This window comes from Gobius niger (assembly GCF_951799975.1).
Source record: "Gobius niger genome assembly, chromosome: 18".
Taxonomy (NCBI): Eukaryota; Metazoa; Chordata; class Actinopteri; order Gobiiformes; family Gobiidae; genus Gobius; species Gobius niger.
The window spans coordinates 9,950,183-10,016,426 of NC_136869.1; the positions used below are offsets into that span (position 1 = coordinate 9,950,183).

The 66,244-nt window shown below is 40.9% G+C and overlaps 3 protein-coding genes across 3 annotated transcripts in view; all 3 read left to right on the top strand.

Moving 5' to 3' along the window:
• Positions 1 to 21,741: 21,741 nt before the first annotated feature.
• Positions 21,742 to 50,438, top strand: ptchd1 (patched domain containing 1). The gene is made up of 5 exons (XM_079576567.1): positions 21,742 to 22,076; positions 25,492 to 26,031; positions 37,609 to 38,314; positions 46,162 to 46,835; positions 49,275 to 50,438. Exons 2-5 carry the CDS (start codon positions 25,615 to 25,617, stop codon positions 50,373 to 50,375), a joined length of 2,898 nt encoding a protein of 965 aa, XP_079432693.1. The 5' UTR covers positions 21,742 to 22,076; positions 25,492 to 25,614; the 3' UTR covers positions 50,376 to 50,438.
• LOC306977812 (E3 ubiquitin/ISG15 ligase TRIM25-like) lies at positions 32,286 to 33,956 on the top strand (the record flags this gene model as incomplete). The annotated part of the gene is made up of 1 exon (XM_079576254.1): positions 32,286 to 33,956. One exon carries the CDS (start codon positions 32,286 to 32,288, stop codon positions 33,954 to 33,956), a length of 1,671 nt encoding a protein of 556 aa, XP_079432380.1.
• An 8,432-nt stretch (positions 50,439 to 58,870) lies between the features above and the next one.
• adgrg2a (adhesion G protein-coupled receptor G2a) overlaps positions 58,871 to 66,244 on the top strand; it is a 21,250-nt gene continuing 13,876 nt past the window's right edge. Inside the window, exons 1-4 of the mRNA XM_079576322.1 lie at positions 58,871 to 59,039; positions 62,321 to 62,415; positions 64,083 to 64,408; positions 64,540 to 64,798. Of these exons, the coding sequence (XP_079432448.1) occupies positions 59,020 to 59,039; positions 62,321 to 62,415; positions 64,083 to 64,408; positions 64,540 to 64,798 (700 nt within the window). The 5' untranslated portion in view covers positions 58,871 to 59,019. The remainder of the gene's footprint in view (positions 59,040 to 62,320; positions 62,416 to 64,082; positions 64,409 to 64,539; positions 64,799 to 66,244) is intronic.

Here is a 66,244-nt window from a genome sequence, read left to right on the forward strand (position 1 = left end):
TTCTTCTTCTTCTTCTTCTTCTTCTTCTTCTTCTTCTTCTTCTTCTTCTTCATCTTCATCTTCATCTTCTTCTTCTTCTTCTTCTTCTTCTTCTTCTTCATGTTCTTCTTCTTCTTCTTCTTCTTCTTCTTCTTCTTCTTCTTCTTCTTCTTCTTCTTCTTCTTCTTCTTCATCTTCATCTTCATCTTCATCTTCTTCTTCTTCTTCTTCTTCTTCTTCTTCTTCTTCTTCATGTTCTTCTTCTTCTTCTTCTACTTCTTCTAATAGCAGAAATGTGTGCGTTAACTTCTATCATAAAGTAAGGGTGAGGAGAATGGAAGGACAATACAGTAAATAATCAGAGCGGAAACTCAAACTCACAACACTAAGGAGGCAGTTTGTGATTATTTATTTCTCATTTTTTTATGTTAAAAAAATGCTTTCAGTATTTTCTTATTTATTTGAATTTGTATTTTTGACATGATTTTGGCCTTTTTTGTCTGTATTTTCCTGGTTAGTTTATGCACGTGTGAAAGAGAAATGAGATTATATGAATATCAGGGACGACAGTGGTACAGATGGTAGAGAGGGTCGTCTCATGATCGGAAGGTCAGGGGTTCGAATCCCACCTCCTGAAAGTGCACATTGTCGTTGTGTCCTTGGGCAAGACACTTCACCCACATTGCCCCCAGTGTCTGCCTAAATTGGTGTATGAATGAGAGTATGAATGGGTGAGTGGATCCTTGCTGTAAAGCGCTTTGAGTGCCTAATGTAGGTGGAAAAGCGCTATATAAGTTGAGACCATTTACCATATCAGATTTTGCTGTTTATTTGTCTCTTCAATTATCTGAGAACTCCAGAAACTAGATTATGATCAGATTTTTGGTCTCCATGTAAACGTAGCCACTGTGTTGCCGTCCTTGCATGGAAAACTCTTGTCTATAACGGCAACAAATGAACGAATTTAGAAAAAAGACGACTCAAACTGAAGTTTTGCTCATTTGCAGTCGCCCTGTGATTTTGTTGTCGGCTGTGTTAAACATCTGTGTCATTCTTTGTCAGATGAACCTCAGTGGCTTCTTGCGATATGGATATTGCATGTTTAATTTATGGGAGCAACAAGTAAATCATTTTGTGTTGTATAATTACACAGACATGCCTTTGCCGGGTTTCTGTCCAATTAACGCTACAAAAACAACAATTATCGCCGTACTACATGTAATTACATCCATTTGCTTCATCAAAGAGACATCAACACATTTAATGTCGTTATCGTGCTCTTTGTTTGTATTGCAAACTGTGTCTGGGTAATTAAGCATGGGCTTTATGGATTTGGCACAAGATTGTGAAAAATGACATGCGCAATGAAGAGAAAATTACCTGTGACTTTGTGGTGGTGACTTGTATTAAAAGGCAAGTTTTGGACTTACTGTACGTCTCAAGTCAAGGAACAACAATAAAAAGGAAGTACTATAAATACAAATTTTCTGACACAAATCCTCACATTGTGGTTAGTCATAAAAATCCCCCGGCCGTTTGGATTGCAATGGTGTTATGTGTCAGCATGTCGGCTAGACCTGAACATTTATTTGGGAGGAAGATGCATTTTTGTCTTGGTTTCAATTGTGAATCTTCGAATTGGCTGAAGACATAGCCAGAGTTGAGGATATATATATATATATATATCCTCAACTCTGGCTATGTCTTATATATATATATATATTCTTCACCTATCCTTAACAAGCGGTGACATTACCCTTGATCTGTTCTGCTTTCATTGTGAGTAAATGTGTTCATGGGCCATTGTCTGCTGCTTAAGGACGTCAGAACAGTTGATTCACTGCGGTGTGTTCTTGTAGCTTTTGACCTCTGTGTTTGCTGTATTGTGTGTCAGTGGCTGATCTCTGGTTGGTCAAAGTCTGAAAGAAAACACTGTTTCTTTGGTGGCTTTGGCGATTGCAATCCACTGTCAATGGTCTGTCCTGGTGTGCTGGAGGGGACCTGTTGCCCAGGAGGAGAAACTGATCGGTCTGACAAAACTCATCACAAGCTCAAGCAGGGCCGGCCTAAAGATAGAACATGTGCATCATGAAACATTCGCACAACAGTTATATTGGAGGAGGAACCTCTACTTCTGAAGAAAATTTACACATGGCAATGTTACGCAGCTCCCTGGATGCGTCGAAGGACCAGGGAGGAGCAGTTTGAAAGCTTGAAATCAAAGATATGTCTGAAAATAGGGCAATGTTGCAGATGGCGGGAGCATAGGGCTGAAAAATGAAGGCGCAATTCGGCACACTCTCCAGCAGATAGCGCCCTAGGCTGCCTCCTGGGTCACCTATGCCCAAAGAGCTCAAGTGTTGCTCTGTTGCTGCACAGCTTTGCCACAACTAGAGACTTGGAAGGAACTGACCCGATCCCCTCCATAGACCCATGTCAAAACATTTCTCCTTTGGCAAAAACATACCCAGAGTTTTTCTCCATTTTGAGTAGTCATGTTTGGCTGTTTCACTGCTAAAGCTCTGCAATCTGTGTTCATGGAGGCTCTCCGTCGTCCAGGAATTATTCATCCTAGTGAAGCTTGACTACACTCCAAACTGTATTTCCTGGATTTTGTTGCCCTGACTCTTACAGTATAGGATTCTGAGAGTCATTCGAACGGTGTATGAGCCATCAGATTTCTCATGCGAGCATCAAATGTACATACATGATCCTGAGAAAACAGTAGGCTGGCATATGCGTACCTTGTCTTTTCAATAGGATTCTGAAAGCATCATTATAAGCCACTTGAAGCTTTGACATAAAAGCCTTTGTAAATCTGCAGCACAGTGGGGCTGTGTACAAAGGCGTACAGGATGTTCTGGCTTTTATAATGTCTAAACAAATATGACATTTTCTGATATTTTTTAAGTCCACAATCCATCGCTCGACCAATCTGATCTGCTCTTTGCTAACAGTGTGTTCGCCACAGTACCATCGATTTGCTAGCACAGTGTATTCATCGTTTAAAGACATGTCACTCCTGCCAGAGGTCAATCTGAAGCCCTGACCAGCCCAGTCTCTCACCCCTTACTGCCCTTTCTTTAAAATACGAATGCTGAGGTATCAAAAGTATGTTCTTAGGCCTCACGATGTGCACACTTTAGGCAACTGTCATATCTATTTTACCACTGATGTCTGATGTGGCTTTCTCTTAACGCGCCTTTGAGGATTTCTTTCCTTTCTGTTTCAGCTCAGTTCAAACCAAATGAAGTCTGAGCATCACCGCCTTCAAACTCTATTCTCTCTCTCTCCATTTATCTCTGTCAGACTCGCACAGAACGCCGTCTGCTGCATCAAGCCTAATCTGGGACAAATGGGCCTTTTTACACTAGAAATATTAAATAACAGTGTAGGAATGACACAGTATGAACCTTTTCAGACTTTTAAAAATTAGAGGTGAAGACCCTTTAATTCCTTTACCTCACAAAGCTATAGGTGATTTCCCTGTAAGAAAAGTGTAAGAAAGAGAAGAACTTACCAAAGGTGAATGTCCTTGAACAGAAACCTGGATTTACCTAACGATCTTTAAAGGTAGTTTTTCCCCCAAAGAGCGACTGGCAAATGTGTTATCGGCTACTTGTTATGTTTTTTTGTGCTAGGGTTGACAATGCCTCTTGGCACCTAATAGTCAACAGTGTCAGGTCGACAATGCTGGCTTGTACCTAATGAACTTGTTTTATAAAGCAGCTGATGAATGCCAATTGTACCCCTGGTGCTATCCCAGCAAGATAAACAAGACAATGAGACAGTACAGGGTAGATAAATGAGGTGCTTAGCTGCCGCTCAAGTAGAGAAGTTCCACCAAAGAGGCACTGATTTTTATACCGTCCAAACAGAGACTTCCCACGAGGCCGCCTTCTTGTAATCTGTCTACTAATCATTTGTTAGGTCAGAAACAACACCTCTCATCATTTTTTTAGAGTTGCTACGTGCAGCTTCATGAGTCAACAATGAGAAGTGCGGTCAACCTATATAACTAAAACAAGAAGTGTGTTTGAATCAGGGCTTCTGCAGCCGCACGGAACCACAAGACTCATTGCCCACTCTTTGTAATTACCCTCTAACCCTCAACTTTAAAATCATGAGTTCAGAATCATAAGAAAGTTACAAAACATAAAAATGCTGCAGTGGAGAGGGAGACCAACACTAAGTTCCAGCACATCACAGAGAAGCTCTCCTGGACCATGCACACTACATCACTGGACAAGACAAGTAATCATCGTCTCTACTTTCTCCGTAAGTTAAGAAAGGCCAGAGTCCCAGCCTCCGTTATGTGCAACTTCTACAGAGGGACTATAGAGAGCATCCTGACCAGCTCCATCACTGTGTGGCACGGCGCCAGCACTGCCTCCTGCCGAAGGAGCCTCCAGCGCATCGTGAGAGCAGCGGAGAAGATCTGTGGAGCCCCTCTCCCCTCTATTAAGGACTTGTACTCCACCCGCAAAGCCGTGAGAATCGCCAGGGACCCTTTGCATCCATCACACAGTCTCTTCAAGGTAATGCCTTCAGGGAGGAGACTGCAGTATCCACGGGCCAGGTCCAGTCGACTGAAGAACAGTTTCATACACAAGGCCATCAGGAAGCTGAACTCCCCAGACTTACTTTTGTTCTGATTAATAGGCTTTATTTGGTTCATTGTTAAGTAGGTTTATGTCCAGTTCAGCTCTGGTTCCTTTTTGGAGACTCTAAAACAGCAATTTAGTGGAACTGGACTGCATGAAAAAGCAACACGTTGTTCTGCCTATGAAATCCCATAGGAAACAACAGTGTCCCAAATTACCAAACACAACCCCAAAAACATATTCTCAGTCAATCCCAACAAAATCACACAAACTTCAAAGTTGACACGAAGAAAGAGAACTCCCTGAGGATTTCATAGATGTATCACATGCTGTTACATTGTCTTCACTGTGGACAAGAGCAAAGTCACAAATGGAATAATAACTGTCCCAAATGACCTGAATTCACCTTGCTTACACTTGGCTGCTGTAATCACAATCTTCTATTTACAATTACTCAAAGGCAAGTTTATTTGTGAGCATTTAAAGGATAATATGATTATAGCACAAGGTCATAGTCTTGTAAAACTTCTACTGTAAAGCAAACTTTATTTATTCAAACAATCAAACACCATAACCATAAAGCATTATTCTCATGGTGCCATGACCAAGGCCCACTCAGAGTCTTCAACAAAAAGAAAATCTATCAAGAGTGACTAAGATTTTCTCTCATGGATTTAGTAATTTTGCAGTTGTGAAATGCGGATCAGGGTCACTATGTGTCGAGAACATTGAGTCAGGATTTCACAATTTAAAAGAAAAAAGTACAGATTACATGGCTTTGAGAGTTGGATATTAACTATGAAAAAATGGAACTCGCTTGACGGAAATATGGAGTGAAAGGAAAAAAACGTCCTTTGTAAAGTGCTTTGTGACAATATCGGTTGAAAGGTTTTAGTGTTCTGAAGCGAAAATGTGCGTCACTCCATGTTTTATTAACAAGCCAGGGGTCGGTCTACACAAGCTCTCTTCACTTCAGTCTGCAAATTCACTCCTTTTTCGTTCTATTGTTGTTGTTATTTAATGCTGCTCAAAAAGTGTTGATAGAATAATTTTTTGGAATACAGCTGACCTTGCATCACATGAATGATCACATTTTGAGGGACTATTTTCTAGCAGATCACTCCACGGCTGCGTAGCTTTCAACCACAAAGCTGATGCTGTTCAAATATAAGCTCTATTAAAGCAGTACTAAGTAACGTGTTTACCTTAATAAATCCTTTTGTAGTCCCTGTGGGGGTAATACAAGTGTTTATGGGATGACTGGAGGGTCTTTCAGCTCCCCCGGTGTCTCTGGCCAGAAAACCATGACTGCCACTGGACCGGAGCAAGCAATACTTGGAATCACGAAGAAGAAGCTAAAATGCTAACGGGCAAAGCTAACTGCGGGCTAGCGTCACTTTAAACAGTATTTACAGCCAAGTTTGAGTGAAAAAAAATATTTCCATTGTATAATTGGATGTACAATATCCCTCTCTCCCATCGCCTTTCCTGTCAGCGTAGTATTTACTCTCCAAGACAATAAGTACAAAAAATCGTAACTTGCTACGACACCTGCAGTTGCGCTTATGGCCTCTAGGGACAAGAGTTACTTGGTACTGCTTTAAATGCGAAATGCTTAAAATTATTCTATCGACACAGACATTTATATGGTTAGTGTGGGGTTATAAGTGATTTGCCTCAGGTGCACTGTGGAGCGGGTCAGACTGTTTTTAATGCCGGCTAGCTGATACCGTAGAAATGCGCTAGCCTTGCACTAGCCTAGTAGCTCTTCAAATATAAGGACTGCATGAATTACAAAAAAATAATATCTCTAGAAATCAGCAACACTGGATAACTAGGAAATGAGGCCCTATGTCAAAAATCCTGAAATATCCCTTTGAGCTGCACACGCACGATGCTCACACAGTGTAATGGCACGCTGTAGTTCGCATGGCTCATTCTGCAGGTCAGCGGCTACAATGATAGCTTTGATAGCCGTGATCTAAGTGAAGTGGGCGTTGATGGATGAGGAGCGCACTGGTCATAAATAACAGGTTCTGCGTCGAAACACACGAACAGTATCGATCTGGGCTTCTGCCATTAGCCGCTCAACATTTGTACATGTCAGCTGTTCCTATGGCAACACGAACCTCACAATTTTATGCACTGCCGTTAAAGAAAACAACAGGTGGAGCATCTCGGTGGGTTAGAAAAAGGTTTGTTTTGAAGGAATACAACACAATGACATAGACATCACTACTATCCTGACCCACATGTAGCTGCTCTCAGACTCATAAGGCCTGATTTTCTAAGACAGGTTCTACATTACAAGTTCTACTTCTAATGTGGTTTTTAGAAGCTGTTTGTATTAACAGTGCTGTAAATGTAATATGTAAATGAGTTTGCGCGGTGGCCTTTTAGCGATAATGCATGTGAGACAAATATTAAATAACATTTAAAGTTAATTCTAGAATAATTAAGTTTGATTGTTTGAAGATATTTTTTATTTGTACCAATATTTAACAGTGTTTTCTTTTTTTTCTTCTTTTTCTTTTTTCTTTCTTTCTTTCTTTCTTTCTTTCTTTCTTTCTTTCTATCTTTCTTTCTTTCTTTTTCTTTTCTCTCTCTCTTTTTTTCTTTCCTTTTTCTCTCTTTTTTTTCTTTCTTTCTTTCTTTCTTTCTTCTTTCTTTCTTTTTTCTGTCTCTTTTCTTTCCTTTTTCTTTCTTTCTTTCTTTCTTTTTTCTCTCTTTTTTCTTTTCTTTCCTTTTTCTCTCTTTTTTTATTTCTTTTTTCTTTCTTTCTTCTTTCTTTCTTTTTCTTTTCTCTCTCTCTTTTTTCTTTCCTTTTTCTCTCTTTTTTTTCTTTCTTTCTTTCTTTCTTTCTTTCTTCTTTCTTTCTTTTTTTCTGTCTCTTTTTTTCCTTTTTCTTTCTTTCTTTCTTTCTTTCTTTTTTCTCTCTTTTTTCTTTTCTTTCCTTTTTCTCTCTTTTTTTCTTTCTTTTTTCTTTCTTTCTTTCTTCTTTCTTTCTTTTTCTTTTTTCTGTCTCTTTTCTGTCCTTTTTCTTTCTTTCTTTCTTTTTTTCTTTTCTCTTTTTTTCTTTTCTTTCCTTTTTCTTTCTTTCTCCTTTCTCTCGTTTTCTTTTTTTGGTCTTTTTTTCTTTTCTTTCCTTTTTCTTTCTTTTTTTCTCTCATTCTTTTTTCTTTCCTTTCCTTTCTTTCTATCTTTCTTTTCGTCTTTTTTCTTCCTTGCTTTTTTCTTTTCTTTTTCTCTGTCTTTCTTTCTTTCTTTCTTTTCTTCTGTCTTTTTTTTCTTTCTGTCTTTTCTTTTGTCTTTCTTTTTCAATTTGGTCTCCATTGCTCCCAGCAGGGGGCAGCAATAATGACTCCAGTATCAGTGGCAGCTCCCGGGGCGGCCCTTCTGTGCTGCCAATTATCCACAGACATGTGTACGATCTAAACTAAAGAGACTCACACATGTACACGCTCACAGGGGGTAGGTCATGACAAGGGTGGTGAGTGGGATTATGGGTAATGAGAGGGGAGCGCTAACATGTACGCCCTCTGAAGTGCTGTATCAAGGCTTGTTGGCAGAACAATGTCTTATCAATGACGGCTTGGGTCATTTGAAAGAAACACAGTCGTCGTTCTTGGTGAAGACCTCCTGCTGCTTTAGTCTGTGTTATTGAACTGCACATGACTGCTAATGCTGAATGGTTGATACCGGGACCATATTAGCTACTCTTATTTCATTATTATTTCAGTATTCTAAGAGGACAAGTATCACCTCAAAAATGTGTGAGACAATATTAAGCATCCAATTAAAGTACAAATAATTTCTTGAATCAATGACTAGGCATCATCGCATTATTTATTTTTTTGGTTTTATTATTTAAAAGGAGCAGCAGGCAAAATCAATCTTTTTGGGTTTTTCACCATATGATAACATTATTCCCTCATCAAAAACATACCTGGGGTGGGCCTGGTGTATTTGTCTTCAGTCATGCAGTTTTATGTAGCCTCGCCCACTGGTTGTTTCTTCCTCTATACTTCTGAAGCTTCAGAAGGTCAGGGTTTTCACTCTCAGCTCCTGAAGATGCACATTGTCGTTGTGTCCTTGGGCAAGACACTTCACCCACCTTGCCTCCAGTGTCTGTGCACATTGGTGTATGAATGAGAGAGTGAGCGGGTGACTGGTTCCTTGCTGTAAAGCGCTTTGGGCCCAATGAAGGTAGAAAAGCGCTTTATGAGTTTATAAGAGACCATTTACCATTGTTATTTGCATGCTCTCCCCATGTCTGTGTAGGTTTTCCCTACCACTAAAAACATGTACAATAGGCCAGGATGAATGATAGTATGTTTAAGAGTGCGCATGGCGTGTTTACATGCATTAACATTGGGGCGATGGTGGTGCAGATGGTAGAGCAGGGTCATCTCATCTGATAGGATGGTCATGGGTTCAAATCCCAGCACCCACAAATGCATACTGTCGTTGTGTCCTTGGGCAAGCCAGTGAGCAACTGGTTGCTCACTGGTGCCAACAAAGAATGGAAAGATTACACACATGTCCAGCAGAGGGCACTGACTTAATAAGAGATCAGGATATAAACAGCGTATTTTTGCCACGTGGTAAATGATCAGTCTGCCCCAGGGCGGCTGTGGCTACAATAGTAACTTACTGCCATTGAATGTGGAGTGAATGAATGATGACTTCATGAAGCACTTTGAGAAACATGTGACACAGGCTGTTGAGGCACAGTGTAAGCCGTTATTTAAAACGACTCCGACACAACTGAATTAAACCATTAAATACATTAATAATATGAAACAAGAAACTGTTCTCCACATTTTGTAAGTCCATGATCTGTCGCCGAACCCGTTCTGAGCAGTTCTGTGTTTAAAAGTGTGCTCATCACAGTGTGACTGATTTGTTGCAAAAATGAAAGCTTGTATTTATTTGCTGTGTCATTCTCATTACTGCCTACAGAGGGCGCTTCAGGTCAATTCCAAATCCTGACCAGCTCGGTTTCTTACTCCTTGCTGTTTTCCCTTACATAGACATGATCTAAAACTACACAATGTAAAATGCCATTGCTGGAGTTAAGCTACATGTCCCCTTTGAGAAACTACATCTAAGAAGACTCTGTGCTGACTGCAGTTTGACTTTAAAAAACATCTATGTTTTCTCCTGGCTTTCTATAATTGGTGCGAAAGGGGCTGTAAATCTAGGGCAACTGCAAATGCCACACTGAATATTAAATTCTGTCCTGCTGAGAGCTGCATGTAAATATTGGATGCGTATGCTATGTTGGTAATCATTTATACCGTATAATACATGTCCAGCACCAGGAGCAGACGTGGTTTTTTCTCATTCGCTTCATTGTAAATCAACTGCTGTGATGCAACTTTACCCTCTACTTCAGCTTCTCACACTCCCACTAATTTTATTTAAATTTCTCTTGTTCTGAAAACCTTTGCTATCGTGGGAAACTCCTGGGCAACAAAGAGTTTATTCAAATATTAATGTGTACCACAAATCTGAACATGTGTCCCCAGGCGCTACACTTCGGTATTTCCCCATGCTTCTGGTTGCCTCAATGCATATATTTTCTGTTATTCTCCTTACAATATTATGTCCCTAAATCTCATTGAGCTATGGGAGGTCATTTCACAGCGAACAGCATTTCTCCACAGCAAAATCAATGAAATCAATGTTGGTTCATTGAGGGCTAATTTCATAAGTATCAAAAGGTCCTCACCATCTGCAGCTTTATATCTTTAATAAGGAATTCTGCAGCGATCAATATCCGTCTACACTCAGCCTGGAGAATTGCTTTGTGATTGAAAACCCATAATAGAAGTGCAGTGGGAGTGAGTACACCGTGTGGAATTTCTGACGTTTCTGCCATAACATGTAAACACACACTGGAGAGGGAGGAATAAGTAAGCGCACCCCTTGAATCTCGCTGAACTGCAGCAGTTTTGTAAAGAGGAATGGTCCAAGATTCACCCTGATCGTTGTGAGTGTCTAATCTGCAACTACAGAAAAGATGTTATTGCTGCAAAACTTACTTATTCCATGCTGTTGTGAATACCCTATCCCCACTTTGAAGTATGATGCAGGGAGAATCATGGTGTGGGGCTGTTTTGTTGGTTCAGGGCCTGGACAACGTGCTATCATCAATAGAAAAATTAATTCACAAGATATTTTGCAGAAAAACTTGAAGCATTCACAGGACAGCAAGGAAGAAGTAAGTTAACCCCTGTACTAAATAGCTGGGTGACCCTTCATTTGAAGCAAAAACATCTTGATTGTTGCAGATTAGACGATCACAACCAGAGCTGTGGGAAGATATTTTAGTTAGGGGGTGCTGAGGGACAAAATTTACCTCGAAACACTTTTTCTGTGCACATTTCCTATTTATTAATGTTGCCTGTAGTTCGCAAACTATCCACCAAGGGGTGCTGCAGTGCCCTTAGCACCCTGGGTTTCCACGGCCTTGCTCAGAACGATCAGGATGAATCTTGGACCATTCCTCTTTACAAAACTGCGGCAGTTCAGCGAGATTCAGGCGGTGTACTTACTTATTCCTCCCTGTCCTGTGAATGTTTACATGTTATGGCCAATAAAATTATGATAAAATGTAAATGTTTGCGGTATCAGTTTAAGCGGATACTGTTTACTCAGTCTTGTGATTTTAATAAAGATCAGACCAGATTTAGTGACAAATTTAGGCAGAAATGTCAGAACGTTGTACTCACTTTTTCCTCCCACTGTAAATGCAGATTCCATTTTGGAATCTTAATTTTTTAGATGACAAAACATAATGTAATGAATTTAACAAATGCCATTTCATTTTTATTTTTTCACCTTTTGCACAGGTCACTTTGTGAACGCCTCAAAACAGCAACAGCAACATTCGAAACAGCAGCATTGACTCACGTAATGGTTTTCGTAACTGTGCGTTTGTTGTTTCTTCCTACTGTGTTTTTCTTGCTTTAAACTTAAGAAATTGAGACGTCGTACAGGACTGAAAGCTTGTTAATTTAAATGGACTTGGCCTTGGTCATGTTTTTCTGTTCTTTTGTGTTGAAAGGCTCAGGAAGATTATCAGAAGTTGGACACTTTCCTGTAGACAAACTGATGTACTGTGGCAGTGCTACTTTTATTAGTGCATTTGTCCAGTGGATGAAAAACATGTATTCAGCCAGAACATTAATTAAACAGTTTGGATTCATCTTGGCTGAGCCCGTGTCAGGAGAGTGCATCTGAGTGCATCTAACCCCCCCCCCCCTTCATTTGTCCTTTATTTGCCATACATGATGTTCTTTCAGAGTTATTTTTTTCAGACTTCTTGCTATTTACTGAAGAAAGGTGGCTCTTTTCAAAAGGAGTGTATGATAGATAGGGGCAGTAGGGAGATTAGGGACAGTACAAAGTGTAGAATGATGAAATACACAAAGGAAACAAGCTTGAAAGAGTGGTCATATACAGGTAGTTTAGGTTTGGTTTGTATCACGGTTGGAGCAATATGGCCTTGTATTGATCTATTGCCACTAAAAACAAATACATTTGTTTCACAAATGTGGTTTCTGAGATGTTTGTTTCAAAACTTAAAGTGAATATGACAGGTTTTAATGCTTTTGAAAATATGACTTATTTAGATGGATAACCCCCTCCTGGAACCGCCACCTTCACGTGGTGGAGGGGTTTGAGCGCCCGAATGATCCTGGGAGCTGTTGCCCCTGGTAGGGTCTCCCATGGCAAACAGGTCCTTGGTGACGGGTCAGACAAAGAGTGGTTCAGAAGCCCCTCATAAGAGACCAACAGGTTAGAAACATGAGGTCATCCTTCCGTGGACCCACCACCTGCAGGAGGAGCCATAGGGGCTGGTGCAATGTGACAGCTGCCCCCACGACCCGGCAACAGAGGTGGAAGAAAATGGATGGATGGATGGATGGATGGATGGATGGATGGATGGATAACATCTGTTGTAAGTACTAATCATCATTACATTTCAGTGAAGCAGTAATTGTAATGAAGAAATGTTGGGCAGAAAAGTTATTTTTATTTATTTTTTTAAGCTGCTGACAGGAAGTGACATGGAGTAAAGTTCCAGCAGTTTGACTCATTTGCCATTGACATAACATGGTCGGCACGGCAACAGTTAAAAATGGTTTGCCTCTATCTATGTCACTTCCTGTCAGTGTCTAATAAGGAAGTGAAACTATAAACATCACATAAAATGGTAAAACTGAAGATTATTTTATAGCAAATTCTTAAATTTCATTGTGTTAGTTATGTTTTAGCAAACATTGTGTCTAATGTGTCGTATGCGCTTTAAACAAGAGAAAGCTTCCTGCTTTTGTGCTATTTAAACTCCAGTCTTAACAATGAGCTGTTACTTCCACAGGAGTTTGTAGAGTAGACCACCTGTCAATTAATAGCACCATGCAGATATCTGAGATTAACAAACTCCAAGTGGAATGATGTAAAACATATTTATATATATTCATCATTGGATATTTTTTACATAACATAAAACACAACACCCTCCTTTATTTATATCGAGGCTGTAATTATGTAAAGTAACTGTTGTGATGTTGCTGTTGTGCATTTTTCTTGTCTGACCATGTTCCAAGCTGTGACAATATAACTTATTTAACAGGAGACAAAAGTAAGAAAATAAAAACAGTATAACGTGAATAAAATATGGTGAACAACCCTGCAACCTCCAAGATATGAGATTCACATCTTCAAACTCCAATATGCACATGATGCACTTCCTTCCTGGTCCTGCAGAGGGCAGAGTAAACATGCCCCTGGCCCTTGTTGAACCTGTTTAGAGCTTACAGACTTTCTGCAGATTAGATTCAGCTCTGAGCGTGGCGAAAATGTCTTCTCAAATGTCTCACTGACCTTTCAGGAAATCCTCTTTTGCACCGTCAAATCTCTCAAGCTCCCTGCACTGCACTGTACTGCCTGCCCGTCTTTTTTTTTTTTTTTTTGAGCTCCTGAGTAGAAATTGAAACCACACAAGCCAAAATTGATGCTTTTCTCCTGCATGTATCTCGCATTGTTCGGATCGCTGTAGTTCAACAGTGTGTTTTTTTTCGTGTCATACAAAATGGTCTTTTCCTCCACATGCAGCGTCCTTCCTGGGCTGGGAGCACTAATGTACAAATGACATTTCAAAAGAAGCAGCACCTCGCTGGAGATAAGAGCAGATACAGCCATAGACACAGGCAGATGGATGGGCAGGATGGAGAGGAGAGATCGGAAGGGGAGATAGAGGGGAGAGGGTTGGATTCAGGACATGCGCTCATTTGTTGTTCGAGGGACATTTTGAAGTGAGTTGTGCTCCATATTTCAACGTTTGATTAAAAAAGAGACTCATCTATTCACCTTCACGTTAAGTTCTAAGAAGACCCTTCCTTCCTTCCTTCCTTCCTTCCGCCGTCTGAGCCAATGTCACCCTGACTTGCCTTGAAACAGATCGACCTTCACGGTGTTGATCTAGGACGTGCATGATGTGCCACTTTGCATCACTGCCCTCCCACTGAAGCTAAAGACGGACGACTAAATAAATAATAGAAACGCGGGGGTAGAATTGGATGGACGAGTCTTTATTAATGGATGGGCTTCACCAAATCACATGCACGGAGCGAGACAGAGAGACGGGCCGAAGCAGCAGGAGCGGCTTGTAGTGGGTTTTGTAGATGGATGTGAGTGGAGGGAGGAGATTTCCGAGAAGCTATGGAGGGCACAGGTCAGATTTGAATAATGAAGGGGATATCGCATGCAAATGGTCAAATGGAGGGATATGGGATGACGAAGGGAAAGCCATGATGTGGATTATTTCTAGTGGATGATGGTATGGTTGGTGGTTTGTAAACTTTGGTTCTTGGGCTTCTTCCAGTGACAATCTCTCTTAATGTCTTAGTTTCACTCATGCTTTTGACCTGCATTTTGTTGTTTGTTTGTTAGTTTGGTTTAGTTCCGATGTTTTGGGCCCCCTGGTTTAGTCCCGGTGCTACTTGGAGAGACAAACATTTTCACAAGGTCAAATTTGAAGAGAGAGTTTGAGAACCCGTGCGAACGTCACACACTTGTTCAAGACTTGGAAAAGTGTCCCGTGGTACTGTGGTCACTGCACTGTATTACCCAAAAGTAAAGCCAAAACGAATCATCTCTATCACAGCTTTTGGTAATGGGGTTAAGGAGTTTATACATTTACTTTTTACAAGATCTTTTTCTTCATCTGTAAATCCAATCATCCCGGACACTGTAATTACAGATCGACAGTCCAGGGCATTGGGAGTGTCTGTGTCCTTAAAAGTTAATGCTTGCTTTATTGGACGTGAAATACTCCTGGTCTCGTGGGCACAGCCAGATTAAAAACGGTGTATGTCCACAAATATGCACATTGTGTGTTTCTATATCATATAACGCCCAGCAGTCTGATACTACAAGCTTTATGATGCGATATGACAGTGCCTTCGATGGTGGAGCCGGTCGTCCTATGGTCGTCCTATGGTCGTCCTATGGTCGTCCTATGGTCGTCCTATGGTCGTCCTATGGTCGTCCTATGGTCGTCCTATGGTCGTCCTATGGTCGTCCTATGGTCGTCCTATGGTCGTCCTATGGTCAGCGGTTCGACTCCCGCAGGTGTTGTCATTGTGTCCTTAGTTTAAGAGTGAGGGTGTGAATGGGTGACTGGTTCCTTGATGTAAAGCGCTTTGAGTGCCTAGGCCAGGGGTCTGCAACCTTTAGTATCAAATGAGCCATTTTGCCTCCTCTTCCGCTAAAGAAAAATTGTTTGGAACCGCTAAATGTAACACGGCTTATATTATCTGTTACAACCAGCCGGCTTTGAAATAGCCTAAATGAAACAGTGAAACTCTTGTCCTCTGGGGTGTCTTTCACAGCAATCAATTGAAGAACCATGACATCATGTCTTTTTTTTGTCAAATGGTCTCAACTTATAAAGCGTTCTTCCACCTACATTAGGCACTCAAGCGCTTTACAGCAAGAACCACTCAAACACACTCTCATTCACACACCAGTGTACACAGACATGGGGGCAATGTGGGTGAAGTGTCTCGCCCAAGGACACGATGACAGTCTGCAACTTCAGGAGGTGGGGATTTTAACCCCTGACCTTCCGATCATGAGACGACCCGCTCTACCAAAGGGAGCTCCGGAGCCGCAGGTTGCAGAGTATAGAACATTGTGACTGTGTGAGCCAAGTTTAATGTTTGTTACCCATTCCTTTGCTGACATAGGGGAGAGCGGGGGCAGAATCTGACACCTGCTGGTTGAGAAATCCCCTCCAGCAATATACAACAAGCAACATGATGCAATGAGATCAGACGATGTCCCACATTTAAAGTGTGAAACCCATTCCATTGTTGACCAGGGGGAGAATCGCCACCACCAGCACCACCAGCACTCGTCTGGTACTCAATCAACGAGGCCTATCCATCTATGACCTATCTATCCCTTTCTTTTCCTCCACAGAAATAGCCCTCTCCTCATCATTCTTCACGCGCTTCCTGCACCTCTCCTCATATAAGACTTTTTTTTTTTGGGATCCCACATACATCATTTAGCAGCCCTAATTACTTCTTTTGTTATCAGCCTCTGCCTCGAGCACCTTCATATCTTTTTCCTTAGTCATTTTTCTTTCCTCGTCTTTGCTTCCTCCTCCGGGACGCGCACGCTTAGTTGCTCCCTGCACTGTGCTCCTAATGGGCATTAATTTGGACTTAATTAAATAATGGATTATAGCATGGAGGCCGACCATCCCAGGATACACACAGATGCTAGTTATTACTTTGTGATGTGTAACTCAATTTATCGAGGAAATGCTTGTCTGGTAGGAGTCAGCCACATGTCCATTGCGTAACATGTTGAATTGGAAAGTAGGGAAGCACAATCTAGATTCTACTGTGTTGCACTTATACACTCGTCCTCCCTCTTGTTGCTTTGGCACCTGCCGGGAAGTTCAGAAGGAGAGTGAGGCCGAGGTGTTGGCAGCTTTAAAACTCCAGACAGATTTGAGAGTGACGACACGGTGATGGACAGGGGACAGACAGGAGCAGAGAGGCAGGGGACTCCGGCGGGTCTCGTCTCCTCGCGTCACGAAGGTCAGAATCGGAAGGTGCAAAGTAAAAGTCCATGTTTTCCTGGCACAAGGACATCGCACCACAATTTCGACACAGTTCTAAACACATTCTGCTGAGGCTTGACAGGTAGGTTAAGGATTCCTTTTGCAAACATTTCATAATCTGCCTTCCCCTTGATGTCTGTGAATCAGGCAAAATAACATGCTTGATCAATTGCATGGAAATCTCGTCACTTCTTGTTGATCGACGGGGCGAAAAACACTTTTACCGACTTTAGCACCTTCTGATATATTCGTTCCCAGCATCACTTTCTTATATAAGGGGTGAGAGGGATTTTCTTTGCTTGAACTGTAGCTTGTGTTTATTTATCTGCAAAAAAAAAAAACCCGATGCAGAACGAGTTTCTGTGATGTTATACCGTGCATTTTAGTAAAGACATGAGGAAATGGCCTTCTCTGGCTGCATCAACCAAGGGGAAATACATTACACCTAATAAAAAGAGCATTAGCTATCAATTACATACCCCCAATGCCCTTGAGTGTCTTACTGCGCCACGGTCTTTACACAACAGTAGTGAACGGCAAGAATGAACAAGCTGCACTTAATGTGATGTGAAGTGATTTGCAAAGAAGCAGCTTACTTTGTTTCTGACAAAAGTTGTTAAGCTGTCATGTGGATTCAACCTTTTCGCCTCTACTTCGTGGAAGAGTGGTCTAACGTGTGATTTATTCTCAAAAGCTGCTCTCAACTTGTTCGGAAACTTCAATTAAACATCTGACAAGTTGAGAGAGGCTTTTTTATGATAAAGATGAGTGGTGCTGCAAGTTACCCCCCTTTTGGATTGGTAGATATTCATCCTGATGCCAAACAAAGCTCATTAGTTGCCGATGAGGCTTCTTGGATGCAACTACCAAGTACAGATGAAGTGTACGACTGAGAGCTTGCCTTACTTTGTCGGTCTCTGAGGACAATGTGTCTTCAATGCCACTGACTGGGGTAACCTGAGCCATACGTTTCGATTGATTGGGGGGGAAACACATCGAGACACAGGGAGAACATACAAACTCCTCATGGGAATGGGACACAGGAACGTCTTCCTGAAGACAGAGCGCTATCCACTATGCTGCTAAGAAACCAATCTAAAAAGGTCTGTGTCTATTGGGAATCCATTCTCTGCTTTTGATTCATGCTTCAAAGCTGGATTTTTCTTGCACCGACAGACATTTCTAGTATCTAACCATAACAGGCAAAATGTTTTCTGGATTTTTTTGTAATATTCATTCAAAGGTACAATAAGACTTTCAAAATCCCATCGGAAAATGTATTTGCATCGAAATAACCCGACACAATAATCCATGAGCCCAATAAATCCGCCCAAATACATGCAATGCCCCATTTCCATATAAAAACAGTTGCACTTACCCTTATATTCATTGTTGTTATAGAAAAGACTGAAACATTAGTAAATCCATACAGTAAATAGGGGAGACCAGGGCTGTTTGATCGTCACTTTTGTTTTCAATGGCGTTTTGTAGTCCCTCTGAGGATAATACAAGTGTTAATGGGATGATTGGGGGGTCTTTCACCTCTCCCTGGTGTCTCTGGCCAGAAAACCACAATTGCAACTTTCCCTGCACCGGGTTGGAGTCACCAATACACACTAATGGAATCACGAAGAAGCTAGCAGGCTCACGGTTACTCTCACGGAAAATTAATGAGAAAAAAAAAAACGCAACATGCTACGACACCTGCAGTGGCGCTTATGGCCTCTAGGGGCATGAATTACTTAGTTCTGCTGTAACTTGAAATTTTATAAACATTTGTAACTTTTTTGCTTTTAAAACAGTCACAATGCAATGCCACATGTGTTCATAACACTGATTTGAACTGTTTTTAGTAACATCCTCTATGAGGCGTGAAATGTACAAATTCACTAAATAACCCAGACATACAGCCTCCATAAAAGCTCATGTTAAAATAAAGTGATCAGAAAAACATATTCGACACAAAGGAAAAAAATGTCCAACCATTTATGCCCCATGTGACAAATTACCCCTCAGTTTTTGTGACAAATAACCCTGAGTGTCCACTTTGCCAACAAAGTAACAAACGGCTTTAGCATGTTAGCTCTAAAACGGCCCAAATCAAAGCTAACATCTGTGTCTTTCAGATCAGTGTCTTTTGTTTAAGGCACTAACAAAAGGAAAGCTTTCACTACAAAAATAACCCAAACATTGAAGGTTGGGAAAAGGCATAAGAACAATTAAAGAGCTTTTTTCAATCACATAGCACCAGTCTACTGTATATCACACTACAATGATGACGAAACCTTCTGTTGGTCTGCAAAAGCAGTAAATTAGAATAACTGCCTTGTATAACATTGCTCTTTCAAAATGGCTGTCGCGAATGTCTTGAAATAGGCCTCTGTCTCTTTAAGAACCTCTGACCCTTTCCGACACGCCCCCTCCACACGCTGTCTGTGGCATCAGTGGGGAGGGGGTTCTGCGGCTGGTGACGAAAGCTCGGAGGCGTCTCCAGGAGGTGGGGGCGTTCCTAGGAGGACTCAGGCAAAGCTATCCCTAAAATGGCTGCCATCAGAGTTGTTACAGATTACCCAAAAATACGTGAATGTGCCAAGGCAACACTTCAGGCATGTTTTTAATGAGGGAATGACATGATGTAAAGCTTGAAAAAGTCGATTTTGCATAATACCCCCCCTTTAATATGTGTCCTCTCCTCATGTCTTCAGTCCAAATAAGAAAATGATTATTGGAAGAGATGAAGAATACCAATACACATATTATATATCAGTACCAGCGTACAGCGCCCTCTCGTGTGGCTATAAAAAGCAATGTGACAAATGTATGACAAATAGCCCAGGTCTCCCCTAGTTTAGAATTGTAATCTCTCGCGTTTTCCCAGAGTATATGTTGTGTTGTTTCAGTTCCGAGTATAACATTAGGACAGACAGGTGCCCAGAGAGAGAAGTGTGATCTGCTCCTGTCGGCACTTATTATTTTCTTCACAGCTCCGTCGCGTCTGATTCTTGTGTTTGTCCTGTCACCTCTCTCTCTGCTCCGCCGCCTCCCGAGCACGACCAGGTGACGATGACGGGAGCGAAAGAGGAGGAAGAAGGACACTGAAGCATCCCCATCGTCTTGGAAACCCTGATTTGTGACAAAAGAAAGAGTGGATTCGGTTTCCATGGCAGCACGGAAACAATATTTGTAACAAAGGCGGTTTGTTATTTCAATTGTAGCACTGATATGAAAAATGGGAAGAGAACTTAAAAGCAAGGCAAGTGTAAAGGGCATCAGCGGATTTGGATATTTAGAATTGTGAAGGCTGAATTGATCAGAAATACAACTGTACTGATTTCCCTCAAATCAAAGCCACTATTTGAGATAAAGAAAGAAAACGAAAAACATTGAAGCAACGAACTGTCAATGTCGAAACCTGGCCTCCCTTTATATATTAACCTCTTTCCCTCCGCCTTAACCAAGCACATTTTCTCCATTTCAGTGCTACCTAAATGTAAAAGCTTCTCGATACAGCCTCATTTGAAAGCTTAGACCTACAAAACTGATCTAAACTCTTTTGTTGCATTGTTGTTGCATTTATGTCATATTTTTGTTGTGTTTTTTTCATAGTTTTTTGCCGTGTTTTGTTGCTTTTCCAACGTTTTTTTGTCCTGTTTTCATCACTTTTTCATCGCGTTTTTGTCACTTTTTAGTTGTATTTTTGTCACTTTTTCATTGTGTTTTTGTCACTTTTTAGACGTGTTTTTGTCACTTTTTAGTCGTGTTTTTGTCACTTTTTCATTGTGTTTTTGTCACTTTTTAGACGTGTTTTTGTCACTTTTTAGTTGTATTTTTGTCACTTTTTCATCGTGTTTTTGTCACTTTTTAGACGTGTTTTTGTCATTTTTTATCGTGTTTTTTTCACTTTTTAGTTGTGTTTTTGTCATTTTTTCATCATGTTTTTGTCACTTTTTCATCGTGTTTTTGTCACTTTTTCGTCGTGTTTTTGTCACTTTTTAGTCGTGTTTTTGTCACTTTTTCATTGTGTTTTTGTCACTTTTTCGTCGTGTTTTTGTCACTTTTTCGTCGTGTTTTTGTCACTTTTTAGTCGTGTTTTTGTCACTTTTTAGTCGTGTTTTTCATCCTTTTTTTCATCGTGTTTTGTTGCTTTTTTGTACTGTTTTCACCCATTTTTTTCGTCCTGTTTTCATCACTTTTTCATGGCTTTTTTATCACATTTTTGGCGTGTTTTCATCAGGTTTTTGTCACATTTTGTCACTGTTTTTACTGTATTATTGTTGCTTTACCGGTGCGCTTTTGTCTCGCTTTTGTCGCGCTTTTAGACTTGGGCAAAGCCAAACTGTAGAAAATGTGCTTAAAAGGTTCAAAAATATGTGAGAAAGTTTTTGTGCCCTTAAATTTGTCCTCTGCATTTGCTCCAAGCCTCAACCTGTCGCGTGCAGGGACTCATCTGCAGATGTGGAGTTGGGCTCATGATCAGAATGAATGTGGGTCAATGGAGGGAATTCAGAGCATCAATCCCAGGGAGAACGTGCAAAACAAAGGCAGTCAGGCGGCCATTCCCAAAGTCAGGAGCCCCATTATCCTTATCCACAGGGGGCCCCCAGTAATAATTACACCCTGTTTTAAAATGTACACACATGTTTCACAGCCTAAAATAACATGCAAAGGAACAAATAGCAATGAATTAAGGCTGCGACACATTTCTTTTCAGTTTACTTTGAGAACCACTGCTGAAAGGTATAGATTCACTGTTGTATGAAAGCGCTGCAGCCTTCGACCATTAAAGTCTGAATATAGAGGTCAGAGGCAATAAATAGTGGACTGTAATCATCCTGTCAGTCTTTGTGAGAGGAGACCCATTCACTTGTAGCGCATGTGGATCATCTGCATTGAAGCGGCGCGAAAAAGCCTCGAGGAAAGGACTGACGCGCTGCTCGAGAGGGCGGTGCTAGTGCGGAGAGAGAGAGAGAAAGAGAGAGAGAGAGAGAAAGAGAGAGAGAGAGAGGGGGATATGGTCCAGCAGCCACCGGGATACGGTAATTGAAAGCCGGTTTCCCCAAAGAACTGTAGACACTCGGCTCGCAGACACCAGAGACAGCCTAAATAGACCGGCGCTGCTTTCGCCCAAAAAACGCGTGGACGAGCTCAATGCCAGTGAGAGAAAAACGCGTTTTGGGGGTAATTTGAGAGACCAAACCGGTGTCTCGCTGTGCTCCATCCTGCGCACTACACCACTGCCACCGGGCAGGTCTGTGGCGTGGCGGTTTAGGGTGGAGCTGAAGCGCATGAAGCCAGGAGGAGAGATGGATAATGTCCCCGCTGAGGTCCCATGTCTACGCGTAAAGGTATGCGATGAAACTTACAAGGCATTTCCACGTGCAACCTGTCCGAGTTAGATCATGCAGTACCTGTAGGCCAATAGTTTAGCCTTCACAAAAGTCTCGGGGAGTCGCCTAGATTTTCTCAATTAATAAGACCACCGAGCAGGAATTAGATCTAGTTTTTCCATATTTTTTTTTTTGTAGGCTACAATTATGAGGGATGCATTGTTTGTTGTATCCATTGTTTGGTTAGAGTAGAAACAATAAAATACATACTTTTTTTCTTGAAAATATGCATTTACACAATTAATTTAAATATGTGTTTTGTATCAAAACAAATAAGGTGAATACATTTTCACTTGAATGAGGCAGAGGCACTTTTTGCAGTGCTGTACTTTGTGTCAATACATTAATATTAATACAGTTTTATGATTCCGAAGTGTACTCAGCCTAAAGGTAATTACAGTACAGTACAATACAATATATCACACAACCGAAATCACTGCAATGTCTCGAGTCACTTTGTTTTCAAACATGAGATCTGTCATTTCCTGCTGCTTCTTCATTATTGGTTGAAATCTTGATTTAGATGAGGGATAGCAGGCTACAATTACCGTGCTCTACTCTTTCTTTAATTCTGAAGACATACTGCTGAATGGTCATTGGCTCTGGCATTTAGACTTACTGTACAATAAAAGGACGCCCTGGGAGAGCATTAAGCCCCCGCGAGTAAAGCCTCATTCATGCTCGCTCTCTCTGCAACCCACTCCTACAACTTACTCAGTACATTTCTTTAAAGGGAATAAGCTGGAGTACTTCTTAACCATTTTCTAATTTCCTTTAAACGCTATTTGCACAGTTTTCCCCAGGAGCAAGATTTGCGAGGTCCGTGAAGCTCCAGGAACTCGAACAAAAAGCTTTATAATGAGCCATTTTCCCAAGATAGATCTCATCGCAGAGCACTTTCAAGCTATATTTACCGTTTTATTCGTTTGTGAACCAGACAGTTTTCACGTAACACTCAAATTGGCAATTTGGCTGTGACCTGTCATTAACCTTTCAGCTGCAATAAGCTGGACTTTATTACAGAGGAGAGGTGCTCAGTGGCAAGTTATTTCAAATGATGGAGTCTGCACGTCCTCTTTTATCTGATGCAATGATTTTATCGTGAAAATCCCCATTTTGTTGTATTATACTGCTTTTATTGTGACAATCCCTATTTAGTTATATTATGCTGCTTTAATTGTGAAAATCCCCATTTTGTTGGATTATACTGCTTTTATTTTGAAAATTCCTATTTAGTTTTATTATAGTGCTCTTATTGTGAAAATCCCTATTTAGTTGTATTATAGTGCTTTTATTGTGAAAATCCCCATTTTGTTGGATTATACTGCTTTTATTGTGAAAATCCCTATTTAGTTGTATTATAGTGCTTTTATTGTGAAAATCCCCATTTTGATGTATTATAGTGCTTTTATTGTGAAAATCCCCATTTTGATGTATTATAGTGCTTTTATTGTGAAAATCCCTATTCAGTTGTAATATACTGCTTTTTTAGTGAAAGTCCCCATTTAGTTGTATTATAGTGCTCTTATTGTGAAAATCCCTATTTGGTTGTATTGTTGTGCTTTTATTGTAAAATCCCTAGTTGTAATATACTGCTTTTATTGTGAAAATCCCCATTTTGTTGTATTATAGTGCTTTTATCGTGAAAAGTCCTCAGTTATATTTTACAGCTGTTATTGTGAAAATCCCCATTCAGTTGTATTATAGTGCTCTTATTGTGAAAATCCCTATTTAGTTGTATTATAGTGCTTTTATTGTAAAATCCCAATTTAGTTGTATTATACTGCTTTTATTGTGAAAATCCCCATTTTGTTGTATTATAGTGCTTTTATTGTGAAAAGTCCTCATTCGTTATATATTTTACAGCTGTTATTGTAAAAATCCCCATTTATTTGTATTTTGACATTTTTCCTTTTGACCTCTTACCCCCCGGCCTGAACCGAGAACATTTTCTCCAGCTCCAAAGCGTTGCAGTTCCAGGGCTGTTTCGAGCATAGTTACGGCTCGACACTGTTTTTTTGGGAAACCTCGTCCGATGTTAAAATATGAATCTATTCTCTTGGCCGAAAAAACAGCACACATTTCACTTTGAAAAATAATGTTCTGGAAGAGCAGCCAAATTACGGATGAGAAAAAGCATCATCCAGGAAAGTAAAAACGATGATGGAAAAGGACTCACAAAATCACCAAAAGAGAATTACTTAACGTTCCCAAGGCTCGACGATATATAAATACAGAGTACACAAAATACCATAAGAGCAGTCAGTTTCATACTTATAGTGCAAAAGTGATGTATGGCATGTTCACTGTATTACATTATCTGCCTTCATTATCACAAACAATTGATATTTTTTTGGGAGGGAGTTAAACACAATGATGCATAAATCTGAGCTCATTAGCGGTGGTCCAAACTGCTGACTTTTCTAACACATTTCTAACATTCTCCACAGGGATGAGGTATGTCTGCACAAAGACAGTACTGTAGCTGTGACTGCACATTTTCTCCAGTTTGGCATTACCCAAATATAAAAGCCGAAAAAGTGATAAAAAGTGCCAAAAAATGTGCGAAAAAAACTATAAAACAATGGAAAAAAACGATCACTCTTGTAGGTGTTAACTTTCAAATGAGGCATTACCCTGTTGCTTTCCAGTCAAGAAGCTTTTAGATTTGGGTAAAGCCGAACTGGAGAATATGCTCTCCGTTCAGGTGCGGGGTTTAGTTCACAACTAAATGTGGATTTTCACAATGACAGCAGTATAATAGCTAAATTGAGATTTTCACATTAAAAGCAGTATAATACAACCAAATGGGGATTTCAACAACAAAAGCACTATAATACAACTCAATGGATTTTCACAATAACAGCAGTATGATATAACTAAATAGGGAGTTTCACAATAAGAGCACTATGATATAACTAAATGGGGATTTTCACAATAAAAGCAGTATAATATAGCTAAATGGGGATTTTCACAATAAAACCTCTATAATACAACTCAATGGAGATTTTCACATTAAACGCAGTATAATACAACTAAATGGGGATTTTCACAATAAAAGCACTATAATACAACTCAATGGAGATTTTCACATTAAAAGCAGTATAATACAACTCAATGGAGATTTTCACAATAAAAGCACTATAAAACAACTAAATGGGGATTATCACAATAAAAGCACTATAATACAACTAAATGTGGCTTTTCACAATAAAAGCAGTTTAATATAACTAAATAGGGATTTTCACAATAAAAGCACTATGATATAACTAACTGGGGATTTTCACAATAAAAGCAGCAGGGGGTAAGAGGTTAAAAGGAAAAGTGTCAAAATGGCACGATTTGTCTTCATTAGTTGTGTTCTTATTTGCAGTGAATGGCTGGTCCGTGTGACCCGGGGCCCCTGTGTGACCGCCCCCTCTGACCGGCCTCCACCATCCGTCGCCACCTGCCCTCCGCCCCGCTGGCCGACCCCCCATGCCTGCTCCAGCCCCTCATGTTCCGCACTGTCCCGGGGCGGTGCAAGGGTCGCTGGGAGAGGCTCGAGCCGCCGGCCCGCTCTAGCATGCTGCGGCAGGTGCTCCACGCGGGGCTCCGGACCTCCTTCCACGCACTGGGACGCTTCGTGGCCAGTCACCCGGTGTTTTTTGCGTCCGGGCCCGTCCTGTTGGCCATCCTCCTGGGGTCGAGCTTCAGCCGGTACCACGTGGAGGAGGACGTGGAGGGGCTGCTGGCGCCCAAGCACAGTCTGGCCAAAATCGAGGGGAATTTAGTGGAGAGCTTGTTTCCGATAAACAGGTCGAAACATGCGCTCTACTCCGATCTGCAGACCCCGGGGCGGTACGGGAGGGTCATCATCACCGCCAAGAAGGGGAACGTGCTGGACCCCCTGCACATGGACGCCATACTCAAGGTACATGCGTGTTCCTGTTGTTTGAGAGAAAACACTATAGTCTAGGTACTTTTCGTCAGTAAAAGTACACTGCTTGACCAAAAACTAGCTGTTATGATCTTTGGTATCCTCGGTGACCAGGTTATTCCATCAATGGGTTTCTTCTTCCCTGATAGATACAGACGGCATCTCGTCATAGAAAAGGGGCGTGGCTTCGCCAAGGAAAAAAATAGAATCTTTAGAGAAACACAATTTTTCACTCTTTTTAGACATTTTCTGGTGGAATATGAACTTATTTACCACACATAAATAAAGTCAAGTGTAAATCGGGCCCATATGGATATTTTCTCACAGCAGATTGTTCAGTAGAAGTGGAAAAAAAAAACGGCAGTTGTAGCTCGCGCTAGCTAACTGTTAGCATTAGCCCGATGCTAACATGAAGCATCAAGTTAATATTCTCCGCTATTTATGTATTTATGGGCTGTTGAACCACTTTGCTCCTCTCCATGTCTTTGTATCTTTATTTAGTAGAAAACTATATTCATAATTCAGCATTTGTTAAAGTAATTTTTGAACAATTAGAGATAGATTATATTTTTCTCCAAAATGTTTTCAACCATGACCATTTGTGGGCGATTCCAGAGATGCCGTCTGTATCTATGGCACAGGCCTAAGAGGACAATGCCAGGATTCATCATAAAATTGTGAGATGTTTTTTTGTTTTTTTTCCTTCTCATTCTCAAATGCTCTTGTGTGTGTCGGCTTTCTGTAACAAAGAAGTGAATTTATTTATTTATTTCTGAATTTTAAGCGATCCGTCCCATTCTCTGTATTCAGAGTACGAAATGTTGCCTTCAGGAACAAGGCCCCCCGCTGCTCAATCTCAACAGATTTAAAAACTCTTTTGTCCCGGATTCAATTAGGCTGTTGAATCAGTCTATTCAAAGATGAACTTTGATAGATGTCAGAACAATGGACAATGGACATTCTCTATTATTGTACTCTTATAGAATGGGGCAGGCCTGTTGCATGTTTATATATTATTTATGTTGTCTATATGTATTGATTTTTGGCTGCAGCATGGGTGAATAGCCCCAGACAAATTTCTCTCTCGTGGGAAAATAGATCTTATCTTATATCTGACAAAGCCTCATAAGTGAGAGAACAAATGACTTGGGCTGGGTAGGGTTATGTTTTTTTCTATACCAATACTTGGTTTACCATACCTATACTTACTACTGATACCTATACTAAAATATTTGTCAACAAGAACCATAAAACAGAACAATAGCGTTCATTTATTCCATAACAGACTATTTCTTTTAAAGTTGTATCATTTATTTCAGCTGAAACAACCAAGTGACTTCCTTTAAGGCTCTCCCTGGACAAACTGGTCTCTAAAGATATTTTGTTTAATTGCTTGTGATACTTTCAGTTTTGTTTACCTGCTTGTGATACTTTCAGTCAAGGCAACTCAATGCAGTCGTGCTTTGGTTGTTATTATACTGAGCTCACTCCATTTTTAGACCTACGACGATGATAGTCCTGGTGTTGATGCTGACAAGAGGGATCAAGTATCAGTAAAAAAAATAATACTTATAAAAGGAAAAGTAAGACAGCAATCAGGTAATTACATTGGCAGGGATGCACCAATGCTACTTTTTCTAAAACCGATACAAGTACTTTGGTTGAAGTACTTGCCATCTTCAACATACTTACTTTTTCACAGCAGATTGGTTTGTAATTACTTAATTTACTTATTTACATTTCTTTAAAGGGGCTAGAACGCAAGTTAGCCATTTTATGCTCACTACTGCCACCTCAGGTCATATGTGTAACTGCACCTTCTATATTAAGCTTGTGCATGATTGCCGTCATTTAGTGACAGTGCAGGATTTTAGAGGCAGTTGTGGTGAACAGGTCTGGGCTCATTCTACACATTAGGACATTGTTGGAACATGTAGGGGGAGGAAAATACTTAATTTTAACATTTTTAAACTCCGTATAGTCTCTTTAAGTAAAGTAGGCTACACTTTAAAGAGAAGTTGTATCATATATATAAATAATTGTACAGATGCCATTTTATTTTTTCATTCAATAATACAAAGCTCCTCAATGCCTGTGCTTTATTCATTTATGTATTTTTATTTAGCAATAGTATTGAGATGTTACTTATTACTGCAGCTAAATGGTCTCTTTTCATCTTTTCTACAGCTCTCTGTGGATTTTCTCCTGTGTTTATAGCAACTTAGCGAGTAGCTACAGCATTTTGATTGTTATCCCATTTCTCAATATGGACATGCTGTATCTCTTTAATTTGGATTTTCGGAGAACTTTTTAGTCGCTGGGTTAGTTTTTTCAGATGAATAAGCCCCTGGGCATAAAACAGCATAAGTCTCGCCAAAACAGTTAGCGGCTAGTTAGCAACATTAGCCTGTACCTTGTAAACACTGCAGACTCCACGTTGCAGCGCTAACAACATTTAGCTCTGGTTAAATCCAGCACAGACTCTGATTTAGGGAGTGTTGTCTGTAATAAATTCAGCTCTATGTGGAATATTGTATTTCCACAAAAGAATTCTCCAGTTTGTTGCTATTTTCTCGTAGGTATTGGTATCGGTATCGGTGCATCCCCGTGCATGGGTATTTAGAGCAGTGGTTCTCAACCTGGGGGTCGGGACACATTATTTGTTCGTAGTTTAATGAATTTTATTTCAGCCATTTGTTTTTTTTCTTTGTTTTTAAGAATTATGAGGCTAATGTTCCTATTTCTCACTGTGTGACCCAGGCGGGGGGTCACGAACCCCTTTACCTGTTATAATGGGGGTCGCGGCTCCAAAAGGTTGAGAACTACTGATTTAGAGGATAAAGTGATTGCTTCTTGATTCAAATCCACGTCATAAAATAAAAACAAAGTGTAATCGGAAACTACTATCAGGGACTGTTTTATACTAACGCTGATCAGGAGCTGGAGCTGTAGAATTTGTATTACCCTGATTCCCCCCAGGCTATTTTCCTCTCAAAATAGACAGCATTGCAAATCAGTGCGCTTTTGTTTGAAGAAGCCCCAAATAGACAAACTCCGGCTGCATATAAGAAGCATTAGCATGTTTAAAGCATAAATTGTTAAGGATTGGGTATTTCATTCACCTCCCCTGTGAGTTGAGGGAGTGCGACTTCTTGCCAAGACCTCAGATAATCGCTAATTAAGGGCGCTGTGATAAAAGTGTGGCATAATTTGCTGATTGCCAAATAACACCTTTTTTTCTTCTTCTTCGAACTGATTTCCCTGCAGAAATGTGTCATCAACAAACCCCCAGCAAGTAAATTAGTGAAACCAGCGCTAGTCCCCAACACTTTTGGGAAAGAATTTAGTTGCAGTTTGAGAAGTGTTGCACTTTCTGTTACATTTATCATTCGCCGTATGTTGATATCACAGTCCACTTGAAGAACGTGAAGCCTTTGCCATTTCTGACAATTACAGATGCTTACGATCTGATTGTGTTTACATAATCTTTCAGCTCGTGCAAGAATTGTTATCGTAAAGAAACTGGTGGTGCGTGGGCGCATTCATCATTCATTCATTAATCTGCAGTAATTGCCTTTGTATAATTTAGAGATCATTTGATTAATGAGTCTTTTTGTCCTATTTTGAGTTGGTCCTCATTTAGAATGAAGTTAATCACAGTTAACCCCCATTTAGACCTGGTTTAGCCCGAGCTTAGACAGGATTCCGACTAGAGCTGGGCGATGAGTATCTCAATATTTTTGGGGACTTTGTCGATTACCATGAAGCAGCAATATTTGTGCTTAATTTACATGACTTCGCTCAAAAAGATAAAACATGAAACGGCAGAAAAAAAACACAGTCCACATTTTTTTTTTTTTTTACAAATGTTTAAAAAAAATAAAAAAAATCCTCCATATCCATCCATCCATTTTCTTCCACTTTTCCGTTGCCAGGTCGTGGGGGCAGCTGTTGGAGCTGCCCAAGTCATATTGCACCAGCCCCCTATGGCTCCTCCTGCAGGTGGTAGGTCCATGGAGGACGGCCTCATGATTCTAACCGGGCCTGTTGGTCTCTCATAAGGGGCTTCTGACCCGCTCTTAGTCTGACCCGTCACCTAGGAACTGTTTGCCATGGGAGACCCTACCAGGGTCACGAAGCCCCCGAGAACAGAGCTCCTAGGATACATTTGGGCACTCAAATCCCTCCATCTCATTAAAGTGGCGGTTCCAGGAGGGGTCCATTTCTTTCCATAAAAAAAACCCTCCACTTTCCCCCCTATTAGATTATTATTATCATTTTTTTTTTTTTTTTGTACATTTTTCCCCAATTTCCCCCACAATTTTTGCATTCCACCCCAGTCCTTCCCCCCTGTTTTTACATTTTTTTTTACACATTGTCCCCCACCATTTCTTTCACATTTTTCCCACTTTATGATGTTTTAATTATTATTACTATTATTATTATTATTATTATTATTATTATTATTATTATTATTATTATTATTATTATTATTATTATTATTATTATTATTTTATTTTGTATTATTTTTTTTTACAATTTTTCCCCAAACATGTTCCTCTTTTTTTTACATTGGGTATGGAGTAAACTTGCTTATCTTGCAAACAGAAACTTATTATTATTCTGTAGATGACCATATTTGGACATGTATTTGGACATGCCTGGTGATTAGCCAACTTTTTTCGGAGCGTGGATTAATGTGAAAAAAATTAAAACCACTGCTGCACCACACTACTGTACTGATCATGCTCGTCCCAAACCTGTCATGAATCTGTAAAAAAAAAAAAGGCAAATGAAAATACACAGCAAAGGAAGCTCGTATAGAAGAATCACTTGTGAGTCTTCTATATGGGTTGAACTCATCACAGAGGAAAAAGAAAAACAAAACCGAGAGCACCATTCCCTGCCAGGCTTGATTTGTTGACTCTGTGAAGCTCTAGGAACATGAACAAATGGCCTGTGCAATTTCGAGTTTATTCATCTGTAAACTACACGATTTCTGTCACTGCACTTTGATATGCAAAGTATCTCTATCTAAATGTATATCGTGATTGATACGGACGCTGAGCTTGTTGCGTTTCTCATGTTTTCTTACATTTTATCACTGTGGACACAAATTATGCATAGCAGTAAACAAGCAGAGATTTGCCAATGTCTGGTGGTTCTATTCTCTGATTGATTCATGCCAACAGTATAAAACATAACTCTGTTAATAACAACCCACTGGACCTTTCTCATTATGAACCAGACTCTTGTTATTCTTAATCACATTTTCTAGATTTAGCCTGATCTACCACGAGCAATTATCCAAATGATTTTATGAAGTTATGAGAGTAAAATACCAAGCTGAAAGTTTTATTTAAATACTGTTTCCAAGCGAGTCCCATAGACAGGCTCTGACCCTAATTCAAGGACAGCAAGTGCAGCATATGTCCATAGAGAGAAGCCACTGGGGCGGACTGGATACTGCTGTGGATGACGAACTGTAAATGTTTAGTGTTTTAGTTTCAGAACATTTCTGATCCCATTGCATATCAATCTCCATTGTAAAGCTTTTGTTTTTTACATATGAACATGTTTTGAGATACGTGAACTCCTCCACTTGAGGCAAGGACTCTCCGCCAACATCTTTCCTCATTCCTTCTGGGGTTGTGAGGTTTTAGTTGAAAACCCTCTTGTTACTGGGCACGGTCGTGTAGTAAGTACAATATTGCAGGCAGCAAAATATTCTTGTTACATGTGATAAAAAAGCAAATATTGTAGTTTAGACCTTTATGCTCTTGAATTAGTTGAACTGCTTCTGCACAAGTTTGAAATGCACAGAGTAAACCGACTCTTGATTTTAATATCATTTATTGTGTTGAATAATATAAATGCTCTTTGCCTCTGTGCCTCTTTATGTCTCATGGTGTTCTAGGAATAAAGCTACACTTGGAAACACTCTTGATTTGACAACAATTCAAAATATTGTGCAGTGGAATGGACCTCAAACCATGAACATGAAGAACAAAGGAAAGAAAGGAATGTGGGCAAGGCGCATTCAGATGAGTTTGGATGCGGGTCTAGTTCTTCCAGCCTGTCAGAGTCTCATTAAAAGGAGAGGTATGAATGTACGTCACAAGTTTTATACTTGGCTGTTCAACCTGACATAGAAAGGAGGCAGAGCCTTCTCCTAAAACTGGCACGTTCCTGCTCCGCTCGTCACTCTCCGTTGAACTCAAGAGGAGACTGTTGCGCTCACAGCAGACATGGCACAGAGAGGTGTTGAGCTGGACTCTGTTTCCTGTTCCATCTGTTTGGATCTACTGAAGGATCCAGTGACTACTCCCTGTGGACACAGCTACTGCATGAACTGCATTAAAGAGCACTGGGACCTACAGAACCTCAGCTACAGCTGTCCTCAGTGCAGAGAGAACTTCAGCCCCAGGCCGGTCCTGGTTAAAAGCACTGTGTTAGCTGATTTAGTGGAGCAGCTGAAGAATACAGGGCTCAGAGCGCCCCCCGCTGACCACTTGGTGGGACCTGAGGATGTGCCCTGTGATGTGTGCTCTGAGAGGAAGCTGAAAGCTGTCAAGTCCTGTCTGCAGTGTGTGGCCTCATTCTGTGAGAGCCATGTCCAGCCTCATTATGATTCTGCAGTGTTACAAAAACACCAGCTGGTGGCGCCCTCCACCAGGCTCCAGGAAAACATCTGCTCTCAGCACGACGAAGTGAAGAAGATGTTCTGCCGCACTGACCAGCAGCTCATCTGCTTCGTCTGCTCTGTGGACCAGCACAAGGGCCACGACATGGTGACAGCTGCAGCAGAGAGAGCCCAGCAGCAGGCACAGCTGGAGCCCACGAAGACCCTGCTGCTGCAGAACCTCCAGCACAAAGAGACCGACCTGGAGAGACTCCAACAGGAGGAGCAGGACATCAATCACTCTGCCCAGACAGCACTGCAGCTCAGTGAGGACAGCTTCAGTCAGATGATCTGTCTCCTGGAGAAAAGACGCTCTGAAGTGGAGCTGCAGATCCAGTTCCAGCAGAAAACCCACCTGACACGAGTCCTAGAGCTTCAGGACCAACTGGAGTGTGGCGTGAAAGAGCTAAAGAGCAACATCTCTGAGCTGGACGCACTGTTCCTCACACCAGACCATAACCAGTTTCTACAGCTTTGTCCTTCACTGTCCACAGACACACAGAGGACACTGTCCACACAGACAGAGACAGACAAGATTAAGAAAGGGCCCCAGATCTCCTTTGAGGATGTGACCACAGCTGTGTCTGCGCTCAAGGACAAACTCCAGGCCTGTTTGGGAGAGGGCCAGACCAACACCTCACTGGTTCCAAGTCCAGTCCATGTCCTCACAGCGGAACCGATCACCAGACAGGACCTCTTACAATATTCACAGGAAATCACGCTGGACCCAAACACAGTTCACAGAAAGCTGTTACTGTCACAAGAAGACAGGAGAGTAACAGTAAGTGAGAAACAGACTTATCCTAAGCATCTGGACAGATTTGGTTTCTGGTATCAGGTCCTCAGCAAAGAGAGTCTTACTGGCCGCTGTTACTGGGAAGTGGAATGGTACGGGGTGGAGGTTGTAATAGCAATCTCCTACAGGGGTATTATCAGAAAAGGAGATTCTGAAGAATGTAGATTTGGAGACAATGATAAATCCTGGGCCTTAAGCTGTAACCAAAACCGTTTTTCTTTCATGTTTAACTCGCAAGAGTCCCAGGTCTCTGGTCCAATCTCACCCAGAATCGGGGTTTATCTGGACCACAGTGCAGGGGTGCTGGCATTTTACAGTATCATCAAACCCATGACCCTCCTCCACAGAGTCCAGACCACTTTCACTCAGCCTCTCTACGCTGGAGTCTGGTTTAAATGGGCACATACTGGAAATTCAGTATATTTTCTTAAACGGAAATAGAGCTTTGTTCCTCACAGTTAGATTTTGTCTTTGTGTATTTTACGTGACTTATTCTAAAATATATATGTAAATATACATTTTCAACAGGCATATTCATGTTTTCATATAACATTTGTAACTTGACTTAAGTTGATGAATAAATCTGATTCTTGTATATATATACATTTGTAATAATTTTACATTAAATTGGGTTAGAATGTGGTACAATATACTTTTAGTTACTCATTTTTGAACTTTCAATTAATTGTATGTTCATTTTAATTGATCTTATATTTGTGAAGCACTTTGGATTGCCTTATGTATTTTGCTCTAATAAACTATTGATATTATTGGAAAACAAAAGTAAACAGATTAATAAACTCACGCTCTGAATATGTTTTCTTTACACAGTCAGACTTTTGCATGTGCGAAGTGAAGCTTTCTTTTAAAATGTGAAATTGCAATTATTATTACAGGATCCTATATGCAGGTGCTCGTCATATAATTACAATTTCACAAAAAAGTGCATGTACGGTTATTCATATATCATATCATATATTAGTTTCACAGTTTAAGTTGAATAACAGAAGTAAATGCAGTTTTTCGTGATATTGTAATTATATAACGAGCATCTGAATATATATATATATATTTTTTGACAGAATAGTCAGAACTGGTCAGACCACTTTGTTGATGACATGTTGATTCGTAGCATTTTTGCACATTAGTTTCGGTGGCGGCGTTGCAGACTGTATCAATCCAATTACATTCAAGGTTAGACGCATATAAAGCACATGGGTAGGCCGCTTTGGGATGCAGTGGGAAAATTGCGTCCAACAAGAAAAGTGTAAAGTAACTCAAAGTGATATATATTTCAGGGCACTCAAGAACTGTAGCTGGATCCATCGGGGAATTTCCTGTTTCCTGCACCGTCATAGAGCCACCCTTATTCCTGTCACTTTCGATATTATGCAATACTAATTGCTCTAACAGTTCTTGGTGTCATGTTGCATTGTTGTGCAAAGGTTATAGGAAATAGAAACCTAAATGATTGAGTCACTAAGCAAACAGGCTGTGGCATTATAAGCAGGTGGTTGATGGGTTGAGAACTTTATTAAAAGAAAAAGACAAAATGTTTAAAATAAGAGAATGTTTCAAATTACGTGTCAGTAACTTCCGAACAGCATTGATCTTGCACTGTCTTGGCTCAGCCCCACTGACTTTATTGCCATTGATCTGGCTTTGAACAGCCGTTTAAACCTGGGCCTCCCTGGTTCGTTTACAAAGAAATACTTTGCTCTCTTCCCCAGTCGCTATGTCTGCCAGTCTGCTGCTGTGGCACAGACTGGCATCAGCCTGTTGCTAGGTTACCGCCTCTGTGGATGTTGGCACGGTCTCACAATTCACAGCTTCATGGACCACCGCTGTCGAAAATCTACACTTTATACTGACGCTTGATAGTGGACAAAAGGAGAGAACATGGGAAGTTTTTTTCTATTTTTTATCATTGTTTTTCATATGGGGAGGAATGTTTATAGGCACTTACACAGTTATAGTAATTTCCCCATATATAAATGTTTGGTCAAATAAACCCCTGCTCTATATGCACACCTGAGAACAAGAATGGGCCACAAAATAATGCATACGAAACATAGTCATGCCCTTAGTCATAGCCATAGTCATGCCCTTAAGAAAACAATGGCTTCTGGCTTTTGTTGTTTCCTCATTTTAACCATACGAGTCACTCCTCTCTCCCCACTGTTGCGTAATCTAATATGAAGCACAGTCTGCCATAGATCAGGTTAGGTCGTTCAGTACAGGGCGGGTCAATACTATGATCCATTTTAAGAGGATGAGTAATAAATGTCTTTGTCAGAATTACAGCCTCAAGCATGTTTCTCCGTCTGTATAACCTAATACCCTTTGATAAACATACAAAAGAGGAAGCCCAGACATTTCTTAACCTGCACTTTCTCTAATAAATCTATGCGATCTCAAACTGTCGTACATCGATGAGAAAATGGAGCCACTAAGAGAAAAACGTTGGGAGCCACTCGCCTAAGGTTGTGTCAGTGCTAAAAAGGCAAGATGGCTTCATGGTGGAAGTCAGCTCATTAATGTAGCTGTTAATCTAGACCCGGAGAATCGAGACCACAGGTGTTGGTGACAGGCTTCTTGTTGAGAAATGAGAAAAACCAGCACTTCATTGTGCGACAGAGTATGCATTATTATACAGGCCCGGAATTTTTTCCAATCAGTGGAACAAAATGGTTTATTTTCCCTCCTTCAGTAAATAGTAAAAGCAGATGTTACATTTGCACAAATACAACATGTGAAAATACTGTGACTGTGATCCCAGTGTAACCTGAAACTACTCATAAGCTCATATCTTCATTCATTCATTTATTTCAGGCAATGGCACAGAAAGTACAAGGTAGACAAATGTCATATGTGTAAAAAAGGAATATACAGTATGTAAACATGACGGTCCAATTCTACCTGAAAGGGAGTGGGAAGAAGATAAATTCTTCTTTCCCAGCCCCAGTTCCCCATTCAGTGATAAATACATTGAGCTTCACTGTTACTTTGTTCAAGGATTATTATACAAAAGTTATATCATGGTGGCATTACCACAAGTAACAAATAATTATTACATCGTAAAAAAATCTCTTTAAATAACTCGGATGTTAGGAATGTTTTAGGAAAGTTGATACAACTAACAATGAAATCTCGTCAAACAATGAAAGCAAAAAAGTAAAAAAAATCAGGTATGGGCCTTGAAGGTTCTATCCCGAAATAAATGGGGAACAATTTAAACCTCTTTTAATCTCACCCAGTTGAATGTTTGACTGCATTGACCACTGATCTGTGCCCCCTCCATGCTGTAGACCAGGGGTGCACAAACTTTTTGTCTCTGAGGGCCAGAATGAAAAAGTGCCAGTGGGTCGCGGGCCAAACACAGCGATGTCAAGCGTGAAACACATAACTGCAAGTAATAATAGTTACTTTTTTTGTTCGGTATATATTTGCATTTGAGTCTATCTACGCAAATAACATGCTACATTAAAACAAATGTTAACTATGGCAAAATATTAGTTTTAGTTGAACAAAAGCAACAATTGTAGCTATATAGTGCAAAATGTAAACAACACAACATACCTCATTCATTTGTTAACTCAAAGATAATTTGATCATTTTGAAAGTGTCAGTTCAGCATAAACTCTTCAATTCTTTTATAAGTAAATTTTAACATGTACCTTTGTTGATGTCAACAACCTATGCAATAAAAGTTGGAAAACTGAAAGTTGATACAACGCTCTGTGATTGATAAACACCAAGACAACGTTATCTTAACTTTGCGAAAGGAGGGAAACAGCGCCCCCAATTTGACGCCTGTGGCCAAAAAGTATACTGCATCCATATTTACCATTGAGAATGAAAGGGAGAGAGTTGGTAGATCCATGGTTGGTACTAACCAGGTGCGGCGCAAAAGTAGGTCACCCTCTGGCGGGCCAACGAAATTCTGGCAGGCAATATTTGGCCCACGGGCCCCACTTTGGGCACCTCTGCTGTAGACCCTTCGATATGCGGCACTCAATGAAAAAAGTTTGGACGCCCCTGATTTTGACTTTACTCACACGTTTTGCTTTGTGTGTTTTCCCCTTTCTTGTAGCTCCATCATTGGCTCTCCCAAATGCAGGTGACCGTTTCGACCTCTGGCCTCAACAGCTTCAACTACTCCTTCTCCTCCCTCTGTCTCCTCGACGACAGGAACCTCTGCATCATCGACGACATCATCCGCGCCATGGAGGAGATCCAATCAGCTCGCAGCGCCAACCTGACTCTTCCCGTTTTGCGCTACCCCATCACCCAGCTCGCGGACGGGCGGCAGGCTTACATCGGTCACCAGCTGGGAGGAGTGTCCAATGGGGGCACAGTACGGGCTCCGGGGGCGGGGCTGAGTGGAGAAGGGGTGCGGTCTGCTAAGGCGCTGCAGCTAACGTACTACCTCCAATCGCGCGGCAGTTTGATGGATCACGCCGCAGCCCAGTGGGAGAAGGCGTTTTGCTCCGAATTGAAAGACTTTGCCGATTTACACCCAAAACTTTCCCTGTACCCCTCCACCTCTTCATCCCTAAGGACTGACTTCCAGTTCTCCTCTGTGCTCGCGCGGCGCCCCCTCCTGGCCAGTCTGGGAGTGTGCGGAGTGCTGGCGGTTTTGTGTTGCTCCATGAGGGACTGTGTCAGGTCCAAACCGTGGTTAGGCCTCTTGGCTCTGCTCTCCATCACGCTGTCGGGACTCACCGCGGCCGGGATTCTCAACCTCACCGGGGCCACGTACAACTCCACCTACCTGGGCATACCATTCGTCATGCTAGGTGAGTTCAATAAAGATCATTTCAAAGATTAAGGGGGGCATGCGTTTGCAGGTTTTTAGTAATAATCTCAAACACATCTGTATCACTATCTTAGTTTAGTTTATTGTCACACACACATACTCATACAGTATAACATGCAGCAACAACATAGACAAGACAATATTACTGTGGGAAGAGGTGCACGGAATCAGATTTATTGAGCAGTCTAATGGCCTAGGATAGAAGCTTTCCCTCATCCTCTCAGTGGTCGGTATCGCCTCCCTGATGGGAGCAGGGAGAGCAGGTTATAATCAGGGTGGCTGGTGTCCCTCACGATCTTCTCAGTATCTCTGAGTGTAAATGATGTCCAATTTAGGAAGACTGATCTTCACGATCCTCTCTGCCGAGCGGACCACTTTCTTGAGAGCCAGGCAATCCTGCTCAGAGCTGCCCCCCATCCACACTGTGAAGATGCTCTCAGTGGTGCAGCTGTAAAAGTTTTTTAGTACATGGGGTGAGAGTCTAAAGTCTCTCAGTCGTCTAAGATGGTACAGGTGTTGGCGAGCCTCTTTTACTAAACATTTTGTATGTGTTGTCTAGCTCAGGTCCTGGGATATGTGCACCCCCAGATATTTAAAACGGTCCACTTTCTTCACTGGCGTTCCCTCGGTGTTGATGGGATGGTAGTGTTCCGGCCTGCTCCAGCGAAAGTGCCCTATGAGCTCCTTTGTTTTGCTGATGTTGAGTCTTACACCGCAATATTGATCTAAATCAGCTAAAACAAGATATCCAGTAGTTTCTCTTCCTGATTTTCACACGATCGCCCCATAAGCCACTCCCACCCTCTCTTCTTGCTCCCTTTCGCTGTGCAGCTGTTTCAGTAAAAAGAAGAGGAAGAAAGAACGCTATGGCATTGTTTTGTTTTTTTCATGGGGCTGAAAAGATTAACCTGTTATCTGCCGGCTTAGGTCTACGCTTAGAGTTAGGGTCAGCAATAATGCATAAAGCTTTTTGACTGGTGATACCTCATTGAAAAGCCAAGACCTTCTAGTTTCTAAAACTATGTGGGTGAAACACAACTGAAACACACTACATTTGTCGTTCCTAACTCTTATCGTAACCGTGCAGATTGTTGTGGTGTGTTATGTTTTTGCCTCAGATAAAAGCTCATGTGCAAAACGCCATTAAAATTCTGAAATAACATAACAATATAGATTCCAAACCTTGCTTGACAAGCTTCTCAAAGAGCTCCACTGTACTACCTCTTCATTCATGCCACACATTCAGGCATGTGTTGATTCGAGCCACTGACCTCTGGATCTGTGCACAAAAAAACATCATTGCCCCACCATCGATCTTTCAGTTTAACACAATTTATACGAGACATGAGGAAAGTACTTACACGCCATACATAATAATACTGACCGTAGAAAGTAGTGCTGCTAATCTCAATCATTAGTAAATGTAGAGGTGTCGAGAGGCAATTACCAAATCACAAGGGCTGCAATTACTGTGTTTACCCACCAACCCCCCGCCAAAAGCCAGTCAGACCAGACCTGTTAAGAAGGTAATGCTGGTGAAGTCATTGTGCTCTATTGTATAGCTCTCTCGGTCCTTCTTACAGTCCCATACAATCAGATCCAGCTTTATTAAGTCCAAGTGTGAGCGCTCTAATGTCCTTGTCCCGGTGAATGCAGATGGAGGTAAGTCATTAGTGAGTATTAAGTGAGTAATTTGGTGACTCATGTGGCCTGCGTTTGAGTGGAGCGGATAACAATGGCACTAAATGGTTCCGGTAAAGTGCGGGTCCAGCTTATAATGAAATGCAAATGGATGTGTGTTTTCAGACTTTAACCTTCACCAGTCATAATGCAGCAACACAGTGCAATTTCAGTCAGATGTTGAATGTGCATAATGATTTTGTTCAGGTCAGGGTCACCAAAGCCTGAGATTCTTTTTATTTTTTCTTCTCATAGTTTAACTGGAAAAGTCTGCCAGTGCTGTTTTTACTAAATGTGTTCGACTAGATTATACAAAACGTTTGCTTTTCAGAAGACTTTAACAACCTAACGCATTTGAGTTTTATCTTGCAGTCAAAAGATCATGAATGGCTGCACAATAGGAGAAAAAAAGTCACAATGTTTGCTATCTTGAAAGCTGTGATAACGATTTTGCATTTCAGTACATTCCATTTAATTTAATACCTTTGTTTTCAATTCACTTGTGTCAAAACAATATTGTCAGAGTCAAAGCAAGGCTAAAAGGGAACTAATCTTTTTTTTTTTTTTCAAGCTTCCATGCATTTATGTTTTATTAGGCTTTTGTAGCAAAAACTATGTGCAAATCTCAGTCTGATGGAAGATCGCAGTGGGAAGTGGCTCAAGAAATACTTTCTGCAACATGCTCATATTACAATAACTGCTGGACTTAGGCTTGAGGCAAAATATCGTAGACAAAAGGTAGGGCAAAACAATATATAATATATAATAATATGAAATAGGAAAAAATATTGAGGATGCGCTCACTAGGATCTCAATTTGTAAATAGATCGGTGCTCATGGAGGTTCCAGCGTGTGTCAAAAATATATAAAATGAAAGAAAGTGGGACCGAGGCACTCGAATCACAGTGGAGAGTTTATTGTGCCAACGCGTTTCAATTCAAAAAAGAGTTTTCATCAGGGCACGTGAATACACCAGGTGCACCTTAAATAGGTAGATCATGTGACCAAATTGATCATGTGACCATTTCATGTTAAAAACACAATTGATTTGAAGACAATTGCAAAAAGAAGATCATATACAGTGATGGTAGGCCAGGCTGACTACATAAACACTATAGAAGTTTAAAAAACAGTTCAGATCCCCGGGTCTAAATGAAGAGATTCATTTCCTTCCATTTCTTTACATCTTTTGTTTAAAGCTGTTGTCAACTGGGATGATTTTTGATGCTGTCTTTTTACGCATTTCCCTGGTATATTACACCACACCATAACAAAAAATGTTCTTGTAAAGGTTTGTTTCTCATAAGGTGCACCTTATCTGTGATTGTACACTGAACTGTTTTACTTAATTCAATTTGTCTTGCTTTGGTCCTGATGTAGTCTTTCTATTAAAGCTGCATTATGCAACTCTTTATGTGAGGAATAAAAAGTTTATATTTGTGTGTATTTGACCTTTTAGTGACCCTCCAGCTGTACTGTCAGCAGGGCACCTTTACTTTCCATCACACTGGTCTCTGGGACGCTCCAGGATCAATTGTTTTGTTGGTTTTCTGGTGAGAGGGTGCGTCAACAGCAAAAACCTTCCACACTATTGATCCTGGAGCGTCGTAGAGACACTGTGATGGAAACTAAAGGTGTCATGCTGACCATTCATACAGACACTGGGTCACTACAAGGTCAAATATGCACAAATATCAACTTTTTTTTCAGATAAAAAGTTGCATAATGCCACTTTAAGTCTCCTTTTGACACAATTTGCTGAAAAACTGGTTATTTATGATACATGTTCGATAAGTTGAAATGGTTTAGTGAAATATCGGTCACTAAACGTAATACATATATATATAAACGTACCACAAATGAAAATCCTGCAATCCTCGGATCCAACAAACTGTTTGGTAATGCATGTTTTTGTGCAGAAGACAAACTGCAGTCGCTCTACTACATGCTGATCGAAAAAAAAAAAGAAAAAACACATCAAACAGAGTGACAGGGAAAGGGTGAGTGGGCGACGCTGGTGCAACAGAAACAAGCGTAGTCTTGATAATATGGCATTTTTCTGCCAAGACCTCACAACGTGGCCATTTGCATGATCAAAAGTCACATGCCAAACACGGGCTGTAATTGGCTTCTTTGCAGTAGAGGTTCACTGGAGGCGGTGCTGCTTAGAGCTTGTTAGATTTTGACATATCTCTGTCTTTTACAAGGCGAGATAGTGGGCTGCTCATTAGGTTGTCATAAAGGCCAGTGTGTGGTCCGGGTATTGCCAGATAAGCTATGTAATTGCCCTGCCATAATGCTTGGAATATGATAACAGCAGTTTCTTTGGCCAAATTATTCCCCTCTGAAGTCTGCTGTATGAAGTTTTATACAGGCTTGCCCTTCAATAATGTTTAAACTAATGATTCATTAGGCTATGCTAACCTACTTGTTATACTTGTTGAGACAAGAAAAGCTACTATCTTATAACGAAAGGTCTTTCCTGTGTGTGTTTGTTTGGGTTTGGTGATATATTTCCGCCTTCATGTATAGAACAGATATTGTGAAACCTTTACTTGACAACTCTGCTGATTCAGGACTTGCTGCTTGTACAGCCCCACACCAGCGAACTGTCGGATTTGTGCTCCACTTGGGAGCTATTAAAAAGTGCTACATCACGAACACTATCCCCAGCCGTACAACAGATACTGCTGTATTCTCACACTAGGATTTCAAAGTGACACAGTGTGTTTCATTCAAAATCAAGTACCGATTTTGGTGATACTTCACAATAACTACAACTTTATAGCCTGAATAAATGACAAGCTAACACTCAATTCATCATGAACAATGTATTAGTTATATGGGGCAAACACTTAATAACTACTTAACAATGAATAAGTGAAGTATGTGAAGAACTATTCATTATGAGTTAGACATTAACTGTAGTAGTTTAGTAGTTATTAAGTGTTAGTCACACTACTACAACTATTGAATCGATTCTGATAATGACCAGAACTCCCCAATGGTCCGGTTCACTATGGTTAGATTTCCACTGTTATGGGATTTTCGAGGAGACTATATATTTTTGGAAACCTTATGGTATAAGCAATGAGAAAAACAATATTTCCATTTGCCCTTGTCATTTGGTAAAATTGTGCAATTAAACCATTTTCCCATTAGAGTAAATGGGAGTTTTGGTCATCGCTACGGTAACGCCATGAAACATATGACAAGGGTTTCATTGACTTTTCTGGTTGGACCGACCAAATTGAATGGCCAAATTTTGTAATTTTCCACCAAACTACGTTTTTTACTTCCCATATAATAGTTATTGTTGATATTATCGCACCTGTTATTCATCATTTATTAAATTAGATTTATTAGATGCAAGTTGGTCATTTTAGATGCAAGTTGGTCATTTTATACTCACTACTGCCACTTCAGGTCTTACGTGTAACTGCAGCTTCTATATTAAGCTCATGCATGCCGCCATGCACGAGCTTAATATAGAAGGTGCAGTTACACGTATGACCTAAGGTGGCAGTAGTGAGCATAAAATGGCCAACTTGCATCTAGTTCCTGTAAGGTGTCGTTATTATAAAGCATTACAGAGGTTTTCAGTACAAAATTTCCTTTAACCCTTTTAACCCTCACCTGAACCTGAACCGAGCACATTTTCTCCAGTTCCGCTATACCCAAATCGAAAAGCTCATCGACTGGAGCTCACAGCCTCTAGGCCACAGCAACGCCTCATTTGAAAGCTAAGGCCTACAAAACTGAACGTGACTTTTTTGTTGCAATGTCGCCGCATATTTTTCTCATTTTCGCCTCTTTTTTGTCTGTTTTTTCTACCTTTTTTTGCATGTTTTTGTATTTCTTTGCTGCTTTCTTCATCGTTGTTTTCCTTGCTTTTTATGCTCGTTTTTGTGTCTTTTATAATTGTGTTATTGTTGCTTTTCCAGCATGTTTTTTGTTGCTCTACTGTTGCTCTTTTTTAATCATGTTTTTGTCGCTTGTTTATTGCTCTTTTGTTGTATTTTCATCCTCGTTTCCATCGCTATTTTTGACGCTTTTCTCAAGAAGCTTTTCGATTTGGGTGAAACCAAAACTGGAGAAAATGTGCTCAGGTTCAGGTGGGGGTTCAGAGGTTAAGAAGCTGCTATTTTGTGATTGTTGAAGCTCTTCTACCATGTATATGCTCTTGTAAGTTTGCTTCACAATTGCGCCTCCATCAAGTCATCGCTCTTGTACAAATCCCTGGAATCAGTCTTGAAAGTGAAGCGTATGTGTGAACACGTCGGCACATAATTTTACAAAGCATGAATAATGGATAGGGCGGGAGGAGGCAGCCACTCCCAGACACATGTAGCTATACCATAATTAGATGTAATGTGGGGGCGGAAGCTGCTGTGAGGCTTTAAATAACCACAGCCTTATACAAACAGTATGGAGACATCATTGAAAGGCGTCTATCGGAGAGAGAAAAATTGACTTATTGACCTTAAATTGCAATTGAATCTGATTGCAATCAAACTTGGAACTCTTCTCTCCTGTGTCACTGCGCCTTTTAAACTATTAGACATGAATGCGTCATGATTGAAGGTAAGATAAGACAGCAGAGACACAGGCCAGAACAGTTTATCTGCCTTTTTTTCTTATTTGGAGTTTGCAGGGAGAGAAAAAAGGTGGGAGGAGTGAGAAAAGATGTGTTAAATCGAACGGAAGTGAGGAAGGAGGAGGTGACGCTGGATTTGACATCTGCAGGAGGCTGATTCTCGAGAGGAATTAACATTATCTCGCTATAAATGGCGATACATTAGCATATTTATGAATATGTATGCTTAGTTAATTCGATCAAAATGTCATATTATGTTAAGAAGGTTAAATCAAGACCAAAAATGGCCTCTCTGTAATCTGATAATCTTAGATTTTGGGTGATATCATGGAGGGCGTGGAGAGCACTGTCCAAGTACCACCGCTCTATCGCTTTTGAACTGCGGGAGTGCAGTGTTTAAGTGTTTTATGTGATTACTCTGAATGCAGTGTTGGGGAGTAACTAATACATGTATTTAAAGTTACACTTTCATTTGTGAGTATTCAGAATACAGCTACTTTCCAAATAATTCCCTAATTTTGTTCTGATTATGATAAAAAAGCAAATAAATTTTCAATTTTGTGTAAATAATAGAAGTTAATACTGTTATGTAAACTCTAGGTGAGGCTGTTGCACAAGGTGTTAGTGTGAACCGTGGTGTAAACACGGACTCACCCGTAGCATTGAGGTCCACCGCGTCCTTACGTCTGTTTAGCCTCTTTGAATCTCCATAAACTCATGGCAGCCTCTCCACTTCATCTTGTGAGGTCAGTGAAAAGTCCCGTTGTGAGGAGTCGCAAAATAAGTATATCCGATAATCGACCGGTGTTTGCTAGTTTCCCGTAGTGTTTACAGAGACTGCGTGCGCCATGCAAGTGAAAGTAGCCAATGAGGAGTCTTCAGCGAGGTTATTCGTGTTCTGCGAGAGGCCCGGACTCAGTCCCGGAGCCAAGTGTGTGTGTATATGTGTGTGTGCATGTTCTTGTACTTATGACATTGTGGGGACCAGTATGATTTTTTAACCAACAGAGTGAGGACATTTTTTTCAAATGTGAGGACATTTTGGGTGGTCCTCACTTATTTGAAGGACTGTTTGAGGGTCAAGATGTGGTTTTAGGGTTAGGGTTAGACTTGGGTTAAGATTAGTGTGTGTGTATGTGCTGGAGGCGGGACCATGCAGCAATGCCACTGTCATATTCGTGTGTCGGGACTAATCATAACTAGCCCTTTTTTTGTTCTTGTGGTAAAAATCATGATGAGATGTATAAAACTACAATGATTATACACAGTAATGACATTAGGCAATTAGTTTTGATATAAAATTAAATATAAAAAAAGAAAAATACAATTTCTTCTTTCTTCTTACTCTTGTCAAAAAAACGACAGGAGATGCTTAGCCCGCCAAGCCCATTGATACAAGCCATCCCTGTGGGGATTTTTCCTGATATTATGCAGCACTAGAGCTCCCTGAGACAGCCAGCCTGGGAACTGCACTCTGAACCTACTTTTTGTGTGGCTCTACCACGACATGGACTTTTTTTTGTGTAGTCATTGTTATTCTCTCTCTCTAGGTCACAGTCTGTTCGGCTCATTTGAAATGCTGTCATCCTGGCGGAGGACCAGAGAGGACCAACACGTGAAGGAGCGCGTCGCCGGTGTTTTTGAGGACGTCATGCTGCGTTTCTCGGGCTCCTCTCTGATCCACCTGCTGACCCTTGGCCTGGCCGCCTCGCCCCTCACCAACATGGAGGCCGTGAGGCTCTTCTGCCGCACCGCCGCCTTATCCATCACCGTCAGCTACGTCTACACTCTCTCCTTCTACAGCTCCTGCCTCGTGTTCACCGGGTATCTCGAAACGGGATACAGACACGGCTGTTTCTGTAGAAAGGTGCCCAAACAAGATCGTCTGGACTCCAAACCGGCGTGGTACAGGTGTCTGATGTTCACGCGCTACCAAGACGAGGGGCAGAATCCACCACTCAACAACTCGAACCAGGTCAACTCGCATCCCATGACCATGAACAACTCCACGGTGCACGGCGGACACGCGCACGTTGCTAATTCCACCCATCATGGACCGCCCCTCGCCACGCCTGCTCCGGAGCCCCACCCCCAGGACACTCACCTGTTACTGGGGTGTGTGCGCCGTTGCTATGGAGACTGGATTACGAACACTTACGTCAAGCCCTTCGTGGTTCTGCTGTATCTGGTTTACATTTCGTTCGGGTTGATGGGATTCTTGCAGGTAAGACAAAATATATAATCCTGTCACCCAAACTCATTCACATACTGATTGTTGAAGCGTCTTTCTCAAGGACAGAATAACTTTAAGCGCTTTCCGATGGAGTAAAATAGATGGTTTGTTCTCACTAACTTACTGCTGCCCAACTAAAACAAATTAGTTGCATAACTTTTCAATATTTAGACTGCCTTACCATTGTCTCAGGATGGATGCAGGGTAAATTATTTTAGCCATTATCTCTAGTGAATCAAAAAATATGGCTCTGTCTTTTTCCGGTGTTGGGGGTAACGTATTACAAAAGTAACAAGTTACAAAAATGTATTCAATGTTTAAGGAATATAACTTAATACACAACATACAGTAATATATTTATATAGTCATGTATATATAGGGGTAATGCAAGTGTTAATGGGATGATTGGGGGTCTTTCATCTCCCACTGGTGTCTCTGGCCAGAAAACCACAATTGCAACTTCCCAGCCACCGGGTCGAAGGCCCCAATACGCACTAATAGAATCACGAAGAAGAAGCTAACAGGCTAGCGGGCAAAGCTAACTGCGGGCTATTGCCACTTAAACAGTATTTACAGTCAAGTAAAATAACGCACCATGCTACGACACCTGCAGTGGCGCTAATGGCCTCTAGGGGTATGAGTTACTTAGTTCTGCTTTAAAGTAACTTAAACACTGATCTTTCCACATATTTGATTAGAAATACCGGCCATGAGTACGGTAATCTATAAAACTGGCTTCCCAGATGTGCTCAGTGACTTGTCTTGAAATAATTCTATCTTGGGCTTCCTGACTTTAACAAAGACAGTTGTGCTGTGTTGCAAAAAGTGACATAATGCACTGTAGGGAAACAGAAGCATCATATCACAATGGCAAGCTTGACCCAGGGTATGGCAGGCCTTTAAGCAAGTTACCTTATGTAAGGCAATGGCTGTGACATTTATACAAAACACAAATTGACCAACAACTGAAAAATGTATCATTGCTTTGGGTATAATTTCAGTAAATATCATCCAAGTCGGCCTCCACTTGAATCTCATTTAAAAGCAGCATAATGCCACTGAAGGTCAGCGCTGCCTGTGGCCCGTCAGACTTCAAACTTGCTTTAAACCATAGTCACCAGACGCACGCATCGCACCTGTTTGAGATTCAGAGCAGGTCCACGTGCAGCTTGACTTGGTAATTTATGACCGGTTTTGACAAATTGGCTCCACATTATGCGTTTTGACAGATACTGACAACGCAAACAAGGGGCTGGCAGACCTTTCAGACACATACGCCAAATGAGCGATAGGTTTTGACGGACGTCGACAAGTTCCACGAGGAGTTTTGTGAACAATAGCTTGTGTAATAAGTACATTCTTTTGGAAGGAAAAGAAAAATCTACCACTCTGAGCTCAAGAGTGCTTTTTGGAGTTAACCTCTTAGCCCCCACTTGAGCCGAGCACATTTTCTCCAGTTTTACCATAAATTTAAAAGCTCCTCGACTGGAGCTTACAGCCTATAGGTTAGAGTAACACCATTTGAAAGCTAAGGCCTACAAAACTCATCAAACATTTTTCCTCGCATTGTCACATTTTTGTCACTCTTTTTGTTGCATTTTTGTCACTCTTTGTGTTGCCTTTTTGTCACTCTTTTTGTTGCCTTTTTATCATGTTTTGTCCATTGTTTGTTCTGTTTTTGTCACTCTTTTGATGCATTTTGTTGCTCTTTTTGTTGCTTTCTTTGATGCATTTTGTTGCTCTTTTTGTTGCTCTCTTTGATGCATTTTGTTGCTCTTTTTGTCACTCTTTTGATGCATTTTGTGGCTCTTTTTGTTGCATTTTTGTTGCTGTTTTTGAGGCATTTTGTTGCTCTTTTTGTTGCCTTTTCATCATGTTTTTGTCCATTGTTTTTTCTGTTTCTTGTCACTCTTTTGATGCATTTTGTGGCTCTTTTTGTTGCATTTTTGTTGCTGTTTTTAAGGCATTTTGTTGCTCTTTTTGTTGCCTTTTCATCATGTTTTTGTCCATTGTTTTGTTCTGTTTTTGTCACTCTTTTGATGCCTTTTTTGTTGCTTTTTTGTTGCATTTTTGTTGCTCTTTTTGAGGCATTTTGTTGCTCTTTTTGTTGCCTTTTCATCATGTTTTTGTCCATTGTTTTTTCTGTTTCTTGTCACTCTTTTGATGCATTTTGTTGCTCTTTTTGTTACATTTTTGTTGCTCTTTTTAATGAACTTTGGTTGCTCTTTTTGTTGCATTTTCATCATGTTTTTGTTGTTTTGTTCTGTTTTTGTCATCACATTTTTGCCCATTGTTTTGTTCTGTTTTTGTCGCTCGGGACAGTTGGGGGTTAAGAGGTTGATGTTATAAACGACATCATATGTTTGGGCTTTTCTTCTATTACTTACCTCTGTTTAAATCATAACTAATGTCAAATATGCTTTTCATCAGGTATCCCAGGGCTCAGACCCCAGTGCGCTGGTTGCCATGGACACTGCCACCGTTTTGTACGCACGTGCCCAGCAGCACTACTTCAGCTCCTACTCCCCCGTCATCGGCTTCTACATCTACGAGAGCGCCCCCTACTGGAACTCCTCCGTGCAGCACGACCTGCTGGAGTACGCCAAGGGCTTCCAGAGGGTCAGCTGGCTGGAGGCCTATCTCAACTACCTGTCGGACCGCAACGAGTCGACCAGCCAGGCGAGGGAGAACTTCACTCACACCTTGCGTAACTGCTTCCTCAAAGAGCCGCCGTTCGCCCACTTCGCGGACGACATCATTTTCGCCGAGCGCGGGCAAGGCGACGAGCCGGACGTGGCGGCGTCGCGGATTTTCCTCGTCGCCAAAACCACCGAGAACAAGCGAGAGGAGATGTCGATACTTTTGGACACGCTCCGCCGCCTCTCGCTGACGTCGAGAGTGCGATTTCTAATTTTCAACCCCTCGTTTGTCTACTTGGACCGCTACTCCACGGCGGTCAGCTCGCCTCTACGGCACTCTCTACTCGCTGTGATCTTTCTTTTAGCTTTATCCTCGCTGGCGCTGGTCGAACCGTTAGTTGCCGTTTGGCTGGGACTCACCATTCTGTCGGTGCAGTTTGGTGTGCTGGGATTCATGACTCTGTGGGGCGTCGAGATGGATTGCATGTCCGTTTTGTGCCTAATCGCGGCCCTGGGACACTCGGCGGACTCCAGCGCCCCGTTGCTGTGCGGTTTCGCTTCGGGGCGGGGGGAAAGCAGGACTCGTTGGGTGAGAGTGGCCCTCGAAAGGCACGGCATCCCGAGTTTACAAACGCTCATCTGCTACAGCGCCGCTTTAGTCCCGCTCGGGTCCGTGCGCTCCAATCTGACCAGCACACTTTTCCGGTGCCTGATGCTCACTGCTGCTTGTTCGGCCTTGCACACTCTGGCCTTTCTGCCCACGCTTCTTACCTTTTTGCCCCCTTCCAAAAACAGGGCGGGGCACCATCCAGACGGGCTCCACAGACAAGAGGTGGAGTGTGTGGAGATGAATGATAGTACAAGAGTGGTGGACCAGATCACCACCGTTTAAGTCAATGGTTGTCTACACATTTCACAATACCGTAAAATTTATATTTCTTCAATCTTCGAATGAGTAAAACAAACTAAATTTCATAAATTTCAACCAATATGTTATGAAGGTAAGGTGGGATAACAGACTAGATTTCTTTTAGGAACTGACCCCTGCAACATAAGACTCAACTGTAAAAGACTAAAGAAGGTCCGAAACAAAGCAGGATTAACATAGACAACCAAACCAGGCACTCACACTTGTCCATCCCCATTAACCCTGTTCTTTTGTGTAGTCTCAGGTCAGTTCCAGATATTGGCCCAGACAGGGGCGGACTGGCCATATGTCCATTCTGGAAGAGCACAGAAGGGCCACTGGCTCTATAGGGCCACCGGTCCCGCCTCAACCGACCTTTACCCAAATCTAAAAGCTAAAAAGAAAAGCGTCAAAATAGCGAGGATGAAAACAAAACAAAAAATGTGCTGGAAAAGCAACAAAAAAGTGACAAAAATGTGACGAAAAGGCAACAAAAACATGAGAAAAACACGGACAAAAAAACTACAAAAACGTGATAAAAACACAACATAAAATGATAGAAAAAATAATGAAAAAAAATACAACAAAAATATGACAAAAATGACTTGACAAAAAGTTACCATCACTTTTGTAGGACTTAGCTTTCAAATCAGGCATTACATTGTTCGATTGTTCCAGTCGAGAAACTTTTAGATTTGGGTAAAGCCCAGTATAAATAAAATGTGAATCTAAAAGGAATTCCGTGGTGTATGGTGTACCACAAGGTTCAATTTTGGGACCATTATTATTTATTATTTATATTAATGATTTTGCTTCTGTTTCTATGACCACCTTTCCAGTTCTTTTTGCTGATGATGCCAATAATTAAAAAAAAAAGTCGACCTGGGGAAAATGCACTCGGTTAAGGCGGGTGGTTAGAGGTTTAAATATATATTTGTGGAAGTGCACAATTGCGCTAACTTGGGCCAGGCTGGTCAGAGTCCAGGGCTGTTTTTCAGTCCCAGTCCGCCCCTGGGCCCAGATGGAGGAGGTGTACCAGAGTGCGGCATGTTTTGATCATGTACGCACAATACAAGCACTGTCATCTGAGCTGCTGTATTTCTTACAAAGTGACAAAAGGGTATATTTAATTAGTCCTGGGAAGAATCACAGTGACAGAATGGTGTTAAGAGAGTTTTATTGAACATGAGTCATGATTGGGGCTCAGATGTAATGACATGAAATGCACAGCGTTGATGAATGATTGCTAGAATCTTCCCCCATGAGTCCGGACACTGATGGTGGTAGAAGACGAGACCCGGGGCGGCCAGGAAGGGGTGGAGAAGGGTCCAGGGAGCTTAAGAAGGGGATCCTGAGGGATGAGTGGCTGAAGCAGGAAGGAGACCCTGCGGTGATTGGCTGTTTTGAAGGTGCGGCTTGAGCTGGGACTGTGATTGGATGATTGGAGAAGAGCTGCCCGTGATGAGGCGATGAATGAATGAATGAATGAATGAATGCAGCTGGTAGCTTCATAACTCATGTCAACAGCCAAAAATATGAATCTACCCTGTTCCGCTTACCTCCTAATCAATCCATATGGACTTTTTTTTTCTGTACCTTTCCACATTAAATGTACTTGAGCTTCGGCCCGACTTGTAATCACACAGCTCCTCATCTTCACACATTTGTGCCATGGCTCAGTTTGATTGTGCAGATATAAGTGATGGCCATTCGGGCATTGACCCCTTCCCTAACTCCTGCTGGACAAGTGTGAGTGCACACTAATTGGGCTTTATGTCGGACCTTCATTTTTTAAAACAAAGCCAAACATAAAGTTCTAGACAGTACTAAAACTGTAATGTGAAAGCTCTCTAAACCAGAATCAAGACCCAAAACAACTAGGACACATTCAGGAATAAAACAAGTATGAAAAGTGTTAATAACAAAATATGAATCTAGAGGATCAGGGGTGAACCAGAAAGTGGAGGAAAATGCACCAGGACTTAACCAGGACTAAAACAAGGCATCACTAATTAAAACCAGGACTGGTCATGCCTAGATCAGGATAAACTAGGTCAAATAAAGGACTGAGAAAAACCATTCACTGATAACTGTCCCTCTTTTATACTTCACTTTAAACTAGAATTTGGCTAATGGAACACTCACAAATTACCACTACATTTGCCACTGTGATGATTGCAATCCCTTCTCTTGATTTATATTATAGCTCTGTGGCTACACCCCTATCCCGTGCTTGAGACCCCCCCCCCCCCCCACCCCTAGTCTTCGCCGGTCTGCAGTTTTTTCCCCGATGATGTTTGCTTTCCGGACAGTGGGTTTCCATGGAGACGGCCAGATGGGATTTGGAGCTTACTGAAGTGGCCAGTGTGCATGCTGCAGCGCAGAGCCGGGGAAATGGAGATCCTGAGGAGAGCAGCAGCAAATCCAATCATTACTGAGAGAACAGGAGGGTCCTGAGCTCAAGTGGGTATAACGGTGATGGCTGTGTTCGAAATAGCACACTGCTGATGACAGGGAAGAAAGGGAACCCGCTACCAATCCTGCATTGAATAGTAGGCTATATATACTTGAATTTACACTCTGAACAGAATACAAAGCTAGACGACACAATTTACAAGTGCAGTGGGGAAACTTCTCTTAAGCAGGTTGCACCATTTTATTCAATTAGGAGTATAACAGGATTGCACTTTCGTTTGCTACAGTATATGGATATGTCGGTTTAAAGGTTTTGCTGCGGCATTGAAATCTGATCAAAGGGAGGAGAAAAGGCCTGATGCCATTCACCGACATCTAATTAAAGCAGAACATTCCAGGTTATATGTTGCTATGTCACAAGAGCTGAACAATGTGTGGCCATGAGATGTTGTTGTTGCTGAATGTAGAAGCCTCGGTGCCATTTCAAACACAGCCGGTGGTGTGTAAGATTACTGGATTATCATTGTCAGGTTCGTGAGGTGTGTATAGGCCAAAAGAAAGAAAACCTCTTTTTTTTTTTGTCTTCAGCCGGGTCTGACCACGTATAGTTAATGCTGCTCTTATGAAATTGCACACTGTTACGACTGCAAAAACTACTATTATACTGTATGGCTCAAATATTTATAATTTTAAATAAAGTTCATGAAATTGACCGTTGTGTGTTTTCTTTCTCAACAAAACTTGACAATTGATGGATGGGATGTTGTGAAGCACAATCGTGTTAGCCTCTTATCTCACCCCACCAGACCCTCCCTTTGTGTTATATGGGGGGCTTTGTTCGGCTCTTGGTAAATGGATTTTCTCACGATCCAACAACTACTGTACGTTTACTTGTGTCAACACTACAACTGACTGATTGGACCTGAATGTAATCCTTTAGACTGCAGTTATATATGGTGTGAATATGATAAATGCACAAGTGAGCCTGGATTTAGACTTGTAATGCTTGTTCAAAAGTGAGAAATGTTATATAGTTGATGGATTAGATCAGATCACCTTTAACTGGTGAACTTGAAACTACACATTTTGCTAAAGTTCTCTTGAAGTTGATCCTCAAAAGGTCAAGACATCAAAATTTGGCATTTATCAAACTGGCTCAAATCCTTTAGGCCTTAATAAATAGTTTTTAACCTCTTAACCCCCACCTGAACCAAGGACATTTCCTCTAGGTTGACATTACGCAAATCTGACAGCGTCTTGAAAAAAAAGCATCAAAATAACAAGGATGAAAATGTTACAAAAACGTGCCAGAAAAGCAACGAGGAGAGGGATTATAAAGCCACAAAAGAGCGACAAGAAAGTGGCAATAAAAAAAAACATGTAAAAAGAAAATGAAAACATGACAAAAACGCTTCAAATATGTGACAAAAACCTGGTGACAATGTAGGTCTTAGCTTTCAAATGAGACATTAAACTGTTGCTCTCCAGTGCAGATGCTTTTAGATTTTTGTAAAGCTGGGGAAAATATGCTCGGTAAATGTTGACTTGACGTATCTCTTGTCATGGACTGTACTACTCTGCAGGCTCTCATTCATCCAGAAATGTTCCAATGTATAGCTAATGTTCCCCAGTAAAGTAAACGTCATCAATTATTTTGAATATAAGCTGAATAAGTAAGTTCCTCAATTCAATCAACCTAGTCCAGCTGAAGATATTTGCAAAACCTCACGATGGTTTCGTCTTTAGTTTGTTAAATTTAGTGCCTTGAAGTAGCAGTATTCTCTCAGTCTTTTCTCCAGGTCCTAATGTTACGGCTCATCAGTGTACGACCCTTTGGCACATCCAAATGTCAGCTCTATCTGAATGACTATTGCATCCTCTCAGTGCTTCTCGTCTGATATGAAACATCCTGGTCTCTCCCCGGCTCTTCCTGATTGGCCGGCGCTGCTGTAGACTGTGTAGGTGGTTCTATTGTTGTAGCTTCACTCTGACATTTGGCTGAATGAAGCATTGTTCACTACAGTCAGCATCACAGTGCCATGGTCCTCCCTCTGCAGCCTCCTACTCTCTCTCTCAGGAGGGGTCTGTGTCAGGGTATGTGTAACAAGCACCTAAGGGGCCATAATTTGGTATTCAATGAAATGATAAGTGGTTCACACAACGAGTGCGGTTCGGATTTGGATGAGCATGGAAAGAGTTGATAATGGGAGGCTGATGTATTTTGTTGCTCTCCACGACCTTTTCTTTGCCTCTAGTCTCTCCGGCCACAACCACACACTGTTACACTCGATGTATTGTGCCCCGAGAGCGGTACTATAACTTTTGAAGAAACTTTACTTATCAGTAGTTATATCATTCAGTGCTTTTAAGTGTGTAAAATGGTAAATGGTCTCAACTTATATAGCACTTTTCTCATAATTTATGTCACAAATCAGACTTTTATGTTCAGTCACTCAGTTTCCAAGTACTTTTTTTTACTCTTACATGAGTTTTTGGGTCACTACTTTTGAATTGCACTTGAGTAAAATGATTTAAAGTTACTCTACACTTGAGTAAATATTTTTGGCTACTCTATCCACCTCTGGTTGTGCACATGCAGTATCTACTATTAATCTAACATCAGAATGAAACCACCAGTCTTAAATTCTGTCAGAAAGTTGCTGTACATAAAGTTTACTGTAGGGGATACCGGGACTATTTGTCACAGGGTGCTGTGCGCTGGAACTGAATGATATACAGTATAATATGTGTATTGTCATTCCTCTTCTCTTCCAGTAATAGCCTAATGTTCTCATTTGGACTGGAGACATGAGGACAGGACGCATTTTTATTGTTTTTATGCCTTTTCCCAAACTTTAATGTCTGGGTTATTTCTGTAGTGAGAGCTTTCCTTTTGTTAGTGCCTTAAACAAAAGACACTGATCTGAAAGACACAGATGTTAGCTTTGATTTCAGCCGTTTCAGAGCTAACATGCTAAAGCCGTTTGTTAGCTAGCATACAGTGTTCGTAAAGTGGACACAGGGGTTATTTGTCACATGGGGCATAAATTATGATTTTTTTCCCTCCTTTGCGTTGAATATGTTTTTTTCTGATCACTTTCTTTTAACATTAGCTTTTATAGATAGATATATGTTTGGGTCATCTTAGTGAATTTGTAATAACCACATAGAGCATTTTGCAAAACACAGGAACACATCTGGCATTGCATTGCGACTGTTTTAAAACATATCTTGTCCTTTTATCTCAATCAGAAGCAAAGAAGTTACAAAGGTCTATCAAATTTCAAGTTAAAAAACAATAGTGGCAACCAACCCCACGCCTTGTGACAACTTTCCCCGCATGTGGGGCACATTGTCACAGTCGATTTGGTTTGACGGTTAATATCTAGGCTATTTATCCCAATATGAAACGAGCTCTACTTCAAGGCAAGGGTTCAAGCTTTCATTTAATGGAGGTCTGACTCTTGTGGGATTTTCTATTGATGAGCAGTAAACTCTGGGGGAAAAATTGTGACAAATAGCCCCGGTCTCCCCTACATATGAACAGCTGCAGTGCATCTTTTTTTTTTTTTTTTTTTCATAGCGATGGTGTAGTTAAGGTAAAAAAAAAAAAGAAAAGAAAGGAATTCCCTGTATAAACGCCCACATTACTCAGCATACCCTTTAAGACTCCACCTTTGAAGTTTCCGAGCATTCTTTTAACCCATTTACTCGCAACAATAGGAGGATATGTTTGTTTTTAATATACTGGACCTGCTCTTTCACGCAAATGTTAACTGTTGAGGCTTATCTCCCCAGAATCTGCTGTGTCACATCGGCCCTTTGCTGTGCGCGCGCTGCTCCACTGAACTGTTGCTGTCGAGAGCCGCTCCACTGACTCGGAGCGGACGCGTCTTTACTGCCCTCTGTTGGCCATTTCAATCCCTGCAACCAGACGAACAGGTGCAGCGACACTTGATGATTCCCCGAGGCTGCAGAGGATCTTCTTTCTCAGATTCACTTCACGATGTCATTCCCGGGACTCCGTCATTGGTTATGGGAGAACGGTGTCTGACTGGTTCGCCGACAAGAATCCCGGAGCAATTGCATGTTTTTCCTTCGGGATGACGCACGCGGTGAGGAATGCCCTCTTGCAGATGCCCCGCAGTGGTGTCCAGGAACTGTCTGGCCCCACATCCTGAACACCAGCTGCTGCCTCGGGGTAAGAATGTGAGGGAACATAGACTGTATACCTGCGGAGGAAAAATACTCACCTTTAACTGTTACACAATGAAAAAATGCAGTTATGATCATGTACACTTATTAAACTTACATTAAAAAGGTAATTAACGGGAATACACGGATTTCATACAAGGCTGCTTCTTTATGGACCAATATCAACTTCAGAATTAGAATCTCATTTAGTAATCCACTTCAGTATCTCTCATAGGCGACATTCAAAGTGTCTAAGAAAATCATCATGGCCACGTCTGAGCACCAGGGTTTGAAGAGGACAGTGTTTGAAGTGTATATTACCAGAACAAAAAGGGCTTTTGGAAATGGATTAGACTCATTCCATGTCTGTATCCACATTAACGGCTGAATTTATTTCCAATTATATTAAAAAATCTATATATATTATAAGTGTTTTTGCTTTCTTTTAGTTTAGTTTAGTCTTATGTTCTGCACCAGATTATAGCTAAATAGCTATAGTTTCCATCTGCAGTCCTTGGTTACTTGAGTAATATACAGTAACATGTAATCAAAGTACAAGGGAAAAAAACATATTTATATACAATAGCATGCGATCAAATAAACAATCAGAATATGCAAGCGGTATGTCATGAATTAGCGACACACGGCGTTAAAGGAATAGGCCACCGTTTCCTATAATACCAGGAGTAATGCGACATCCACGCAGTAACATCTTCACTTTACTGTTACAGACGCCGAACTACTCCTGGTATTATTACGCCTTACAATATAGTTCCCCCTTTTATCCGCTTAGAAAATCCACATTGTTTAATTTTGTTTAATTATACTGTTTAGTGTAACACTTCACGTAAACATATTTTAATAGGGAAAACGTGGAAGAACTCCTCCTATTGGTCAATAATAAAAATAATAGATAGATAGATAGATAGATAGATAGATAGATTTGTAGTTCTTCTATAGGTCAGAGGTGCGGCATTACTCAAATGCCAAATGGGACAATTTAGCAAGAAACTTTGGTCAGAGGGCCATTGTTTGGACACCCCTGATTAATTTAGTTTAATCGCTTTACACATCGTACTCAGAGGTTGTAAACGTTTGTTGCCTTTTCTGCCCTGGGGCTGACTGACACTTCCACTGCCATTGAAAACTTTGGGGTCAACCAGACAATTTTATATTTTTCATATGGAATAGCGTTCATTTCTTAGAACAAGAATAAACATTCGAGTTCCAGAAGAAAGTTCCCTTTTTCTGGCCATTTTGAGAGTATAATCTCACAAAAGCTGATGCTCCTGATACTTGACTAGCTAAAAGGTAGGACAGTTTTATAGCTTCTCTGATCATATTATCCTTTAACACGATTAGCTAACACAATATACCAATAGAACACTGGAGTGATTGTTACTGTAAATACGCCTATGGTATCCCATTAAAAATCACAGGTTTCCAGCTGGAATAGTCATTCATCACATTAATAATGTCCAGACTTGAAAAGACAGTGCTCTTCTTTCAGTTATATGGACATTTTGAGTGACCCCAAACTCTTGAACAGTAGTGTAATGAGTGAAAAGTGTTGCCCAAGGACCAAAAACATGTATCAATAGGCGGTATAGCTTTTACAGAAGTTGTGTTTTTGGTGTATTTGAAGTACTTCCTCCTCCTCATCTATATAAACTGCTATTTAACTCCTAAAAAACCTTGTGTCTTCCTCTGAGCTTTAGTTTGCAGCTCTCCTGTTTCATTGACGGGCGTGTCTGCCCTCTGTCTCCTGCAGGGCATTTGTGAAACAGTGATTTCCTGAACGCACTCACGCTATAGGACAAGAGCAGGAGAGAGATAGAGCAGGTGAACTGGACATGACGGAGCAAACGAGGACACGCAGGAAGGAACTAACTCATTATTGATAAAAGTTGAATCTTAAATCGACGTTGGCCTGAATGAAAATGATGGAAGAGCTTTTTGAGGATTCATTTGAGAAGACAACTCCGCCGCGGTAAGACGACCGGGACTCAGCGCGCCGTGGATGCACCCACAGGACAGCAGGTAAGATGTTTTTGTACAGAGATAAGTGTATTTGATCATATATAAGTCCTAATACAGGCTACACACAAATGTACTAGTAATATATAACACTTGGAATAATGTCATAACATGTTTTCATTGTATAAAGTAAAGTAGATCATTTGGTGACATAAGCTTCCTTGTTATCTGTATTACTCTATATCAGTGTTCATTTTGACAACATATTTTAATTCAGTTTTAGTCTTAGTCTTTTGACTAAAATGTAATTTAATTTTCGTCGAGATTTAGTCGAAAAAATCTTTTCAATTTTAGTCTAGTTTTAATCGACTTAAATTGCATATCAATTTAATCGACTAAATTTAAGACGAATTTAGTCGACTTTGCATTTATAATATTCATTATAATCATATTTAATCTTGTTCCTCTGCTTCATGGAGCTACTCCACATGAATAAAGCTCAGAGCTGATCCTTTGGCAGAGGATTTACATGATCTGAGGCTCTTTCAGACGGTCAGTAGAAGTTTGGATGATTTTAGTCTCTCCTTTTCAGTTTTATTTAGTCTTATTTTAGTCGACTAAAATATCTGGACATTTTAGTCATATTTTTAGTCTCATGAACAACTTTTAGTCCAATTTTAGTCGTCAAAAATAACACTTTGACTAAAATTAAGACTAAATATTTTAGTCGACGAAATTAACACTGCTCTATATACAGTAGTTATATTGTCAATGTCAATTTGTAATGTTTTAATTGAATTCATGATCTTGATCGTTTTTATCGACTTATTTTGAAAGAGATGTTGCAGTAGAATCTGTAAATATAGAAAAAGACTTCAGATAAAATGCACCATCAAATTTAAAACCTTAAGTAAATATGTATTTCTAAAAAAACATGACTCTCTAAACTGTAAAATCACATCCAGATTCTTGTTCCGTCATGTGACTCAGGACAATAGCTGGAGTTTACGTGGCCTGAGGCTGTAGATACTGTTTCGACAGCTTTCACAATTACTACCATTTATCTTGTTGGACAGTTTTCATAGACTTCGCTTAGTTTAGTTTAGTGGAGACAAATACTGTATGACGTTACATTTACAAACAACCCTTTTTACAGGGTTTGATCGACATACATGAATATATGAAGTGATTAGAATTGAACTGGACAAATGGCTGACGTTAATACTCAGCTGATTGAGCATTGTATTAGATAAATGTGTGACGCAAACAAATAATATGACTTAAGGTCTTTACATCAAATGTCCTTAGAAGAATAGTATGTTAGAGTTAGATTGCCTTTGAGTTGGCTAATCTTCCTTTAAAGGATCCTCTTGTGGCCTGCTCTTTCAAGCTATTGTGTTTTCCAGAATGTTTATAAAACACATTTTTCACTCTCCTATGACACATTTGTGAGTTGATATCCTTCCACGTTTACTGTGATGCTTAACCTCTTAACCCTCGCCTTAACCCAATTCCCAAATCTAAAAGCTCCTTGAAAAAAGCGACGAAAGCAAGACGTAAACATGGATGAAAACGCAAAAAAGCAACAAAAAGGTGAAGAAAAAGTGCCAAAAATACGACAACATTTTTTTTTAAACAATGTGAAAAAAAGCTTAGATCACTTTGTAGGTCTTAGCTTTCAACTGAGACATTACGCCGGCCTATAGGCTTTATGTTTAGATTTGTATAAAGCCAAGCTGGAGAAAATGCACTTGGTTGTGGTGGGGGTTAAGAGGTTAAACATGTATCAATGAAATAAACACAATGGGATAGACAAACCATGATGCTGCATTAATAATTTCAATGTGTTATATTTAAACAATACATGTCCCGTATTCACTGACAAAAAGGAGTCAATGGTGAAGATTACTCACAGATTAAGTAACTCTTGAGTAAGCCATAAAGAGACCTGCCCATATGAGGAAATGAGACTGACTGGATCATGGCCCTCCTTTAACATGTGTTTGACCTTAAGCCTTCATCCACTATCTGTCCACCTGGGCTTCATTTCCTCCCTCTGTCTCCTTTACATCAAGCCATCCGGCTGCTGACTGACGGCATGTGATGCTGGGGCGGGATAGGACTCCATGTACTCAATTGTTTTGTTTTTTACAATTGCAAATGCAGTTGCAGCAATGACAGTAATATCGTACCCTGTATTGCTACTTACTGAACAACCACTTTTACTGAGAGCATGTGAGGCCTGTTTGCTCTGACCCAGGGGTGTCAGACTCTGAAATTCAGCTCCCAAGGCGGGTCGCGGGTCGCGGGCCGCATATAATAGAGGACATTTTTTTCCAATAAATGAATAATAATAAGCTGTGATTTGGTCAAAGCCCCAACTTAACTGTAGCTTCATTAAAAACAACGGCTTACACTTGTATTGCACTTTACAAGCCTGTGGCACAAGTTACTCAAAGTACTACATAGTAGTCATTATTCATTCACTCCACATTCGGTGGTGGTGAGCTGTTATTGAAGCCACAGCCGCCCTGTGGCAGCCTGTCCATTTACCACATGGCTATATAATGTGGTGTTCATATCCTGAGCTCTTATTATGTCAGTGCCCTCTGCTGGACACGTGTGGAACTCTTTCCTTTAAAAAAAAAAAAAAAAAAAGTGGCTAGAATGAGTATTCATGGTTATTCTTTAAAAAAAAATCTTAACTCCGCACAGGAATGGGCTAGAGACTTACTTTTTTTTTTTACATACTCTGGAATTTATGCTCTACAGGGCAGGGGGTGGGCCATATGTTTGACACCCCTGCTCTAACCTCTTTTATATCTGTAATCTAATCATTAATCAGTTTGAAATGGCGATATTTGCAGGGTACTGATTTAAAAAAAGGAACTGGAAACATTCACAATAAAGATCGGATTCACTGCATGTTCCGACACAGTTTTACCAAACGTCATGCTGTAATCCAATCATATTCAGTAAGCCTGTGTATCAACAGCTTAACTAAACTCTCTCACATTGTTCCTTACGCAGACGTGACTGAGGTAACTCTAAACGTGGCGTGGCCTCCCCCGTCCCTGCAGTCAATGAGCCCGACGCACAAAGGCAAAGACAATATTGGGCCGTTTTAGTTTACCACGAGATGAATGAAGATTTTTTAGTGCAGCCCCAAAGGCAGACAACACCTATTGGTTTGCCCCACGAAAGGTTTTGGAATAAGGAAATAAAGCGGGCGAATAAACAAATCAGGAGATAAGGACCTGACAGTGCACAGTTGTATGCATTTAAATGAGAGAGTGTGGCGCACATATAAGACTTAGGACTTTATGGTTTGTTTTATTCTAAAGGAAGATGTCTGGGCTTCGGAAAGGACTGCGGACATGGAAGTGGAATTTTCTGCTGAGGCTGTGGATTTTGATGCTGGCAAATCCTCAGCGAAATGGTAAGAAAAAACATGAATGGAAGTATCTATTATCTAAAGGAGAAAACTTAACTTGTTGTAGTTTGTGCACAAAGGAGAACTAAATTTACTTACTATTTACTACTATTTTTTATATTTTAATATACTGGGCACAAAGTCATTGACAAAGGCATGATCATCCATTATCGATTATCCATCCCCATCCATTTCTTTCATTTACCCAGAGCTATGTAGCAGAAGCAGCAGCCTAGGCAGGGACTATACCACATTTCCCCTAACCCCACACACTTCCTCCTGCTCCTCTATTTTCTCCACTCCCGAGTAGTTGTTTAGTGTTGTTTTTATGTCTCCTAAGTAACAGCTTTATTGGACTAGATTTTATCAGGCGGTATCAAATTTTGAGAGAACAGAATCAGATTTGTGACACAGTTTCCTGGAAAACGTCCTTGAATAGGTTTTACTGAACAAAGGCATCTCGATTGAAACTATACAACAGCTTCCCGGCAATATACATAATGACGATACAAATAAAGAAGTGATTCCCCGCAGAATCACAAAAAGCAATCTTAAAACTACCAAAACAATGACTGAAAGTTGAGCGTCGTCTATTTCACTGTTCTTTATGGGGTCAGGGGCCTTAGATACAAGTGGAAGACCCTGTACTTGGCTATAAGCAGGAAGAAGCTTATTACAGCAGTAGGCTTGTCACGATAACAAAATCTAAAGTGCAAGTATTAAGGTACGAAACAATCGCGATAAACGACATCATTGAAGATGTTGATGCAACAGAAACTCTAAAGCTTAAAAAATATGGTTAAGCTCTGTTCGAGAAGTACTTCATCCTAAAAAATAAAGTACAATGAGACGCAACTTACTTTGGGTAAAAAGTAGGGCTGTCAAAATTAATTGCGATTAATCGAAAACTATTAATTGTGAATAATCGCATCATGTGTTTTGAGTAAACACACTTCTGTATCCGAGCACACACATGACCAAAAGACTTGTGTTAGCTACGGATTGTGAGCCAGGAGTCTCCAATATTTTCACATGATGAGGCATGTTTATGAAACAAATGCAAAAAAGGCTTGCGTTTCTTTCATAAAAACACCAATTACAGAAAAAAAAAAAAAAAAAAGCTTAAACAGTGGTTAAAAGCTAATCAATCTTGCGATCACTTGTAAGATTTACTGTTATAGATTGGGAAACTTTTTTATAATGTGTTGTAAATAGTGTAAATACTATATGTCCATGTTTGTTTTAAACATTTGTTGTCTTAAATGTACGAGGACTACGGACTGAAAGTAGCCCATGGCTAAATCTGGCACATTTACGCAAAGTTGCTGTATTGAGTATTACGATAAGATAAGATAAACCTTTATTGATCTCACAAAGGAGAAATTCACTTGTTACAGTTATTAATGTGCACTGTCCTCTTCAAACAAACAAATAAAGTAAGTAAGTAAAGTACAGTATACTGTAAACTAACAGAAGCTACGGTCTCTGTCTATCATTGGTCATATAAACATCATTCCTAGAAGTTAAACAATTTTTTCTCCCCTAAATGCAAATAACTTTGATGTGTAGCCCAAGATCAACTTGATGTTGTATTAGTTGTAAGTTTGCAGTTGCCTCTTTAACGTCTCTCTCACTCCACTGTGGGATATCTATAATGATGATTTGTTTCCCAGTGCACGCCTACTTCCTGGGCGACATCAAGGCGGTGCTGAACGGCTGTGAGGACCACTGGACCCTGCAGGACGAGGCAGCGTTCCCGCGGCTGTACCGGATGACCGTGTGCGTGAACGTCCGCGTGGTGGCGCCCGGGCCGTGGATCGCCTTCACCTACAGCTCGGTGCACGGGCTGATGCCGGAGCTGGGGCTGGAGGGCGACGAGGGGGCGCTGTACGTGTGGCTGCTCCGCGTCAGACACCGGTTCCCGATACAACTGTCGCTGCAGGACTGGCACCAGGTGTGTCTGCGGAGGGACGTGGTGGGACATGCCCTCAGTCTGGAGGTAAGAGCGCTGCTGAGGAGGGGCTTGTGAAGGAGGGTTTGTTGTTGACATTATTGCTTAACTCAACTTGACTTGACCCTCATATAGTTGACTTGAAATGAAACAGCTTGCCCTTTGCCCCTTCCCCTCAGGTGGACGGTCGGACAGTGGGGCACAGGGTGGTGATCGCTCAGGCCATCCCCTCGTCCGGCTCTCTGTGGCTGGGCTGTGGGCAGAGGGACCAGCCTGAGGGCGTCGCCCCAGGGCAGGTGGAGCTGTACCTCTTCAGGCTGTGGGCCGACCTGCAGCAGCACGAGCCCTGTGAGGACGGCTCGGTGATCGGCTGGAAGTCCGACTACTGGGGTGTGACCAGCGCCAACGCGAGACAGAGGGATGACAATCTGCCCTGTGGTAAACATGCTTATTATAATGCATTACATGTACTTAACTTGAGCTTATTGCCTGACATGAGAGATACTGTAGAAATGGCTTTACCTAAATATAAAAGCTTCTGGATTAAAAAAAAGACCTAGGAAGAGGACGTGATGAAAACAGGGCAAAAAAGCAACAAAAAAGTGCTGCAGAAGCAACAAAAGTCGAAAAAGAGCAACAAAAAAAGGAACAAAGAAGCAACAAGAACATGCCAGAAAAGTAACAATAATACAACAAAAATGTGGCAAAAACCAAGACAAAAAAGCAACGAAGAAACGATGGAAATGCAACAAAAACATGACAAAAAAACTACGAAAACGTGACAGAAAGCTACGATCAGTTTTATAAGCCATAGCTTTCAAATGAAGCGTTACACTGTTGCTCTCCAGTCGAGAAGCTCTTAGATTTGGGTAAAGCCAAACAGGAACACATACACTCAGTTCAGGCGGGGGCTAAGAGGTTAAACAGACTAAAAAATAAACCATAAGAAGAAATTGTTTGAATATTGCTATAACGATATTATTTTGCCAAACCATTTCAACACAATAGATTCCATTATATTTGAAATTGAATCAAAAAGCAAGACATGATGCTAAAACCAAACCATAACAAAGCTAAAATGGAGCAAAATGTGTAAAAAGAGTATGACTGGCTCTTCAAAAAAATGGTTACACGGACATGGAGTCACCTTATTGTGCCTTACATTAATATCCACTTATCCACTTTATCTTTCTGAAATTACCTAAAATACTTTCCTGTGTTTGTATATTAGAGAGAACATTTTGTGCACTGTTACAGTTTGCATCCTCCTGACTAACATGAACTAACTTTAGTGTTTTGCATGTACTGTATTAGAGCATGCTGCATGTTAAACTGTTAAAATGTTTCTTGCAGTCCACAGGAAGCCTCATCGTAGGTACAGAAGACAAAACCCGGGTGTGTTACAGTGAACCAGAATGAGTTCATATTTGTTTGGATTAACTGTGTGCATTTCCTATCAATGGTGGTGGAACTTTTCCTTTCCTGCGTATATACAGTAGTTGCATGTTGCTTGGTGGATGGATGGATGGATGGATGGATGGATGGATGGATGGATGGATGGATGGATGGATGGATAAGTTTCTTGCCACCTTTTGCCTTTTAACCCCTTTTAACCTAAAATATGCATTGCTTTGTGTAAGTAAAATCATTCCCCACAAGATTTTTTTTTCACAATACAACTTGAAATCAATGGAATGCAGGACAGCACCTCAAGCTCTCAAAGTCTACTGTTCTGGCTGCATTCAAGCTCTCAAAGTCTACTGTTCTGGCTGCATTCATACACTTTGATTGGAAAATTACCAAATAATTTAAATGTGCTCTGAAAAGTGCGTTTGAGTTGAGAGTTTCTGGTTTATCCTGGAAAAAAATACAATTAGTATCATT

Excerpts from the sequence above, each read along its gene's own strand:
- ptchd1 (XM_079576567.1), top strand. The coding sequence starts at position 25,615 with ATGTTCCGCACTGTCCCGGGGCGGTGCAAGGGTCGCTGGGAGAGGCTC. Across the intron at positions 26,032-37,608 it reads ACATGGACGCCATACTCAAG|CTCCATCATTGGCTCTCCCA; the intron begins GTACATGCGTGT and ends CCTTTCTTGTAG. Across the intron at positions 46,836-49,274 it reads GGTTGATGGGATTCTTGCAG|GTATCCCAGGGCTCAGACCC; the intron begins GTAAGACAAAAT and ends GCTTTTCATCAG.